Below are 70,806 nucleotides of genomic sequence, written 5' to 3' on the forward strand. Positions count from 1 at the left end.
AAATTAAAAAAATAATAATAATAAAGAAAAAGGACAAAAAAAAAAAACAAATGCTACAGAAAATCGAACTAAAGATAATAGAGCTGTCCTAATAGTTACATATCAGTATCTCACTAGAAATTTAGATAAGAAAAAAAAAAAAGGTATTATGATTAGGTCTGAGGGAGAAGCTATTAAAGCATTAATAACGGTAACCATGTAAAAGAGCCAAAAGTAACTTTAGAAGACAGATATTGAGACACATGAAGTCTTAAAAATAAGTTGGGAGATCTTCTAATTGTGACAAAAGTCAAAAGAGTTTAGCTAATTTATCCCCATTTGTAGTTAAAAGAATTTCCATCATTGATCATTTCCAAAGAGAAATTACACTAGTTCCACAACTTATTTTTATCTGATCTTCAGATCTGTAGTACCCATTCAACTTATTTTTATCTGATCTTCAGATCTATAGTATCCGTTCTTCAGATCTGATCTTTTATATCTGTGTATGTTTGATGAGGGAAGTTTTGCCATTAGTACAGATTTCAATAAAATTATGATTGATGATTTATCAAAAAAAAATTATTAAGTACTTTCCACAATTCATTCAAAACATTTGCGTCCACAGATAGGTACTCCCTCGGCCTAAAATTGAGTACCCACCTTTTGTTAATGGGATGTAAACCAAAAAGTCAATAACAAAGATAGCTTTGAAAATTTGAACGGAAATAGAAGATAACCTATTCCCTCAATTGAGTACTGTTATTTAGCAAGTAAACTATACAGGACTCTGAACATAATCAGAGGAGTAAAAGAATGGCATCAAGACAAACCTTGTCCATGAAATCTTGAGCCAGTTGAGCATCCTTTTCCGTTTCTTTGGCAGCATTTTCAACAAAAGCAACAACTTGCTTGAGTTTACTGCCTTCTGGGAGCTTCTCGGCAAAATCCTCCGCCATCTTCTCCACGTCCTCCGCCACGTTTTCCACGGATTCTGCCATTTTCTCCACCGTCTCAGCCACGGTATCCACTTCCTCTGTGCAATATTAAACCATTAAGAGTCATAATCCATCAAGCCCGCCCCCCCCAATCTTTCACTCTATATCCTTTTTATTTATTTTTTACGTGGTAACACTCTGATCCTTACTGGTCAACGTTAACAATCTTTGGGCAGCCACGGGTACTAATGCCACCAAGCCTAGTAGCCAAGTCCTGCAAATTAAAGATTTCTGATCTTAATTAGTTGTTTGCAAAACTTTAATAATACAAACAAAAGTATACTCTAACAAATTTACCAAGAATTTAGTTTCACATACCAAGAATGTTCTGTAGGGGGCCAAAAGTTTTCTGTAAGGGGCCAAAATGGAAAGATCCCGCCTGCTTCTGGGGGAGTGCAGTAGACGGCAAAGTCCCTGCGTGGCCGAAACAGTTCCAAATGTTAGCAACATGGATCTGGAATCAGAGCTAAAGGAAAGAAAAAGATTCCTATAGATTTGGAAGTTTAAAGGGTAAAGCAAGTAGTTCTACTTGTTTGATCTTCTGTTAATTGGTGCGATCTCCAAGCTGGTCCCGAGGTACTGCAAGCTTCCATTTTTGGGTAGTGATCTTGGAACCTCATGTTTTGATAAAGGGTGCTGGAAGATGGAAGATCGAGATCTCTTGCATGACTTGATGTCAAGAAGACCGGTAAAAAAGTTAGTATAAAGAACAGACGATGATGCCATGGATGAATTAACAAAGGTCTTCGGTCTTCACTAGCAATTAAGGTTTTCTTTCTTGTTTAATTATGAGAGAAAGAGAGAGATAGAGAGAGGCAATATAATATGCAAAGTTTTTCTAACGGGGGAATGGTTTTAAGTTATCTTTTGCAGCTGTGGGAAGGATTTGCTCCACTTCAATGAATTCTTTCTCCACTTTTTGTAATACACATTTCGACTTACGACGTGTGTCCCTGTTTATTGTCTCTGTAAAGGGTCTGAAAAATGTGAGTCTGAGCCTGGTTAAAATTGTCTCTGTAAAGGGTCTCTGGCGGGGTAGTTGGTCTGGTCTGGTGCGGTGTGGACCTGCAACGAGGCGAATTGATTAGATCTCAGGATAGTAAAATTGCAAAATCACACGACGTGCTGGTGGTCAATTGAACAAGTTCACTTGGATTGAATTTATAATTTACAGTGAGGGTCTTAAGTTTTGGAATAATACGTCCAACAACCAGTTCTAGGAAAATAGTACTTAGATTACTTGTAACCGAACTTTCTTAATGTGACCGACCAATTAGTTGTCTGATCCTCAATGTGGTGTTCGTTGAAAATTAGGAGCAAAATCAATCGCATGCAATTTAGACTAGTAATAACGCTACTAGTCATTGTCCATAATGAATCAATGATACGTATTCGGAGTTTATCATGAAAAGGAAAGAAAGAAATTACTATACGTATTTGATGTTTATCAAATATCATGAAAATGGGGAAAAAAAAGAAAGAAAAGTCCACTTGCCTCTTTCCTTTTTTTTTTTTTAAATAAAAAGCAAATTTCATTAATCAATAGCCTTTTAGTACCGATGGTCAATAGCTTTTTGTGCATCTACTTATAAGATTCCTTCTTTATTTTTATTTTCTTTCGGTAATAAAACAATGTCTATATATTAATGATTTTTCAATAAGTACTCGTTAATATTTCTAAATTTCAGTCACCTTACTATGTACTACAAACACTGACAATTGTTGATCTTTTTTACATTTACACACTTTTTCTAATTAATTTTATATTTTAAAAGATTTAACATCTAAAAGTACATCTTTATAAGTGCATTTTTACAACGATTTGTCTCGCTATAAGTAGTGTTGTTAATTGAGCCGAATATTTGACTGCCGAACTCGAATCGAGCTTAACTTGAGCCAAGCTTGAGCTCAACTCATAAACGAGCCGAGCTTGCACTAGCTCGAACTCAAGCTCATGCAAATTAACCACAATAAAAACCTATAATTTTTAATTTTTATTCTTTTGAATTGTGAAATGACATATATGTCCTTCCTTATCGAGTCTAATCGAGCTACTCGGATAATAAACTAGTCGAGCTTACTCGACTCGTTAATTAAACGAGCATATCTCGAGTTCGAACTTGACTCATTTATCACAATGAGCTCCAACTCAAGCTCATGCAAATTAACCACAATAAAAATCTGTAATTTTTAATTTTTATTCTTTTGAATTGTGAAATGATATATATGCCCTTCCTTATCGAGTCTAATCGAGTTACTCGGATAATAAACGAGTCGAGCTTACTTGACTCATTAATTAAACGAGCACATCTCGAGTTCGAACTCGACTCATTTATCACAACTAACGAGCCGAGTTCCACCCTTATCAAGTCGAGCTCAATCGAGCTTTCGAGCTGCTCGTTGCATTTAACAGTTCTAGCTATAAGTACGTCTAAATTGGAGTTGCTGGAATCTAGAAAGTAAAGCCTTGGAATCAAAACATAGAGGAGCAAGATCATGACTCATTTGTTTAGTATTTTCCAGAAGCACAAATTTTCACAATCAAATTCAACAATTAACTGATTAATGTAAAGGGATTGTGCACGTTCAAATTCATCTCTGAGTCCCCAACATTCAGCCATAAGATTAAGATCTGTCGTGCGGCACAAATCTCTTGCAAAGCTTTAAATCCAGCCTCCGCCAGCTCGGTCCGGGTTGCAAAGTGAAGAGTCATTCTTCTTGGATTTTGTTATAGTAACTCTGAACCTACAATTGCTAATTTGTCCCCATGATTAGGAGCAAAATAAATCGCATTGTCATGGATCCAAGGACTTTAGACTAGTAATAAGGCTACTAGTCATTGTCCATAACGATACGTATTCGGAGTTTGTCATGAAAATGGAGGAAAAGGAAAGGAAAGAAAAGAAAAGTCCAGTTGTCTCTTGACAATAATGTCTAAAGAAAAGTAAGAGGAGGAGAAATCTAGGACTAATTCAAAATGGGGTTTCCATTATTATTTCGACATCAAACTAATAAATGCGATGGGAGATTGCTTGAAACATGGTAACGGTCCAAATATGAAATATAAAATGGCAGATTCGTCTTTCTTTCTTCTTGAGTCTTGACTAATTGGATATACATAAGAAAGATACGAATCCAGCTAGCTCGATCGGTATGCCACCGAAACGTGACAAAGTCTATTTGTTTTGCAACGGGTCTTTTTTCTCATTTTCTATATTATTTTTTTATTATATTACTATTTCTCCTTCATAAACATCATGTTTTATTTCTTTTTTATTTCCTTCAAATCCAATAACTATTAACTGAGTAATACACAAAATTTAACAAACTCAAAAAATCAAAATGCATAAAAAATGAGATTTTTTTATGAATTTTCTCCTGTATTTTTTAATTTTCTATTATATATTACTTTTTTGAAACTATTGTATTTATTTATTACTTAGTTAATAGTTATTGAATTTTAAGAAAATAAAAAAGAACTAAAATATGATATTTATGAATGAGAGATAGTAATATAATAAAAAGTGAAATAGAGAGTGGCACAGAAAATGAAACAGAATGCGTTGTGTGTTTGTTTGCCCATGTGGAGAAATGAAAGTCGTCTAATTTTATCGTCAAAGCACAGTTTCTTAATCAATCAATCTCCAAAGCTAAAGATAAGAACGTAGAACAAGAAAATGATACTTTTCAATGTACCTTTTAACTTTTGACCTTTCTACATAATGTTTTCTTTTTTTATTCCAAGCTTGTTTGCTTGAGCCTGAGGCTTTTCAATCTCAACCCAATTAGCACCTTCATTGTTTTGGCCTGAGGGTGTGCGCAGTCAACACGCATTGACTCATCCAGAAGCGAAACTTGATATCATCTAGAAACCCAATTAGCTTCGCAAATGGCAAAATTCTGTAAAATAACAAAGATATGATCATCTAGCAGAATTCCATAGGCTGAATCATCGGTTTTTTTAGATTTTTAAGCATATTGATGATTTTCAAAGTCTCCCTCTAAAACAACCTTAGGAACTTGCAAGTGATAAAGTGATTGCTAATTTTGAAGCATATGCTTCAATTACTTCAGGAGCAAAGATACTTAAAATTTTGTGAGAAATACCAGCAATAAAATAATTATCACATTCATCCCTCACAACAACTTCCACTCCAGAGCAGCCGTCTCCATAGAATATTGCACCAAAATTGGCCATTGGGAGAACGCGTTGAATTGTTTGGGCATCAGAACAACTCCACATGGAAAGTTTGACGGACCAACTAACCAATTTTTTTTTTTTCTGATTAGTTAAAGGTGTCTAGTTCTATTTGAATAAGTTATAATTTTTTTTGATTGTCTTAAAATTATCAAGACTAAAAAGTTACAACAGCAAGTATAGCAAGTGATTTTGATTGAAGAAAATTATTCATGAACAATTGTTCTCCTTTCTAGCAAATCTTGTACAATTACACTAGGGAATATATATATATATATATATATATATATATATATATATATTATACGTACTTAACATTTGAAAATGTGCATAATCAATAGGGTTAACAAGGACGAAAACCCCTGTTGCAAACAATAAACAAATTTTGATAGTAATTCATGAATTATTTCCGTCAACATTTACAGGCTAATTAATTAATTAATTTGGTGCATGTGTCATTTCTTTCTAAGTGTTCAAGTCTCAGCTTTCACTTCTTTGGCAGGCTCCTTTGCTTCATCAGGGATGGCTTCTTTTTCTCCATCAAGGGCTGATTCAACAGCTGATTCCACCTGTTCTTCAACTTCTTGAACCTGCATTCACTTTTCAACATTAGTTTTTAATTTAACCTCAATCGCAAACACGACACAGTAAGTACATTGTCTAATTTTTATAATAGCATCTTTTTGCATTCCTACGTGACTGGGGCATTTTCCTTCCGGGGCAGGTAAACCAAAGATGTTTGCATTTTACGATTAAGACAACAAGAAGTAGGGTCATTTTTGTATCCGCCAGCGTAAGAACAAGTTGCATGGCACTGAATTTAATAGTAGACTAAGATTTCAATTATATTAGTCTGATCAAACTTTGATGATAATTAATGAGATTTGACCAAACCTAATTTTATCATTAACGTACTAAAACAATACTAAAACGTAAATTAATCAAGTATATTAGGCTGACCTTATCAATGGCATCACCAACCACTTCTGCTGTATCATCAATCTGATCAGCTACATTTTCAATGAAGGTAACAGCATTTTTAAGTTTTCCAGCTGGAAGGCCTTCGGCTATATCTTCCGCCACCTTTTCCACTTGCTCCGCCACCTTTTCTACAGCGTCCACTACGTTCTCCACCGTCTGTACTGCAGTCTCAAATTCATCTGTAGATGACAAAATTTCAATGCGATTAATTGCTTAGGAAGCCAAGTACAAGCCGTTACTTGTAACACAAGAAATTCGAAGACAGATAAACCACTTAGAAGAAGAGCCTTACTTTTGATTTTCAACAATGGCCCCCATTTGTTAGTCAAGAAGGGCAAAACGAATGTTAAAACTGCCCCCAGAATCCATCCATTCCTGCCAGTTCATCAGGCAAAAATGATTCTACCATCAGCATTCGGTAAGTCAACCAAGAAAGCGGAAGAAAATTCAAAATGCATCTAGTTCTTTGAACATCGATCCCAGGAAGTTTCCTATTAAATTGTTTTTTCAAACAGGAGGTTTCCTACTAGAGGTTGGATTTTATCATTTTAATGAACTTACCAGGAACCTGAAGAAGGGGGTCCTGAAGGTTGAACACTGTTGAATACTGCGAATTTCCTAATCAAAACAAAAAGAAATGTATATAGTTGTTAGTAAAATTGCATTTTGTGTTCGTGTTGATCAATGATCATGGATTTTTCGAAACGGAAACAATCAATGAGTATATATATATATATACCTGTTGCTCTTGTTCATTATTTGCACTCCATGGCTTGGATGAATCAAGCTCTGGCAACCCGCAAAAAAGAGGGACCTTTTCTGAGCTAAGATAGCCAAGTCCAAAGGGCGATTCAGTGTGAAACCTCCACTCCTACGAAGGCCAGTTGGAGTGGAACTACACAAAAGGATGGATGTACTCATTTCTCAACCTTTGTTCAGCAGGTTCTGCAGTAGTATATTATTTGAACCGTAAAATATGTCGACTTGAAGAAGACCTATGCAAAAATCTTGATGCAAGTTTGGATTCCTTGATTGGTGGTTTGGTTGCTATTACAATAGATGTTGTGTATTTATAAAACAAACAACCTTAAAAAGGAAAACAAAACAAGGATGGCTTCGTTGACTATCCAACGGTCGGCGGAGAACGAAAGTACCTCCCAATAACCTAAAAATAATTTTTTGGTATTTTTCATACGAGTAAAATTTAAAGGAAAAGAACCTAGAAGAGTTTCTTGTTTGAAACGTTTTTCTTCTTGAGAAGTTACATTATTGAAAGCACGGGCCAGTCAATACACGGTGGCCTTCAAAAGAATATGGGAAAATACCGGTTTTCATCCCCAAACTTTGGGCACAAGACACATTTCGTCCCTCATCTTTCGGGCTTGACACATTTGGTGTCTGAATTAACAATTTTTGACCAAATGTCATCCTCAGACGGCAATTTAGCCAACCTTTAACGGACCGTTAAGTAAATGTGGCTATTTGAAGCAAAATCAGGTGAAAAATGACGTTGTCTTCACTTTCCCTTTTTCTTTCACTTCAACAACTTCCTCTGCAAATTTCCAAGACTAAGCTCCTACTGCAAATTTCTCTGAGAGTAAACCCCCTCTTCCAATTATAAATATATAATTATAATTATATAATACATATAAATATTACTTATACTAATATTTTATATAATTATAATGTATATTAGATATTAAATCTAATCATTATATAAATTTATATTCATAATAATAAATATAATTATAATTATCTAATTTATTAATATTATATACACATATATATTATAAGGGATAATTTCAGAAACCTCCCCTAAATTAGCTTATGGAAAAATGGGAAAATGGATAATTTATGGAGAAAAGTCGTAAAGAGCTGGTGTTTTATTGGAGAACTGGTTTATTTTTATTTTATTCGATAAATAAATTTGTTTATGAAAAAATGGGTACTCTGTTCTTATAATAGAGGAAAGCCATAAAGAGCTGAAGTTTTATTCGAAAACGAGTTTATTTTTATTTTATTCGATAAATAAATTTATTTATGAAAAAATGGGTACTCTGTTCTTATAATGGAGGAAAACCCTAAAGAGCTAGTCTTTTATGGAAAAGTGATACTTTATAGAAAGTGACCGCGATTTGGTTTATGAAATTATCCAAAAAAAAATTAGAATGAATTTGTTTATTTAATTAAATAATTATTATATATATATTTATATAATGCATTATATAATTATACTAATATTATTATAAAATATATAATTATAACTATATTATATATATAAATATTAATTATACTAATATATTATATGATTATAAAGTATATTATATATTAATTATAATTTTTAGTATATATTAGAATATTTATAATAATAAATATAAATATAATTATATAATATATTATTACTATACACACATATATATTATAAATATATGCACATACAATATATATTTATAAATATATATATAAAAATATATTATAGTTATTACCCTAAATATATTAGAGTTATTAGGGTATAGTTATTATAGTTATTATAGTTATTACCCTAAATATATTATAGTTATTAGGGTATATACCCTAATAATATATTTATATATATTTATAAATGTATATTATATGTGCATATATTTTAATATATATGTGTATATAGTAATAATATATTATATAATTATATTTATATTTATTATGATAAATATACTAAAAATTATAATTAATATATAATATACTTTATACTCATAAAATATATTAGTATAATTATATAATGCATTATGTAAATATATATAATAATTATTTAATTAAATAAACAAATTCATTCTAAATTGTTTTTTTGGATAATTTCATAAACCAAATCGCGATCACTTTCTGTAAAGTATCGCTTTCCCATAAAAGACTAGCTCTTTAGGGCTTTCCTCCATTATAAGAACAGAGTACCCATTTTTTCATAAATAAATTTATTTATCGAATAAAATAAAAATAAACTCGTTTTCCAATAAAACTTCAGCTCTTTATGGCTTTCCTCTATTATAAGAACAGAGTACCCATTTTTTCATAAACAAATTTATTTATCAGATAAAATAAAAATAAACCAGTTCTCCAATAAAACACCAGCTCTTTATGGCTTTTCTCCATAAATTATCCATTTTCCCATTTTTCCATAAGCTAATTTAGGGGAGGTTTATGAAATTATCCCTTATAATATATATGAGTATATAATATCAATAAATTATATAATTATAATTATATTTATTATTATGAATATAAGGTTATATAATGATTAAATTTAATATCTAATATACATTATAATTATATAAAATATTAGTATAAGTAATATTTATATGTATTATATAATTATAATTATATATTTATAATTGGAAGAGGGGGTTTACTCTCGGAGAAATTTGCAGTAGGAGCTTAGTCTTGGAAATTTGCAGAGGAAATGAACACAACGTCATTTTCCACTTGATTTTGCTTCGGTTAGCCACATTTACTTAACGGTCCGTTAAATGTTGGTTAAATTGCCGTTTGAGGATGACATTTGATCAAAAATTGTTAATTCAGACACCAAATGTGTCATGCCCAAAAGATGAGGGACGAAATGTGTCTTGTGCCCAAAGTTTGGGGATGAAAACCGGTATTTTCCCAAAGAATATTATAAACGCTGACACGTTTCTCACGGTCATGCACTGATTGGTCCCGAAGAGCCATGAATCCCAGAATGAGCATCATCCATTATCAACTGTGACCGTTCTCTCTTTTTTCTCCTTTTCTTTTTTTTTGGAATATTTACCTTTGAATTATTCTCGCGGTACTTTTTTGGATATTGCTTACTCACAACTAGAAGATTGACATTTAGCCATCCAAACTTTGGTAGCAAAAAATTTTTAATTTCATGGCCAAAAGTCTTTAACGACGACAAAATTTTATAGTGACTAAATTGATAAACTGTTACCCGTTGATTAGAATTTAACCCCATTTTGGAAAAGAGTTGTTTTAGGCCACAAGATTAATTCACTATATATATAATAGTAGTGGTTCGATAAGAATCAATCCATTCTACATAATCATCAAAAGAAGTACTTGCTTTTCCTTCACTACCTAATCATCAGATTATTCCTTATAAAATTTTTTCTTTATCTTTTTTTTTTCTCGTAGAGAAGTTTGTTCCTTTTAGAATGAATTCAAGGTTCTCCTTTGGCTCGGTATTCAAATAGAGTATAGGTTTGTTAAAATTGTTTTAGAAATTAAATAGCTTTCTCAAGAATTTTGAGAAAATTTCTTTTCTATGCTTTAATCAATACATAGCGAACAATTATTTCAGATTTGATCTGAAATAATTTGGTTCAATTTTTAGCTCTACCTTTAATGGTTTGAGAGGGGGGGGGGGTGGGGAAGGGCACAACAAAATACAGCATTAAAACTAGTTGTGCTTGTCAACATATAATTTTGCAATGAAAAAAGATAAAATTTTGCTTCCTATAATTGGAAAACGGATTCAAATATATAAAAAAAAAATTGAACCTTTCTCGTATTGGAAACCAAACCACTGCCACTCATCGAATCGTGCTATAATTTTTATTCAAATTCCATTGTTCACTAATTATTGCGCGAAAAATCAGATTACTAAGACGAAACAATTTCGTTGTGCTTGCCCCCAAATTCTTTAACTAAAGTAAATGATTAGAACCTGCAATCCTCTATTAAATCCTAGAAAAATTGACTTGGAGGATCAATTTTTTCTTTTCTCCATTTTTTTCGTTCAATAAAGTATAAGAAATGCTGCTTTCTTGGCAGCTGTGCATTATCGAAATGTCGATCAAACATTCTTGCACTTAACAGTTGTGTTCTAATCTGCCATGCTCTTCTAAAACCTTGGTTTACACAAAACAATTTAACTACCGTAGTTGAATAAGCTTTAAAAACTAATCTCTACAATATACAAATTCTAATATAGTAATAGCTAGCTCCATTCTATCCATCAAAAATTACAAGCAAATTTTATACTTATGTCATTTGTGAACCAACTGAAAAAGTAATTTGTCGGTTAATTAATTAAGTGTTCAAGCCTACAACTTTCACTTCTTTAGCTCTTTGGCAGTCTCCTTTGCTTCATTAGGGACTGCATCTTTTTTTTCAAGTGCTGATTCAACCGCTGATTCTGCCTCTTCTTCCACTTCTTCAACCTGCGGTCACATTTCAACATTACTTCTTAGCCTCGACAGCAAAAACTTGCATTTCTACGACTAAGACGAGCAATGGAGTAATTTTGTCTATAGCCGCCAAACCAAGAACAAGTTTTCCCTACAACTAAAACTAGAATAAGGACTTTGTCAGGCACAGAAAAAGAAACAATGAATAGAATTGACCAGCTACTTGGGAGTTTGGATGCTGTAAACCAATAGGAAAAAGTTAAGCAATCAAGTGTATTAGGTTAACCTTGTCGATGGTTTTTTCAACGACTTCTGCTGTATCATCAACCCGATCTGCTACCTTTTCAACGAAGATTGCAGCATTTTTGAGTTCTCCTTCTGGAAGATGATCGGCTACATTTTCCGCTACTTTTTCTACTTTCTCCGCTACCTTTTCGACACCTTCCACTGCATCCTCCACCTTCTCTACAACTGCAACAACTTTATCTAATAGGTGCCAAAAAATTCAAAAGATTTAGATAGAAATGTAAGTAAAAGTTACAAATCCAAAAAAAAAAAAAAAAAGCAAAAGAAAATTACAAGGCTTAAGAGAAAATTTAATGGAAGCCGACTTTGGATCGAGGTCTTACTTTCAAGTCTCAAAAATGTTTTCCCGCATTTTTGCACCAAGAAAGGTATAACCACGGTTAATACGATTCCGATAATCCAGCCTTTCCTGTTAGGTCATCAGCAGATAAATTTCCATTACCAGAAATGAATAAAATGGAACAAAAGAAGAAGTGCATCAAAAACTATTACGATTATCCTAATGCCCTGGCTTCCTAGAGGTGGGATTTTAATGAACTTACAAAGGATCTGAAGACGGTGGTCCAGAAGGTGGAGGAACTTCTGGCTGAACACTGTTGTACACTGCAAAATTCCTAACATACAAAGAGTGTAGAATTAGAGAGGTTGCTACTGAAACATTTGTGCCGACGGTCGGGTGATCGTGACTCCTTCGAAATCTGAATCCGACTAAGTACTCAAAAATAAAATCCGACCAAGTACCTCTGCCTCTCATTCTTTCTTTGCACTTCATGGCTGAGATGAATCAGGCTTTGGTGACCAAGAAAATACATGGGATTTTTTTGGGGTGCTAAGATACCCAAATTGGAGCCAGGATTTAAAAAGAGGCCTCGACGCCTAGTATATTTATCACAACTGGAGGGCTTGGTAATAAGCCCTCTCGAAGTTAAACTGCCCAAAAAGAAGGATCCACTCATTTCTCAACCAGGGATTCAGTTAGAATTAGAGTAGTAAGTAACTTATTTGTATGCAAGAATTGGATTTCTTGAATCGCAATTTTTGTGTTAACTTGTCAAGGAGATGAGCTCGTTCTTGTTGGAGGAATATTAAAACGAAACAAAGGAAATTTGGTCAAAATAGTTGGGGAAACCGTATGTTCGACGTACTTAAATATTTTCCATTCATTTAGCGTGTCTTATAATCGTTTCTACTATCGACGTTTTTGACTTGTTCTAAGACAAAGACGGAAACGTGTTTCCATAGAAAACGTTTGCACGCATCAGCTTCATGAATAGTAACTTTTAATATTCTTCCCTTGGCTATTTGCAACTTAAATTTGTCTTATGGATTTATCTTCTCCCTGTCAAAGAGATTTTTACTTCATGTTCTTCACTTGCTAATTATCAAAAGTCAGTTGTTAATCTTGGATTAGCATATTTCTTTTTCCAGAAAAGGATGATGGAGGGTGGAAGATTAAAGAATTTCTCGAATTTTCTAGAAGTAGAAATGTAGAAGACATAGACGGGTCAAGAATTAATGCAATCCGTGCTACATTGTCTGATTTGTTTCATGATGAGGGGTACTATTCATTTGCAGACTTCATAGTTCATAATAATTTATTTTCTTTCAACTTTTTACTTTTTCTTCTGATCATAGATAACTCTCTCGTACTTATCCCAACATATGAAATTTATCCATAAAGTTGAAAGGTTTAAAGGTTTATGGGGTAATAATTCTATAGGGTTAAAAGTAATTGTTTCATAATCTCTTAATTCACCATTAAGCACATTGACTAATTGAGAGTTCTAAAAAATCAGATAATTGGAAACTTTAGCAATTTCAATAACTGCAACAATAGCAACATAACGAGGATTGAGATATTATACATGATTGAGACTTCAATATTTCTTTTCTCTTTTTTTGAGAAAAATCAATGTAGTAAATAGTAGTAATACTTTTGTTTTAAATTTCAACCTGTTTCGCACCTGTGGTTGGGTTTTGGTTGGCAGGATAGGGTTGAAAGTGTATTTTTGAATTAGCTATATCATTATTGGCTTGAAAGCAATTAAAAATACACGTGATCCGGAGGAGGAAGATCGATTACACTGACAAAAATTGTAGTACTTGGTTTTCTTTTGTCTAAATGTTTTTGTTTTTTAAAATAAGAAAGGTGGGAGGAAATCAACATATACTAAGAATTGATTTACCCCAATTAAGGATTGAATACTGGAAGAACCCTATGTGTGAAATAACATAGTTGGTAGCTTGATTTTTTTCCCCAAATCTGTAATATTTTTACATTATTCCTACTCTAACTTACATTATCACTCAAAATTTCAGTAACATTTAAAATTAACTTTTTACGCACTGACAGTGCAATGATTTTTTTTTTTTTTTACACTAAAAGCTAGCTATAGATGTACACTACATCTACATGATTTAGATTTTAAAGTCAAATTCATATTATTAATCATGACCTAAATTTGTTAGTATGCAAAAAATTTTACACTTACGGTGTATAAAAAAAACTTACTATAACGTTGAACAAATTTTAGTTTGATGATATGAGAAGGTATATATCAAAATAGATTAGAAACTTGTGCAAGAATCACAAGATGTGCATTTTCTCATTTAATTGGCGCACCCACTAGGTTTCACGTATTTTCAATGGCCCAAAAAGTGCACAAAAGATGCAAGTAATTATGCTGCATTCCTCGCAATTATTGAAATATATGAATATTTTTTCGTCAAACAATGCATGAAGCCACAGAGTGTCGTAGGCTCGGTCCATGAATCACCTCATATATTTTGGCCCAAGAAAGGACAGACTTAGTCCCGTCCAGTGGGTCGTTCAGACTGTCCAGAGCAGGAGAAGGTTGCTTTATTGATTCACGGAGAACTATTGGGCTTGGGCTGACTTTCATATCAAGCGAGCGAGCAGCTCGAGGCCTACTTCATATACTTACGCACACATATATCTAGCGAGTTTATTGTCAAAATAACTCTTCTCCCAGAACATATACCTAAAGTAACCTAAATTTAAAATTCATTACTTTTATGATCATTTTTTTGCCACTTAGGCTGCATATGTGCCATGATGAAGATAAAGACACCCTCTATTTCTTTTTCCCATCTAATATCTTCTTCAACTTTCTCTCTAAACCTTTCTGTATTTTTTTTTCTTTCGTTATCTTTCTTTTGTCAAACGTAATTCTAAAAAACCAATATTTATATTAACAACATCTAAAAAATATGCTTCTCGGGTCAATAATCTCCAGGCAAATGAAGATTATTCTCTTGTCTTTTCAAGGAGTAGGAAGGATATAAACAAATATAATAGACTTAAAGTTTTTGTAATTGCTTACAATTTTTGTTGCAATTTTGTATTTTTAAAATTTATTTTTTGAAAAAATATATGCAATAGGTTTGATACATTTAAAAAACTTAGAGACCAATAATAGCAAGGTCAATAATGGTAGAATTTATTTTAAATAATTATAAGGAAATTATAAAAGTTATGTAATCTTTTTGTGCCTCTACAATAAAAAAATTTAAATTTTTAGTTCATGTTAAAAACTATAAACTATAGTAGAACTTTCATTTTTCGTTATCCTACATAACAATCAGGATAGTTAGACGACAATAATAACATTATTATGGGAATAAAATTTGAAAGTGAATCACATTGAAAATATTTTTTAGCAAGAGTGTTATTTTCGCAAAAAACTCTGTATCTAAAAGGGAGAGTTGGCTGAATGATCAGTAAAAGAGTGTTTCGGTATTGGTTGATATGTTTGGGCTATTACGGTCCATTTGCATCAGTCCCTTGCCAATTGCTCATGTGATTAGCATTAACCTTAGTATTTCTTCATTTTTCGATAACACCATTTGCTGTTAGGCCGCCAGAAGATGCATGCTCTACTTGTGTGGTTCCTTTGTAATTTATTTGTTCTTTGTTTCTCTTCTGTTTGCGTCATTGTTGCCCCTTGTGATCCGCAGAGATGGGCAACCTTAGCTATTCATGAGTATTAGTTTAGCCTTAAGTGTTGTCTTATTTTCCCTTCATTCATTCAACATGTATGTTATATTTGCTTGGTTGCTTTGTAATTTTGTTGTTTTTTGACCCTAACTTTTGTTGACTTATTGTTCTCTTTTGTGAATCACACAGATGGGTCACTTTTTGTTTCTATGCTTCTTTGAAAGCAGCCTCTTTTTCATTGGATAATGCTCATTTTGAGTTTGCCTTTTTTTTGTTTCCCATTGATATACTTAGTATTTGTTTTGTTAGCTCGATTTTCTATCTCATTTTCTGTGCTATTTTTTATTATATGACTATTTTTTTTATTTCTTTAAAATCTAATAACTATTAACTAAATAATATATACAATTTAACAAATTCAAAAAATCAATATGCATAAAAAATTGAGTTTTTTATGAATTTTTTGCTGTGTTTTTTAATTTTCTATTATATATTATTTTTTGAGGCTCTGTGTTTATTTTTTAGTTTGTTAATAGTTATTGGATCTTAAAAAAATAAAAAAATAATATTTATAAAAGAAAGATAGTAATATAATGAAAAGTAAAATAGAGAACGGTACAAAAAATAGTACAGAATGTGCCCCCGTGGAGAAATGAAATTCGTCTAATTTTGTCGTCAAAGCACAGTTTCTTAATCAATCAAATCCCCAAAGCTGTAGATAAGAAAGTAGAACAAGAAAATGAATACTTTTCAATGCACCTTTCAACTTTTGACCTTTCTACATAGCGTTTTCTTTCTAGCAAATCTTGTACAATTGCACTAGGGAAAAGAGTATTTTCTAAGTGTTCAAGCCTCAGCTTTCACTTCTTTGGCAGGCTCCTTTGCTTTATCAAGGATCGCTTCTTTTTCTCCATCAAGGGCTGATTCCACTTGGTCTCCCACTTCTTGAACCTGCATCCACTTTTCAACATTAGTTTTTAATTTAACCTCAATCGCGCAAACACGACACAGTAAGTAAATTGTCTAATTTTTATAATACAGAATTGGCAGTGTTTTTCAAATACAATTCCAATTTTTAAAAAGTATTCTAAAAGGTAATCTAAAAATTAGTTTAAAATTTTAAAAAATATCTCAATATATATTTTAGAAACTCATCTACTCTTAAATATTTCAAAATATTTTCTGAAAATATCCCAAAATATAATTTAAAAGCTCTGCTACAATCAAATTTTTTAAAACACTCCAAAAAATAGATAATCCAAACGGAGCAAGATTCCTACGTGACTGGGGCATTTTCCTTCCAGGGCAGGTAAACCAAAGATGTTTGCATTTTACGATTAAGACAACAAGAAGTAGGGTCATTTTTGTAGCCGCCAGCCTAAGAACAAGTTGCATGGCACTAAATTTAATAGTAGACTAAGATTTCAATTATATTGATGTGATCAAACTTTGATGACAATGAGATTTGACCAAACTTAATTTTATCATTAACGCACTAAAACAATACTAAAACGTAAATTAATCAAGTATATTAGGCTAACCTTATCAATGACATCACCCAGCACTTCTGCTGTATCATCAATCTTATCAGCTACATTTCCAATGAAGGTAACAGCATTTTTAAGTTTTCCAGCTGGAAGGCCTTCGACTATATCTTCCGCCGCCTTTTCCACTTGCTCCGCCACCTTTTCCACAGCGTCCGCTACGTTCTCCACCGTCTGTACTGCAGTGTCAACTTCATCTGTAGATGACAAAATTTCAATGCGATTCATTGCTTAGGAAGCCAAGTACAAGCCGTTACTTATAACACAAGAAATACGAAGACAGATAAACCACTTAGAACTTAGAAGAAGAGCCTTACCTTTGACTTTCAACAATGGCCCCCATTTGTTAGCCAGGAAGGGCAAAACGAATGTTAATACTGCCCCCAGAATCCATCCATTCCTGCCAGTTCATCAGGAAAAAAAATGATTCTACCATCAGCATTCGGTAAGTCAACCAAGAAAGCGGAAGAAAATTCAAAATGCATCCAGTTCTTTGAACATCGATCCCAGGAGGTTTCCTATTAAATTGTTTTTTCAAACAGGAGGTTTCCTATTAGAGGTTGGATTTTATCATTTTAATGAACTTACCAGGAATCTGAAGGAGGGGGCTCTGAAGGTAGAGGAACACCCGGTAGAACACCGTTGAATACTGCGAATTTCCTAATCAAAACAAAAAGAAATGTATATAGTTGTTAATAAAATTGCATTTTGTGTTCATGTTGATCAAAGATCGTGGATTTTTTGAAACGGAAACTGTGACAGCCCCACCTTACTTTAAAACGAACCAAAGGGTTCGGCAGATCACCTGCCCAACTCTCGCCGAAACTACGAATCCGGAACAAACGAAAACCTTACCAGACGCTCAAAAGAACTTCGAGAAGATAATATTCAAAACTCAATTGAGCCGAACTAAAAGATACAATCAATATTTAGTACAACGTTCCCACGAAAAAATCAAAACGAGATGAAGGGCCGCCCCGTCACAATCCAATCAAGTACAAGTATACTTTGTTACCTGTTTTCCTAGTATTGCTAAGGCCTAGAAATTCAAAAATTTTCGGGTTCTCACAGAAACAATCAATGAGTATATATATATATACCTGTTGCTCTTGTTCATTATTTGCACTCCATGGCTTGGATGAATCAAGCTCTGGCAACCCGCAAAAAAGAGGGACCTTTTCTGAGCTAAGATAGCCAAGTCCAAAGCGCGATTCAATGTGACAACTCTACGCCTATGAGGGCCAGTTGGAGTGGAACTACACAAAAGGATGGATGTACTCATTTCTCAACCTTTGTTCAGCAGCTTTTGCAGTAGTATATTATTTGAACCGTAAAATATGTCGACTTGAAGAAGGCCTATGGAAATATCTTGATGCAAGTTTGGATTCCTTGATTGGTGGTTTGGTTGCTATTACAGTAGATGCTGTGTATTTATAAAAAAAAAAAAAAAAAAGGATGGCTTCGTTGACTATCCAACCGTTGGCGGAGGACGAAAGTACCTCCCAATAATCTAAAAATAATTTTTTGGTATTTTTTATACGAGTAAAATTTAAAGGAAAAGAACCTAGAAGAGCTTCTCGTTTGAAACGTTTTTCTTCTTGAGAAGTGACATTGGTAGCACGTTTTTCTTCAATACACGGTGGCTTCAAAAGAATATTGCTTATAAACGTTGACACGTTTCTCACGGTCATGCACTGATTGGTCCCTAAGAGCTATGAACCCCAGAATGAGCATTATCCAGTATCAACTTTGAGTTTGACTGTTCTCTCTTTTTTTCTCCTTTTCTTTTTTTGGAATATTTACCTGTGAATTATTCTCGTTGTACTTTTTTGGATATTGCTTACTCACTACGAGAAGATTGACATTTAGCCATCCAAACTTTGGTAGCAAAAAATTTTTAATTTCGTAACCAAGAGTCTTTAACGAAAAAACAAAATTTTATGGTGATTAGATTGTTAAAATTCTACTCGTTGATCAAATTTTAGCTCCCGTTTTAGGAAATAGTTGTTTTACGGCACAAGATTAATCCGCTATATATAATGGTAGAGGTTTGGGAAGGATCAATCCATGCTACATAATCATCAAAAGAAGTACTTGTTTTTCCTTCACTACCTAATCATCAGATTATTCCTTATAAAATTTTTTCTTCATCTTTTTTTTTTCTCGTAGAGAAGTTTGTTCCTTTTAGAATGAATTCAAAGTTCTCCTTTGGCTCGGTATTCAAATAGAGTATAGGTTTGTTAAAATTGTTTTAGAAATTAAATAACTTTCTCGAGAACTTTGAGAAAACAGCTCAATTTCTTTCTTTCCTATGGTTTAATCAACAGATAGAGAACAATTATTTCAGATTTGGCCCAAACAGGAAAAAAGGTAAATGTTCAAAGTTGGAGGCATAACCAGGTTTATTTTGGGTAATAGTCATAGGCTCTGTAAATAAATCATATCTTTTTATAATGTCTCCATTTATAGTTGGACACAGAGAAATTAGATGAAAACAATTCGTAGCTACTCCAAAGACCTGATTTTTGATAAGTATACTATCCACATTGAAATACACATAATTATATTTCTTGGAATAATCAAGACAAGTTGCCTCGGGCATCATTGCACATTGGTTGAAAGGACAAATTTGAAATAGGGACGTCATTATTTTGGATCTCCTTTTTTTTTTTTTTTTTTTTTTTAAATCAAGCCAGTGTTGGATTGAAATCAATGAGAAACACATGGTCTCCGGAAGGTAAATCAGCACACCTAGAAAAGCAGAAAATCAACCCTATCGAAGATTTTTTTTTTAAAAGGTATAGGATTGAACGCTAGAAGGATCTTAAACGAAAAATGAACTAAAGAATTTTGGTCAAGTAAATTAAGCATACATTCAAATGGATTAAGTATTAAATGTGTATGTGATATGATCTTTTAATATCTTAGTAGTTTCGTATTTTTTTAACTAGAGATATAAATGAATTTACTCAAGTCAAATGCTTTAGAGTTCAAACTTATTTGTTTATTTTAACGAATTTGGAATTATATTCAAACCTGGTTTGTTTATCTATCGAGCTAAAAGCTTGAATATTTTTGGGGAAAATCTCAAATATTGCTCCTTGAGTCAAGTCAAAGGCAAGTATAAATTTTTTTTTGAATGCAACATATTTGTTCATGTTTAATTTGATTAATTGGCGAACCAAATTTGAACAAACTCTACGTGAGTTGAATTCGATTTGGTCTTTTTGGTTCAATTTTTAGTTCTACCTTTAATGGTTTTAAGAGAGGGGGGGGGGGGGGAGGGAGGGGAAGGGCACAACAAAGTACAGCATTAAAATTGGTTGTGCTTGTCTACATATAGTTTTGCAATGGCAAAAGATAAAATTTTGCTTCCTATAATTGGAAAACGTATTCAAATACATAAAAAAAAATTGAACCTTTCTGGTATTGGAAACCAAATCACTGCCGTTCGTCGAATCATGCTATCATTTGTATTCAAATTCCATTGTTCACTAATTATTGTGCGAAAAATCAGATTACTAAGACTAAACAATTTCGTTGTACTTGCCCACAAATTCTTTAACTAAAGTAAATGATTAGAACCTGCAATCCTCTATTCAATCCTAGAAAAATTGACACGGAGGAACAATTTTTTCTTTTCTCCATTTTTTTCGTTCAATAAAGTATAAGAAATGCTGCTTTCTTATAAATTTTATAAGTAGGATAATATAAGGGTAATATTAGAATAAATGTTTTATCTTTCTTGTATTTCCTGCAAAATGGGTTAAAATATTACAAGAAATGTCAATTCAAGAGAGATAAGTGAGATTTTAAAAATCTCAGAAGAGCTAGTGATATTATAAGAAACCTCGGGGGAGGTTTCTAAAAATACCGCTGAAATTAATTCATAAAGTTGAAAGGTTGAAAGGTTTATGGGGTAATAATTCTATAATGTTAAAAATAATTGTTTCATAATCTCTTAATTCACCATTAAGCACATTGACTAATTGATAGTTCTAAAAATTCAGATAATTGAAAACTTTAGCAATTTCGATAACTGCAACAATAGCAACATAACGAGGATTGAGATATTATACATGATTGAGACTTCAATATTTCTTTTCTCTTTTTTTGAGAAAAATCAATGTAGTAAATAGTAGTAATACTTTTGTTTTAAATTTCAACCTGTTTCGCACCTGTGGTTGGGTTTTGGTTGGCAGGATAGGGTTGAAAGTGTATTTTTGAATTAGCTATATCATTATTGGCTTGAAAGCAATTAAAAATACACGTGATCCGGAGGAGGAAGATCGATTACACTGACAAAAATTGTAGTACTTGGTTTTCTTTTGTCTAAATGTTTTTGTTTTTTAAAATAAGAAAGGTGGGAGGAAATCAACATATACTAAGAATTGATTTACCCCAATTAAGGATTGAATACTGGAAGAACCCTATGTGTGAAATAACATAGTTGGTAGCTTGATTTTTTTCCCCAAATCTGTAATATTTTTACATTATTCCTACTCTAACTTACATTATCACTCAAAATTTCAGTAACATTTAAAATTAACTTTTTACGCACTGACAGTGCAATGATTTTTTTTTTTTTTTACACTAAAAGCTAGCTATAGATGTACACTACATCTACATGATTTAGATTTTAAAGTCAAATTCATATTATTAATCATGACCTAAATTTGTTAGTATGCAAAAAATTTTACACTTACGGTGTATAAAAAAAACTTACTATAACGTTGAACAAATTTTAGTTTGATGATATGAGAAGGTATATATCAAAATAGATTAGAAACTTGTGCAAGAATCACAAGATGTGCATTTTCTCATTTAATTGGCGCACCCACTAGGTTTCACATATTTTCAATGGCCCGAAAAGTGCACAACAAGATTTAAGTAACTATGCTGCATTCCTCGCAATTATTGAAATATATGAATATATTTTTCGTCAAACAATGCATGAAGCCACAGAGTGTCGTAGGCTCGGTCCATGAATCACCTCATATATTTTGGCCCAAGAAAGGACAGACTTAGTCCCGTCCAGTGGGTCGTTCAGACTGTCCAGAGCAGGAGAAGGTTGCTTTATTGATTCACGGAGAACTATTGGGCTTGGGCTGACTTTCATATCAAAGCGAGCGAGTAGCTCGAGGCCTACTTCATATACATATTTATATAGGCCTTGTTTGGCACTTGAGTTTTTTACCAAGTTTGTCTGCTACAAGTTTTTGACTTGAGTTTTTACCAAGTTTTTTTTGGTCTTGTTTGTAACCTCACAAAACTTTTCAAAGTTTTTAAACATACATTTCAAAATATTCAAAAATTTACGCACTTCAAAATTTTTTTTAAAAACTTCTACAATAAGTTACAGTAAAGTTTTAAACAAACACCCAAAAAACTCACTTGCCAAACGGGCCTATATATATATATATATATATATATATATATATATATATACACACACACATATGTATATTGCCTTTTTTGGTCAGGAAAAGCATTTTGAAACTTGAGAAAATTTATTTTTGCATCCAAAAAGTTGTTTTTTTTCCCTTTAAATCTTTAATTCTCTGACTATGTGTTTACACTAAAAAGTGACTTCTCCCCATTATATATTGTAAGATAAGATGTTTAACTTGTTATATATAGAAGAGAAAACTAGTCATTTCTCTTGCTAATTATTTGAGTAATGAATTTTTCAGTATCAGACTTAGATGCCAATTTGAGTATCCCCTACCTCTTATCCGGAAAACAAACAAGTGAAAAAAAAAATGAAGTAGCAATACATATTTTTAGATACATACGTCCAAAATAGATAGGTGATAGCAAATTGGATTCCTCGGTAATGTCTCAATCCATATACGAAACGTCCATTGATGGATTAACGTTCTAGGTGAACAAACACCGTCTATAGGATAGATCATGAGAAATTTGGATAAACATTGAAGATATAAAGTCCATTCCGACGACGGCCACCGACTGACCATTTCGTGACATATTTTTTTGTGGGTTGTGTGTGTGGGGGAAGGGAAGGGAAGGGAAGGGATCGTGACATATAATTCACCGCCTGATTTGGCTCACTAACTTTTGATTTTCACCAACCAAACAAATTGTTGCGTAAAATATACATCTGATGTGGACTTATCACCAAACAGGCAAACATCATGAAAGTTGAAAGGGCTGTCTCACTGTTCAATACTCAACACCCACCTTAATCACTCCTCCTGAGTCCTGGCCTCTCCACATCGAACAACAACTACGAAACAAATGACCCCAAAAAAAAAGAAAAGAAAAGAAAAAAAGGACTGTTATTGCATAAATCCCATGAAAGTTCAGAGCAGCATTCATGAGTATAATACTAATAACAGTTGGCTCAAAAGATAAAATTTATACACATTGTGCGCATATTGAAATTAAGTTTTGCTCGTAACAATCCTGTTGTTTGTATGTAGTTAGTAGTCAGTCAGTTTGGAAGAACCACTCATAATTTTTTGGATTAATCTTTTACACACTGATAATGTATATATTTTTACCATTAAGATGCATGACACATAATTCGAATTTGAATGTGAAACTCAAATTTTGCATATGTGTCGTATATCCAACCGTGATAGTGCATACACGGTCAGTGTATATAAAATTTAATTTAATTTAATTTTTTTTCATGTGTACATGTAGCTGTTTTCTTTGTACCCACATCATACATAGACTTGACTTGGCGAGTGGTTATTATTATTATTGTGCGTGGAGAAAGGGGAGACAGGGTGAGTAGGTGATAATTTTCAGAAGTTCGTTAGTATATTGTGCTATGTAGGGCTGCAAACGAATCGAGCCGCTCGCGAGCGGGTCAAGTTCGACTCGAACTCGATCAATATCAAACTTGAGTCGAGTTCGGGTTGGCTCGAGTAGAAATCGAGCTCGAACTCGAGCTCAAAATATTAAGCTCGTCGTGAGCTCGAGTATATATATATATATATATATATATATATATATATTATTTTTTTAATTTTAAGTATATAAATATTTTTAATTTTAAGTATATATATTTTATATTTTTTAAATTTTAATAATAAAATTACATATATATCCTTAATATTTTATTATTTATTAAGAAAAAAAATATTTATTTTATTTATTTTTTAAAAAATAAAATAATTATTTTTTATTTTTTTCGAACTCGAGCTCGGCTCGAATCAAGTCGAACTCAAGCTCAAGCTTGAAATTGTCAGCTCGTCGACCTCGAGTTCGAGTTCAATGAAATTATGTCGAATTTCGACTCGATTAGATCAAAACTCGACTTGATTCGGTTCGTTTGCAGTCCTACTGCTATGATAGAGGCCAGGACTTCTTGTGAGAATATTGGAAAATAATTTAAGGCCAGGACCGTGCTATGTTTTGCAGCATGGCAGGTTGGTAGTTGGTAGCACTGATTTTCTGTGGCTAACAAATTGAGCTGCAGAATTTTCAATTTGACAAAAAGACTTGATTCTAAACAATAAAAAAAAAAAAGAAAGAAAGGAAAATGAAGAGAGACCGTCATCAGTTGATGAATAATACAATTAACTCAAACACAGAAAAGTCTTCCACGAGAACTTGAAAAAAGATTTGCATATTATTTTCTTCACCTATGAACACAACGTGGCAACTAAAGTACGAAATCCGGAGTTTCTTTAGTCTAAAACACTGCCTCGTTTCAACGCTAATGCAACCAAATTTCCTCTTCATTGTTCAAGAAAATCAACTGACCAAAACAATAATATTCCTCGTCTCCCTCAGTCCCTTCCTATCTTCTACCCTCAATTCTTCCCCCACACAGCACTGATGAGGCACAGAAAATTACATCCATTTACGAAAGGTAACGACACCATTTCTTGTCCAGAGATTTGCGGTTCAACATGCCAGGAGGGTTGCTATCCTTATACATACTCAATACCTCCTCCGGCAACGGTGCCACCACCAATAGCTCACAATTCGTCAGCTAAACAAGGCCATCACGTTTCCCCTCTTGTCATAGTCTTAGGAACGTCGTTTGCTAGCTGCTTCCTTCTTGTCTGCTACTATTTTATAGTGGTCAAGTATTTCTTGGCATGTAATCGTTCTAGGCCGCGGCAACAGCAGCGAGGAGCTGCTGATGAAGAGTTCCTGAATGAAAATCGTGGCCCGGGCATTGATCATCCCATTTGGTACATAAACACGATTGGTCTACAGCCATCAGTTATTGAAGCTATCACGATTTTCAGGTACAAGAAAGGTGATAACTTCATCGAAGGGACTGAGTGCTCGGTTTGTTTGAATGAGTTTCGAGATGATGAAACTCTTAGGTTGTTACCAAAATGTAGCCATGCCTTTCACGTTCCTTGCATCGATGCCTGGTTGAGGTCTCACACAAATTGTCCCGTTTGTCGTGCTGGTATTGTTTCCAGTGCCGCAGCTACTCCTGTGGTGGCTTCAGTTGGGATTAATTCTCATAACATGCGCCCGGGTGAAGCTTCCCAGGTGGAGAATCCGGAAGATGATGAAGAATTGAGTACTAATCATACAAGGGAAAATGAATTTCGTGAAAACGGGGGAGGTCCTACAGGGGAAATCACTGAATTTCCAGAGGTTCATCAGGATGGACGGGTTGTGGAAGCTGCAAAATTTTGGGTAACTGATGATTCACACGATAAATCGATGATGGAGGGAGGGAAATTTGAGATGCAACCAATGAGAAGGTCTGTTTCAGTGGATTCTTTGTTGGCTGCAAATATCAATGGTGCTGTTGCTAACATGCGGTTGGCTGAATTTGAGGATACCCCAGTGGATCAAGATGTTGAGGCAGACCATGTTTCTGGAGAGAGCGTCGTCGGTGAAAATTCTAGGACGCCTAGGATTAGCAATGGGAGTTCTTCAATTACACAATTTCTGCATATGGGACCTGTTAGGATGAAGAGATCGTTTTCATATGCTGGGAGGTCATTTTTATCCAGGCAAAGTTCAAGAACCAACTCATCACTTCCCTTGTGAAGATGGCATATTCCTGAAGAATTTTGGCTCAGTGCAAAACAGAGTGATACCCATTGGCTTGTAACACTAGCAAGAAAAGTACCGTACAAGAGCTGTTTACAAATTCGCCAATTTCAAGCTGCGGAAAAAGTTAGTCCAAATTATACCAAGAGGTAAATGCAGAAGTGTAATATGCATCACGAAAGGGACGGGGACAGTCTAGGTCTGAAATTCATTTGATTCTGTCAAGATATCCAGTCAACTCGCAATTGGATTTACCAATTGATACGGTTCTAAAATTGATTGTAAATTGTTGAAGATTTTTTGAATTAGCCATCTTCTTCTATTTTGTTGCAATCATTTCAAATTTCTATGTGCATAAAGGGTGGATAACATCATATGTTCTTCGAACTTGGCTTTCAGGTGCTAATAGCCCATCACCTTCTTGCGTGGAGGAAATCCAATTTGCAATTCATTTCTTTCCTGCGATGTATTGGCAAGAACGCTGATGAACGATTAGGCTCAACTCTACCTGCAAGATAATCAACAATGGTCTTGCCACCGTCACCATTTAATCATACTTGATTGATGCATTCTGATACCGCGAATATCCCACCTCTTACTAGTCTCAATCATTGGTGTGTGATTGCGAGTAAAAAAAATTATGCACCTTCTCTATTTAATTTTCACAGTGCACTAACACGAATTCTTTTATTTTTTTTTTCTTTACGTCATGATTATTAGGTGCAATCAGTGGTTGTGGTGTGATAAGATTTTTGTGTAGCAAATTGGTAAGAAAATTATTGAGATCTGAATTAGGAAGTTTGACTAGATTTAACTAAAGTTAAGACCATCATTAGCTATAATCGATTTCAACCCTTGGTATTATATAAATACATGTGTCAACTGTCAAGCATCTAAATGTGGGGAGTATCTATAATCACTTTTGGATATCATACTCTCAAGTTAAATTCACCATTGCATGATGAAATTAATTTTTTAGACTCTTAAATTGTTTGAACTTTATTTTTTTTTAATTTAAAGTATTACTATTATTAAGAGATAGAAATTAAGGGAATGATTCCTTAAAGGAACTATAGACTTTTCTCTAAATGTGCATTAAGGGAAATTGGGGAGAAACCCTACCGAAGAAGAGCTCACCCATGTAAAAGTGATGCATCCCACACAAGACAATTTTACTATAGCATTGTATTTCAAATACTTACCATCATGTGGATTAGGTGTTTTTGGAAATTTTTGCAAAATTTTACTATAACATTGTATTTAAAAAACTTACCACTACAGATAGTTCGTATAAATTTAGTGTTTTTCGAGATATACTTTAAGGCGTTTTTGAAATTTAAAATTTTATTGAGATATTTTCAAAAATTTGTTAACTCTCCACCACCACTACCGCTGCCTCTTCTCTCCTTCTTCCTCTCTCCTCCATAGTCGCCATTGCCTCTCCCTCTTTTTCCTTTCTCCTCCAGTTGTAAGGGGAGTTGCCAAGGAAGAGGAAGAGAGGTAAAGGGAGGAGGGAAGAGAAGAAAGAAGGGGAATGGAAAAAAAGGAAGAGAGAGAAGGAGAAAAAAAGGAGGAGGAGGAGGAGGAGGAGAAGGAAGGGAAAAGGGACGGTGGTAGTGGTACGCAAAGGAGTAAGGAGGATAGGAGGGGCAATGACAGTGAGTGGTGGTGTGTGGTAGGTGGAAGGAGAAAGTAAGTGGTAGGAATTGCTATATTTATTTTTTTTTTTTATTTCTGTGATTTTGTATATTTGAATTATTTTTGGAGTATTTTAGAGTGCCTCGCTGTATCAATGATGGACCAAATATTTTTCCATTGAAGATTGGGCTCAAGCGTAGAGAGGCATTTAATGATTGCTTGAAGTTTGGGCCTATCTAAAGTGAGAGAATTCAGAGGGTCAGCATTGTGGAAGCACAGGACAGAGTTGTTGATAGAAAATCTTCGGCTTGGGCTGGCTGACACCCTGGGTCCAAAAATAAGTGAAATGTCTAAAGGTCCAAATTAAATAAAGGCTTGCCATATGCATTCTTTATCTTTAGTGCAGAATACTAGTACCATTTTAAAGGTTGGAGCTGACAACGTTATTTTGCACAAGCGAAATACGGGATTTATTTTTTCTAAACTGACAATATATCCATTACTGGGTAAGGGTGTTCTTTAGCCTATAATCAATAATTTGAACATAAAAAGTTTAGTTTTTCTCTACAAGACTAACATCCAATCACTATTCAAATTTTTTTATTTGGTAATGTGGATATTAATAATTGAATTTCAGAAGAATAGGTGATATCCAAAATTTTAAAATACAATTTTCTAATAGAGATTAGTTAGAATATTTAATGTGTAATTAGCATTGTAGAAGTTATTAATTACTTAACTAATACACATTTAAGCTTTGTGTAAAAGCACGAAATCTAACTTATAACATTACTCACATATAGATCAATATGTAATATGATATATTGGTAGGTATGCAATATATGAAACATGTGTTTTACTAAAATGTGAAATTCGGTAATTCGGTCGGTAATTGAGAAATTGGAAATTAAAAATTCAATTTTTTGGAAATCTGTTGTACCGATATTCAATCTAAATTGAGTCGGTCGATTATTTAGTTTTTTGTTCTTTTTTCCTGAAGGACGACAATTAATTTCAATCTAAATTTAAAATACTAGTTCTTAAATGCAAAGACATATTTTTTAAAGTTAAATGAGACATCTTCACCTTATTTCTGATGGATTCCAACACATGAACATTAATACCCTAGTTTATTCGATTCATGTCATTAGACTTGCCCCCATCTCTATAAATCATTTAAAAAGCCCCATAGCTTTAAAAGACCATTTGGCGAAGATTTGATATTTGGAGACAGACAGAGCCGATTGCCAACATTCTCCAAATCAAAGTGAAGAAAACCAAGAGAAAGCGTTATCGATGATCAAAAAGTTTAAAAGATGGAATGAAGAGAGAAGGGGATAAAAATAAAATACTAGCGGGGCTGCCACTCTATGGGGAAGAGTTCAGAGATTTATCAGAAAGCATGATACCTTTTTAAGCCTTTTACGTACAACTTTAAGTCCTATCACTGGTCATCTTCATTAATCACATGAGCTCTATCTCCTAAAGCAGGATTGCTTTATTTGGAGTAATATAATATGATACAATGAATGCATGAGTAACTTACTTGGAAGATTTGTGGACTTTACTTCCATACTCTGTTCGCATATGAAGCATTTATACGTGACAAGAACATACGAATAGTTGAAAAGTTGTTTGCTTTTGCCGGAGAAAGACTCACTTGTTGGTAGCATCAAAATGAACTTTTTCTTAAAAGAAATTATTAGCGTTTGATTCTATAAGGTCAATGCAACTACCAAGATGTACGAGAGCATCATCTTATACAACCTTGGATTAATCTTTCCTGCAGCATAATATATGATGCTGCAGGTTTGAATATATGATGCATAATCTTCATCCAAATTTTAAATTATAACTTTTGCACATATTACATGCATCGTGTAAAAAAAATTCTTAGATTGACCGTGCTGTAAAGATTAATCTAATTATATTTATAAATTTAAGATGGGTTTGGTTTTGTTCGAAAAAATTCTTCTACTATATTACTTCTTATTTTTCTTTAAAAAAAAATTGGGAACTATATATAATCGTCTGTTGAGAAATAAAACTGAGCTATGTTTAGGAAGAATGAACTTTCATGGCTGGTGGCCGAGTAGATTCTTGTGATCGATGCCGTGGAGAAGCACGAGAAAGAACTCATGAGACCGGTGATGTTGCTCCTCGTTTGGTTTGACATCAACCTGTTCACAGGGTCAATCCCCTTATGATTGTTTGTGTGGTAAACAAATATGATGATAGTGTTCTCCCGTGTGCGTTCTCTGTTCCCAACATTCATCGCTCCTGAGTTATCATTTGTACCTGATTTTACCTCTGATTCTCTAATGTGGTAAAACAGAAAGAAAAGGAATGAGAGATTGAACCATCAATGTCAACATGTCCCAAAGAATATTTGATTTTGTACCAAAATTTGCTTAGCTATTTGAGAAGAAGGTAAGTATTTTGAAACTTAGGAGCACATCCCATTAAAATTCTAGACTTTCATATTAAAAATTACTATAACAGCGAAATTCAGTCCAGTTGATAAGATGTTTGCCGAGAGGTCATCAAGGAGATAGTAGCTAGGGAGATCACTATTGTTTTTAATTTTTTTTTAAGGAAATAAAAAAGAAAATAGCCATAATATCTTCTGTTTGGATTGAGGTATTTAAGTCTTGATAAATGTACTGATCAAGTACTAGCCGGTCGTCCTAAGATTTGGAGAAATTGACTCAAAACAGATCTAATCTATCATGAGAGTGCTAAATTTGCAACACTTGGGAGTCATTTGAATATGCTTTAAGCAGTGGAGTTTAGATTCTTTATCGCCTTTTCCAGTCTGCCAGAATGAGTGCATCCCTTTACATCTTCAGAAAGAAAAAATGTCAGCAAGAAGAATTCTAATAGCAGTCATCATCCAAATAAAGAAAAACCATGCATCACGGCCAGTCTGAACCCAAATCAAATGCTTTACGTTTCTTTCCCTTTTCAATTTTCCAAAGGAAACTCAAATCATTTGGCCAAAGAGGAAAAAGAATGTAAAACGTCAACATGATATGATGAGCAATAATAATGACAGTTCTAGTCAGTGTTAATTGCTGGGAGCGAGACGGCTGAAGGTAGCTAGAATTTTCCCCACATCTCCTAGCTGCTGATCAGGCCGTCAGCATCTGCATAGCATCATTGTTTATTCTGTGTACAATGTGAACGGATGCACGCTCGTCAACGTGGGGCTTTAACCCATTGCAAAGGAGACAAAGAGATGGCGAATCTAACACCTCATGAATCAAAGACAGAATCATGCCTACGGATACTAACAAAACTTTCTAAAACACCCTTCATAGAGAACTAATTTCATGACAATTATATCTCCAAACTAATGGGTCCTTAGGTAGGTTTTTTTTTTTTTGTTAGGTTTAAACTTTAAAATAGTCACAATATCAGCTTAGAGAATGATCTCGACTAAAAAAAAAATAGAGCACCCAACTTGTCGCTCGATCTCCATTAACCACTTCATAGAATAACAATTTCCAATCGGAGGATATATTATTCAATGAAATACAATTAGGTACGCAGAACATTTGATATCTCAATAAAATGTCATGTTGAGTCTCACAATTATGGTTTTGTTCTCGGTTGTTTAGATTTTATAATATCTAATTATAAAAATTGATTATGGAGAATAATTAGAATCAGCGAAAAACTTTTCTTTCTTTTTGGATGGTTATAGATTTTAGCTTTTTTGACCATTAAAAAAAAATCTATAACTAGAGTATAAAAAGCAATCGAGAACATCACAAAAATTGATTATCTAAAATCAGAATATATAATCAGTTAAGATAATCAACCAAGAATAAGTATTATATCTTTAATTAACTTTATAATAAGATTTCTGCTTTGATCTACCTTGGAATGGTTTCACTTGTTCGACTGAATTTTTCCCTTATATATCTTTGTCTTCTTCTTTCTTCTTTTTTTTTTTTTTAAGGAAAGTACGTAGTACTACTTTAGTTTTACTCTGAAATACGTTCAGTTTCTTAATTCATTAGTTTTTGAATTCGCGATGCTTGTCTTGTTTGATGGGAACAATAGCAGAAAGAGAACTAGTTTGTGGCCCTGAATATTTCTATTAAGCCAATTTCTTTTCAGGGAAGTTGGGAGAGTACTTGTACATTGTCATCTAATAGCCAAACAGATGCGTTCGGCTTCTTTTAATTGCCTCACGGTTCATATACATGTCTCAGCCCATTTATATTGTCTAATAATTTGTTACCAAATAGAAACTGTGTTGCTAATAATGAACCTCAAGAATAGCAAAAGGGAAAAAAATAAACAAAGGGAGACGAGCATTCGGTTTCTACCGTTAATTTTTTTTTTTTCAAAATCAAGAAATGGTTTTTGTGCGTGCCATAGACAAACCGCAGGAGAATTTACTATATTTTATGCTTAATTTTTGTTTCAAAATCAAGAAAGAAAGGAATAAAAAGAGAACATCAACAGTGCATGACATGACATTCATTGTTCACCTATTTGAGAAAGATAATTAAGAACGGTAAAAACTGGAAATTTGTATTTGAAAGAAGTCTTGTGGCTTTACTAGAATTTGGAAGAATTCAGGCGCTTTGTTGCAAGTGATTTTCTTTTTTAAAATTTCAACGACAAGAATTTTGAACTCCTCCAGATTCATGTACGAGAATGTTCAACTTCCACTGTTCCAGTCATGGGACACCATTCTTGCAGGTCAAAAGAAAAAGGAAAAGAAAAGACAAAAAAAAAATTGGGACTTCAATCCACATCTAAAATTTTATTCATTTCAATCTTAAACTACAATTTTTTCTTCCCAGAAAGCCGCATGGAACAGAACAGGCACCACGGGATGAATGATCGGACGCCTGGAGGGCTAACAGAGAGTACTGCATGCACATGACAGAATATTTCGTCCCATTATAACCAACTAGCTAAGAGACACATCAATATTACAAAGACGTCCCCCCACCACCACCACAACCAGGAGAATTAGAAAATTATATATATATATATAGATATAGATATTAAAAAGAGAAGTAAGTGATTAAGGTGGGGGAATGAAGCAAGAAACTAGAGGCCAGAATATCTCTTGGACAAAAATTCAACCCAACACATTAAAAAATTTCAGGGTTTCAGCTTCAAACAGCTCCTTCTTCAATTCTGCCCAGTAAGTGATTCACAGCATCAGCTATTTCATCTATTGTTGTTAGCTGGCACCCTTCCTCAAGCTGTTTATTTCAAGAGATTATAATAATTAGCCACAAATTGATTAGTACATTTTTTCCTCAAAAAAAATGTTTAAATGGAAAGTTATCGTAGATAAGAAGCCAAAAAAAAAAAAATAAAGACGTGAAAATAGCCAGTGGGTTTGAATGTATCTTTGTCAAGTATATATAAATAAATCATGAGTAAGAAAATGAACCAACCTTAACACTGATAGAGTAGAGAACCTTTTGGTCAAGTGTTGTTGTGACATTAAGGTGGAGAATAGTGAGCCAAAGCAACTGAAGCCCAGCGACTAGCTTCAAGAGCTGTCTTGGACGTCTCTTTGAAAGAATCTTGAGGTTGGCATGGCTTTCGGCCATTGTGACCTCGATGTCTGCTAGCGCTGACGGGCTCTGATCAGTTGCTGCCCTACTAGGCTGTGGCTGATGATCACTTGTGGTGGTGGTCACTGGTGAATTGATGGTGTTAGAGTGAAGAGTAGTTGAAGATGACCGCGTTGAATATTGTGGGAAGGTAAAGAAATCAGCAAAAAGTGGTGGTGACATTCCATTTTCTTGTTCTTGTTGGCTATTTCTCCTCCTCTGTGCCTCTAGGGTTTGAAGATGCTGTTCAAGCTCCTTTACGAAATTAATTGCTCCTCCAATTATTGAGGCTTGGTCTCCCTGAAATAGGAATTTAAGAGGAAAAAGAAAAATTAAAGAAAGTTATGCTGCACTACTTACTGTAGTCCACATACTATAGCTTTGTGACTATTGAATCAGCTGTTTTATTTGAAAACAGATTGACAAGCCATATAGCACTAGTTTTTATGCATTCCGAAATGATAAGACAAACTGTTTAATTGCTTTTGATCATGTCTCTTTCATGAAAACGATAATAAACATTGAACATGAAATTTTTTTTTTTTTTTTGGGGTTATGTGACGCTTTTCACGGAAACAAAAAGAGTCCAATTATTTACCTGATGGGCTGCACATGTTTCTTTTAAAGACAATAACAGGGTAAGGAATAGCAACATTCGTCCATAATTTAAGATTCTTCAAAAAGAAATTATTTTAAGTATCATATTATTGTGCTGATTAGATTTTGAAGAATGAATTATTGTTACCCTTTGAACATAGGAAGGTGGCATCATGGATCGAATAACTGCAAGATAATCATTCATTTGTTTCCGTCGATTCCGCTCAACAGCAATGTGTGTCATCCTCTGATTCTCCAATTCTTCTTTGTTCTTGCAAGTTCTAGTGCGCCTTCTTTTTCTCTTGCCTGCAGCCGGGGTAGGTGCAGACTCTGGTGGCTCTTCCATCGTAGGGGAGCCGCCTTCTAAAAGGAGTTGGTCATCTGTGCAAGCCTCCGGTGAGGAATTCGGATCCCATTCCTTCACATTTTGCATCACAACTGATGAAGATGAAGACTCCCAATTCCCGTGTAAATTATGGTCCATGCCACTATCCAACATCTCTACAAAACCCTTTTCTTCTTGCAAGCCAAAGCCATAGCCATAGCCCCATCCACCATTTGCTCCTCCACCTCCTCCTCCTCCTCCCGACGTGTAAAATTCCTTGAAGAAGTAGCCAAATGAATCTTGCATATGAATTGCAGCATCAAGGGCCATTCTCTTTAATTTCCTTGGTTGCTGCTATTTTAGTTCCCTTGTGGCTTTCCTCTCAACTACTCTATTCTTTTCTCTCTCTCTCTTGCCACAAATAGACGAGCATGTTTGTGGAGAGGGTAGGAGTATGAGCATCAAGCAGCAAAAGTAGAATAAAAGGGCCCAAGGAGAAAAATAGGAGGAGAAGAAGATTAAAGCTATAGTAATATGCTTACTAGCTTGACGAAAATTGACATCTTATATAGGAAGGTTCATGCATAAGACCAAGAAGGAGAAAGCCAAAAGACCAAACAAATTAGGCTTTTATTCATTCCCATTCCCTTTGTGAGGAAAATGAATTGCTTTTGCATAAGCTCTTATAGACACAGAGAGAGAGAGAGACACTGACTCACTGAGAGGAGAGAGACCCTTAATCAAACAAGTAAAGTTACAGTGATTTACACGTGACGTCGTAAGTTGGACTAGTCATAACTCATCACTCATCATCAGGATTTTTATTTGTAAAGCCGAATATGGAGAATTCTCTTAGTACTACTATACCACATAGCTTCATACAGTTTCTCCTTTCTCGCCAATGCATAGATAGCACAGTAATAATGCTCATGACCCTTTATAGATTCACAAACAAGGTAAACCAAGCTGTGGGACCTTGTTCAATACGTAACCTTTGAGTAAACAATTGGTGCAAGTCTTTTTTGCATAGTATTCTCTTAATATATACATGAAGCAACTGATTTGGGCACTATACTTTAATTTTCTTTTGAACAGCCCTTACTCATCTGTCCTTATAAGACGGGACCGATTCGAATTCACAATATTCCTTAGTTTAATATGTACAATTCGGACTGATATCGTGTTTTATGCATAGGTATGTAGACATAAAAATGGTAATAATTTTTTTTCCCAAGTTTTTGTTTGTTATCGTTTCTTGTAAATCAAGAATGAATTTCAATAATATGTTAGCATTATGAATTCTTAGCATTATGAATTGACTTATTTGTCTTCTATACAAGTAACAAGATAATAGCATAAATCAGGAAAAGCGTCATGTAATCCATGCATAAACAAGAGTTATTAACCATTCTAATTTGTTTGGGTTAGTCTATGGACACTTACCTTAAGGGCTTTGTCCTCCAACTGATAATCATGCGTCTCGACAGTATTTCTATTCGAAAATAAGTCGATTCCTATTATGAGCAAATTAATCATTGGAATCACCTCTTTGAGATAAACCGAGTACCTTGGCGCTGAACGGCATCCAAAAGCTGGAACCTCCCTTATTAAATACACGACTGTGATTGGATGGAAAATTACTTGAAAATTTTTTTTGGATTAATTACAATTTGCCCCTCTAACTTCAAACTTATAAACTTTGCCCCCTATGTTGACTAGTCAAGCATTAATGATGACCTTTCCATCCAAAATTTTGATGAAATGACTTGAACACTCGTTCAGAATGCCTGTTGCCACACTTTAGATCAAAATATGAAACGCCTTATTGAAAAGAAAAGCACCGAATCACGTGATATAAAAAATTAAAAGAAAATTCCCAAAGCTTCTAACTGGTTTTTTTGTCACTTTTCTTTTTGCTTTAAATTATAAACGAATTAGTTTTAATAATTTTCACTTACCTTGCAGCTCTCACGAGATTCTAATCATGAGTCAATAAGATGCTAATTAGTACTTGTATGACACATTCGTAACTTGCTTTAATATTCTATTTGGAATCTAATTTATTTCGTAAACAAATTGAGATTCTCTAAACACATTTTCTAAAACACTTATAGTTTCTTTATAACCTTTTTATTTCACATAAATCACATTAAAAAAGTGATACAATAAAAAAATTCTTACAAATAATCTTCTCTCCGAATGTACTTACTAATTTTATATAATTTAAAATAAGCACCATTATCGACATTGAGATAAGCACTTCGAGTTGCTTACACATTTTTCTTGTAGAATTTTATTTTTTTTACTACTAAAAGGTCAAGTACATCGTGTAGTTGTGTTGAAAATGATTTAGCAATTGCTGAAAAAATATTCATTTATTAGGTTACAATTGTTCTATAAATGTGTGCGCTCAAAAATTAACCAAGAGTATTTTGGTCTTGCAAAAGGTACCTTTGTCTTAACCCTATTAACTATTAACTGTAAGTGGTAAAGTATATATGTCTATAGTTTTGGAAGACAAAATATAGTTCATCACAACATTTTATAATAATACTATAACACTACTGTTTTGTAATATTATTTATGTGAGATAATATTGTGATTGAGGAAATAAAACGGTAATTGATAAATATGTTTATAATACAAGTGAATTTTTGCGGGGGAAAAAAACTAATAAAGTAAGGGTGATTTAGTCACTTGAGTGGTGGCAGCAAGTAGGTGGTGCATTGCATTATTCGGGGGAGACGGACGTCCCCCGAGGACTGTGAAAAGCCCTAGTTTCATTTGGTAATAATATGGTCGGACACTGGCACGGAAGAAGAGAGACGCTGACGAAAAGTTGACGCTGGCTCAGAGATTCTGTTGCAAGATCTGGAAAAAAGGAGTGTAGGTGTCGAAGTGTGTGTGAGAGAGATGACGGGTGAGGACTAAGGTTTGGACATCTGCTGCCAGAGGAATCCATGTGACCTTACGAACTCTGCCGCCCATTCTGCTATCATCTACGATCAAGACTACTAACTACGGCCCTCTCTTTCTCTCCTCCTCTCTCACGCTTGCCTTCCCAAGACTACTGTCGTGTCGCTCTGCAGTCATTAGCATTAAGTTTAACCAACATTGCCAAAGTTATACTACATCTTCTCAATAGGACATTCTTTCTTGTTTCATTTCTTACCATGCATCTCCATTTTCTAGTTTCAACGAAATGTTGGAATCTTACTTGTTTCAATAATTTTAGTTACGAAGACAAATTCCCACACAGGCAAAGAAAAATTGATGGGATGAGTACGCACGCGTTACTTGAATTTCACAAACTAAGAGGATAGTTTAAGTGGATTTGCATTCCTGCAGCATTTTTACGTATTAACGTACCATTGGATAAGACATTTTGGCAGCATCGTTTTGTGCAGCCTATGTAAGTCTCCGGCGGAATACTTTATAGTTATCATTCATTCTTTACTTGACTTTTTTAACAAGATAAAAAGGAAAATGTTGGAGGAATATTTTTTAGAACTACGGTATTTTGTCCTCTGATTTAATTAATATAGGGGAAAGGGAGCATCCCATCTGGCATTATTTTGTATGTATCAATAACATTCTTGTCTTGTTTAGACACTCGATGTCTGATGAAGTCAATTAGGGAATGCAACTTGACTGGCAGTAATACCAATTTATTAATCAAATCTTGAGATTTTCCAAGGAAAGATACACGTAAACGAGTTCGAGATTATAAAATGTCTGCATTAGCAATAGGAACACTGTTGTAATCAGCACCCTGTAGCACTTTTGATTCCAGTCTACAATGTTTGCCAGGGAAAAAAGGGAAAAAAAAAAAAAAAGCACTCTATTTAGTTGGATTTATTCTCCCTCTCCCGAGTCCTACCCTTTTAGCTGGTTGAAACCATTAACAGAAGGTTAATTGGAGGGCCCTTTTCCTTGAAGAAGATCTTGTATATTTCATCTAATTCAGAGTTTTAGTTCTAATTTGGTCAAAGCAAGTAAAGAAGTGAGTAGATATACAGCAGAAAAGACTGATTTCTTGTCAATGAAGGTGGGATTATTGGTCAAGTCTAAGCCCTCAACTTTAATTGCTGTCTTAGCTAGGCTATGTCATTGTTACAAAGTAACAAAACCTGGTGGCTCCTACCCATGTCCTTATAATTACAACTCATCGTCCTATATAAAACCAAACTTAATCCTGGTTTTAGGTGATTAATCTAATGTTTTTAAATTCTAATGGCATGTGTTCTCAGCGTGAACTGCGGTTAAGTTCCGTACTCTAACCTAGACATGTGGGGAACCTTTCGTTCCATCTTTGTTTTTCTTTTCTTTTTTTTTTTTCTTTTAATTGTTATGTCAGTTTTAGTCTTGTCGGGATGGACACTGATCAATCAGTAGATGTATGATAGTAAAACAAGAGGGCAACGCTTAACAGCAAGACATGATTAATAAAAACTTTTCCTAATCAAGGGGAAAATGGAGACCAGGTATATACTTGAATATTAGCCAAATTGATGAACTTTTTGAAACCAAGTAGAATACTGTGTTGTAGTATTCTTGTAGATTTACCCTGCGCAACATCACAGGTGATGGAACATCTGTGTTATAGTTCTTTTGTCATGAAAAATCATGGTTCATCAGTTCCATGCCACCTGCCCCAACCCCCCCCCCCCCTCCTCCTTCTTTGTCATTTTCTTTCGAGGTCAAGACGAACATGCCCTGTTGAGTTATTTAAGAAACTGCAAAAGTTGGGACCTCAAATTCTGCGAACCTGCTACTGAATTTTTTATGAAAGCATGAAGGCGAAGATTCTCTTATGATTTAGATCCGGCGCCGTTCAAGTACTTTCGCAAGTAGCAAGTAGCGACATTCCGTTTTTTCTTGAATTTTGGCACGTTGAGATTCCAGATTAAATTCTACCCTAAAACAGTTCACAATTTTTCTTCTCATTTTAATATTCATCAATCATTAATCCTTAGTAGTTTCATGGTTTTTTCTGGGGACTTGATTGGTGGTATGGACTAATCAGAAGAGAAATTGATCCTCCTTTAATACTTAAATCAGGATTAATTTGGTGCAAAAAACAAACAATTCCCCACGTATCGAGTCCTAGATTGCCACCCATCCATGTTTATAACATACTTCCATTGAGTTGAACAGGTCATTAATTGATTATTTGGTGTCTGAAACTTTTCTTTAAGAGCTCATTTACAGTGATTTCCCCTAAGATTTGTCGCCAATATATATGTCTTGTGCTGCCAATCCAGTTTGCAAACTACACGATCTTGCTTGATACGGTTGGAGTTACTGTAATATTTTTTGTGATATAATATATGCAACGTGAAACACTAATTGATAAGGAATAAAATAATGAATAAACATATATTCAACCAGAGTTCATAGAGGAGGTAAGTGTGTAATTACAAGATGGAAAAGAGGTTTCTTTTCTTTCAAGTTTAGAAAGCCAGCATAGTTTTAAGTGTCAAAAATGATGCTTGTTTGTGACAAACAGTACCTCTGTCTCGTTGGTAGTTGTTACTCCATTAATAGTTGGTTTTGTACGTTCGTGGTTCTCGACATCATATCTGAACATGTCATGTTCATTATTGCAATCTAGTATATTTCTTGTGTCAAATAATATTGTCCCATTAACTCAATCAATCTCTCATTGGAACTTTTGTTTCAAAATAAGAAATGTACCTTCACATCCATATACAATGGCCTAGCCAGATCCATAAAGTATCCAAAAATAATTACGAAATTTTTATTTCCGGGAGCGAATTGAATACCCAATATTATTGAGATCTTGAGATGTAACAGACACGAATTTGGTTGAAGCACGAAGTTGCAATTGCAGTACTACCATCCGACAAAAATACTAATGGAGATAGACAACGAAAAGAACTGTGTGTCAATTGTCGCAGCATTTTGCTGATGGTATGAAACAGATTAATTTTCGAAACTATGTCAACTCTCGAGTAAAGAACTTAAAGAGTGCTAGCTAGGAATTCTCCATCTGCAGAAGAATATATAGTTTGCAATTGGACTGTCAAGATGACAAAAAAGAAAACAATTACTAATAAGAGGGTAATGTATATTGTATTCTTGGAACCATTCTTTTTCTTTTGAAAATTTGTATCGTGGAAACTTAGTAATCTACTTCTATAGTTAAACCAATACTTCATTAGATGGTAAAGTCTGGGGGTGAGCTTTGAGTGTAATACTAAATCTTTGGTTGAGAAATGTAAGCCAATATGTAAAAGCTTCATAAACCAAGTATTTATGCTCAAAGATCAAATAGTACGCCACACTCAGCCTGTTGCTCCTTTAGATTACGTATTGCAATTGCTATTACAATTCAAAAAAAAAAAAGAAAAAAAGAGATAACTGCTGTTTGTTCTAAACACCAATGACTAAATGAAATGACTAAAATGCACACAGCAAAATGAAAGGTGGGAACAATTTTTTTTTAAGTATAAGTGGGAGGGATCGAATTTATAAATTCTCACTTTATACTCCGTTCTCCAAACCATCCAATCCATTCCTCCCCTGAGGTAGGGACTAAATTAGTTGCAATATACTATTATACAATCCACACAATTTTTAAACTGAAATCCTATAATATGCATACACACACATAAAAAAAAAATATATAGATATATTAAGAATATCAAATAATCTTGACTTGAGGAAAATTTATGCATGACTTTACAATGCACATAGTACACATAGTTTTTTTTTGTTTTCACACACTCTCTCTCTCTCTCAGTGCAAACTTAGAATTTTAAAACAAAAAGAAGAAGAGATGCAAAGAAGAAAAGAAAAATAGAAAAATAATGAGTTTGTTTGGTTGCCAACTACTTTTTTTTTTATTTTTTTTCAATACATTTTTATTTCACGTATATTATTTTATACAAAAATACTACAATATCATTTTAAATATGGTCAGTCTAACGAGCGCTCCATTCATTAAAATGTAATTCTGACGTGAGATTTTAAAAAAAATAAAATTAATTAGAGTGTAAATATAACGAAAGATAATAATTATTAATATGTGTATACACATAATAAAATATATGAAATATAGAAGCGTTAATAGCTATTCATTAGACACTCACTAAAAGAAATCCATCTAGATAAAATATATTTTCAAATAATCTCCAATCAAACCACACCCATACTTGTAATCTTGTGCACATGCAACGTAAATGCACCAAAAACTTCATCACGTCGGCACGGCCGCAGTGACCGCATAAAATGGTGTACGGTAAGCCCATCGTGTGAAAGATGAAGTGACGGGTGGATTCGTCGGGTTCTTTTGGACGAGCATCAACTTGTCTACAACCGGCCGTACACGTGTGTGCAGCCTCTACATCTGGCGGGACCCGCCTTTCTGCCGTCTTCGCGCGGGCAAACCGTCTAAACCGCGGCGCAGGGTACAATACCACTCTGCATATCAGAAGCGCCTGAAAAACCATGGATTCCACGGGCCACGGTAACATGTAGTTTAATTACGTTTTATGCAGACATATAAAAGTTATTTTTTAATTTTTTTTACTTTACATATATTAAATTTTTATAACTTTTTTTTTTTATCAAAATTACAGAAAATATCAATTCAAACGAGAGATTCTTAACAATTATGGAGTTTAGTGTACTAGTCTCTTAAATCGGTCAAGACCTTAGGCCTCGTTTGAACAGTCTTTTTTATCGAAAAATTACGTCGTTTTCTGTAATTACATTCACATACATCAAATCACTACAGTAATTTTTCTATAAAAAATTCAAGAAAATGTAATCCAAACAAAGCTTAGTTTTCATAACTACAATTTTTGTTTACAGTCGAATGTGTTTGGATAGTAGATTATTTAGAATAATTTTTCTAGAAAATAGCTGATGACAACCAGCAGTTAGCCAACGTAGTTTTTTAGGCTCTGCTTTCTTCATTAATTATTTTTTGTTGTCTATACATGAGTCAACCTCCTAAAAAGACGAATTTCCTAGCAACAAATAAGGACACCATATTGGACGCTGGGGCGTGCTCTTTTATGATGATTTATGACAAGAGCTGTTGACAAATTCCTCGGCCAACCAAATTTCCTCTTGTTTTTTTCATTGACTTTCTGAGTTTTTGTTGAAATTTTCTTCTCATAGAAATTGGAACTTTATACAATTCTAAAATCAACCATTCGTATGACTTTAAAATTGCTCCGTTTTTTACATACACTTCACAACTTGCAAAACTTTAAACCCTACTTCACTACAATTCAGTATTTATAAAAGAAGTTACTTAACATATTCTATTTTTCAAACTTTCATTTGATCACGAATTCTTTTCTTCTTTTTTTTTTTGAAAATAATTTGTCAACTTTTGAAATTCGAGAGCTAGTGGAGAGAAAAAAATTAGAAAAATGTATATATATATATATATATATTTATAAAAGAGAGAAAAAGGTACTTAAACCCTTTCATCTTTCTTAATCTGCCATCACAATTGGATCAACTATCTGATCAATTTAGGGGTACATGTAAAATGGCCTTAAACATGGATCCTATCAGCCTAAGCAGGTTGAAGATGGATGACAATGGAAATTGACACCCTGACCCCTGACCAATGACAATGGTGTCCAAGAAATAAATGTGCTCATCCTATTAATCTTGTATACGGGCTTCTAGTTTTCCCACAAGGCCTGTATAAACTCTTGTGGATGGGCCTAACTGACCCAAATACACTCGCATTAGACAAAACATTGAATCAATATGTGTTTTGTTTGAATATTATTTTGGAAAAATGTTTTTATTTGTTAACAATTATTTTGATACGTGAAATATGTGAGATAAAATATGTTTGCAAAATAAAGAGTGTCTTTGGTTCAACTCTCAATTTCTACTTTCGCTCTTGTTTCTTGTAAGGCTTGAAACCTTTTCTTAAATAAAAAATAAATAAATAAAAAAGTGTTGACAAAATAAATATTTCTTTGTCCAAATAGTGCATATTCCAAATACACTAAGTTCTATACACATTTCAAAACAATTAGAAGATTTGAACATGATGTATACAATATCCAAATCAAAGTTCTTGCAACCAACAAACATGAAAATCCTAATGATTACAACTTCAAAAATAATAATAGTGATTTTGATTTGTAATTTAAAAGTGAAAATTCAAATTTTGTACTTATGTCAAATTTTGTAAGTAATGATAAAGTTATAAAATAGAAAATATTTTTGAAGAACAAAATGATCAGAATATTTATGTATCGATAGGATTATGGTCTTTATCTTCGTCTACTCTATACGTATTACAAATAAGGAAATCCCATTAAGAAGTTTATTGGGATTGTAAAACAGACAACTATAACTATGAAATGAATCGTAATAGGGTGTAAATGAACCAAGCCCTTAACTAATAATTTGGATTCAATTCAAGTTCGACTTATTGAGATTTTGACTGAAATTACATATCTATTATTTTATTATATACATTATTGATAAAATTAAAAATTAAATAAAATTTTGAGCTCTTGAATCAAACTCGAACTTATCGAATATTAAATCAAATCAAACTGAAGTTTAAATTTTAAGCTCAAATAAAATCGAGATTAGCTCAAAATTTGAATCAACTTGACGACTCAGAAGTTCAATCCAATTTCATTTGTTTACAACCTTGGATCATGCCAAAATATCAATAACAACAAATATATGAGTTGCAAAATCTTAACAAAATGTAAAAGAAAAAACACATGTCAAATCTATTAAAACTCCTAATCTGATTACATTTGGTTTATATGACAAAATTTTCTCTCTCTCAAAAAAAAAAAAAGACAAAAATTCCTCTTGGTGAGATAAAGTGATAAGCAAACCTTTTTAAGGCGGACGTGCAAGCATTGTTCATGGAGGTAATGAACCATGATTATCCATTGCTTTGCTTGTTGCTTATGATGCAGTAGTCACCCAATCTACATAGCGTACGTGCCAAGAACAGTTGTTGGGAGCTTCTTAGTTTGACTGGCAAGTTACAACAACTACCATTCTATGATGGCCGCTTCCATATTCTCCATCTCCGTTCTGTGGAGGAGTGGACCATTCGATGATCACACACGCAACTACGTTTAAAACTTTTGTTGGACAAAATGGATCGGACCCTTGTTTTTTCTTGACACACTGGAATCGTTCATTAGTTCCGATAAATTTAAAAGTCTTTTTGGATAAAGAATTACATCCAGACAAGACAATGTTGACAACCATCAAGCTTGTAAAAGTAGTTTGGGCGAGGGTTAGATTGCACAGTAAAATGGAAGGTTTGTAAAAAAAAAAAAAGATTTTGAATTTAAATCATTTCGCTTAAAAATAATTCTAACGGTACATATGTAGTTTTTAGTACTGGCACCTTTACACTTGCTACAATTTACCCAACGTGGTTTTTTTTTTGGGGCCTCCTTTTGTTCTGGAATCTTTACTTCTTTAGTTCTTAGTATTAATTAGTAACCAACTCATGATGTCTTAAAGAATGGATTGTTGTCTAAACTAGAAGAGTTAGGAAAAGGTTTAAGTATAGCAGGTGCACTCGATTCTTGTAGTAGATGACTCCAACCTTTCTGTTACTCAGTACTGCACTATAATGTAATCAGACGTGAAATTATAGTGTGGTTTTAATGTTACAAAGTGTACTTCATTAAAAAATAAAGACACGTGAAAAACTATAGTGTGGTTTTACATCTTACATAATCATATTCTCAATATAGATATTCATTAACCCCTCAAAAACCAGCCATTTAATTTTGAGCAAATGACTTTCTCTTGAGAGTAAAAGCAAGCAGGTCTCGCCCTATAAGCACCCTTGCAGTTCCCCGGACGGGTCCCCTAGTCTTAGTTACTGAAAGGAAAGGCACAAGAAACAATTCTATTGAGACAGTACGAGTTTGGACTAATTCCATCCAAAATTGAAGTATTGAACAGATGGATAAATATTTTCCTCAATTCAAATGCACATTTTCTAAGAAAAACCAGTAACTTATCGATGATGGACTCTAATCCTCATTGTATTTCACTTGGCATCCCTTGCTATATATCTTGTCCTAGTTGGTATATTGTCGATATGCCAATTGCCAATTCAAGTCCCACACTTCACTCTCCACCCACCTTTTTTTTTTTAAATTGTTTTTGTCCCTATGAACTGCCGGGTCAAATCACCCAAAACAGGAGAAATGATACTATCTCATTTTATCTTAAAGCTCAAGGCACTTCGCCGGACCCCTCCACCAAATTCCCCTCCTTATTTAACGCTTTTTTTCTGCCCCCTCTTCGGCTCAAACATTCCCACAAAATTTTCATCTCAGCGCACAAAAAATGTACTGCATAGATGTGTGAAACTAGAGCCTCCAACTGATTCGCCGAGGAAATGAAAACGCACCCAAAACATAGGATTTCTTTCCTATGTTTTCTTTGCCAACTCAGCCATGCAGTAATCAAACTCAAATTGGTTCTCATGGTTCTCGCTCTCCCACTTCTCTTACAAAATGCAGCCGCCCAAAACGAAACTCTACCATCATCATCTTTTCCTCTGCCGCTGCCGCCGCCACCGCCGTCAAAGTCAGAAAGCTTTTCATTTGACACAAAACTTAGAGTAAACCCCTCGATGGCAATCATTTTTGTCTGCCTTATAAGTGCTTTCTTCATAATGGGGTGCGTCTCCGTGTCCATCCGCCATTGTTCCGAGCATAGCCTCGACGCCATAACCGAAGATTACAACCTTGGCTCACGCCGTCGCTTACGTCGGGCAGCGGCTCGTGGGCTCGACTCTTCAGTTATAGACACCTTCCCCATGTTCTTATATTCCGATGTTAAAGGGCTCAAGCTGGGCAACGGTGCGCTAGAATGCGCTGTTTGTTTAAACGAGTTTGAGGACGATGAAACGCTCCGTTTGCTTCCCAAATGCTCTCACGTCTTCCATCCAGACTGTATCGGAGCTTGGCTGGCATCCCACTTCACCTGCCCCGTTTGCCGGGCCAACCTTGTTGTGGATCCGGTCGAACTGGATGATGATGACCGTGGTTCAGACACTCATGAACCGGTCAATCTGTCATCCAACTCCATATCGACCCAAGGTTTCAATAACTTGACTTCTCAAACCGGTAATGTGGCTATTGATATCCATATTGGTTCACCCGAGGTGATAAACTTGTCTGAACCAACCATTTATACTCACACGAAAAAATTGCGAGTTAACGAAAAATTTCCTCGATCACACTCAACTGGTCACTCAGTGATTCAACCAGGTGAAGATTGTGAGAGATTTACACTAAGATTACCGGAGGACATAAAAAACCGTTTAATTAACTCAGAGTTAAGCAGGGCGAAGAGTTGTGTGGCTTTTACTCGAATTAGAAGCTCGACAAAGGGGTATAGAAGGAGTGAAAGTGGTGGTGGTGGTGGAACACGGAATAATTCAATAGATTATGAACGGTTGGATCAAGTTGGCCGATTTGATAGGTGGGGTTTTACAATTAACCCGCCTTTCTTCTCTCGTACTGGTTCGACCAACGATGTAGTTAACCATAGTGGGGAAGAGTCAGCAGGAAACCCCAAGAGCTTGTTTAGGTCCGGTAAGAATTTTAAAACATCATTTGAACGTTTGTTTAGCAGTGCTCAGAAAGAGGTTGATGGGGAAAGATCGTTCAATAGGTTAAGACCAGATAATAGTCCGGTTTAAAGTTGTGAACTAATCAAATTTCTGTACTATAGATTAAGTATTGGACTCAATTTATCTTCTTTTTTACAACCAATTTTGTTTTTAATTACTTGTAAATAGTCATCCTTAAATATTTTTTTTTGGGTTGGTATCATCCTTAAATAGTTACCTTCAAAAAGTTAATATAGCAGTTCAGCAACAATCATGTTTGTCAAAACCCATATTGGATGAAATGGAAAATTTGTGCGACCGTCCACCTCTTCTTGGTTGGGTCGTGAGTAATGAGAAGCCTTGTATGTTCTGTAACTAAATGATGATGTTAGACAAGACTAAAATTCGAAGGAAAGCGAAATTAAAGCATTTCTTCCCTTGTTTTGTTTGCTTCAATTTGAAGTCAATCTCAAGGATATTTAACCGTGTGCTCCAATAAACTGCATTAGTGGAGTCTCCTTTAATACACTTTTTGTTCATAGTAGGGGACTATATATAGTACCTTTTCAATTACAGTTTTCAAAATAAAAATTTCGAATGAAGCATTTATGTCGTTATGAATATCCATAACTGCCTATAAACCTTCTCAAAAGATCTGCCTTGAACAAAGTTATAACGAACAACATATGAATCTTCAAGTATAACTTCATTGCTCCTTGTTATGTCAACAAATGAGTAATTGAGACCCAATTGACGGCTATTATTTATTTAGTTAATTTCATATGGTTTGTACTGAGTAGTACCACCACCACAGCACAAGGATCACAAATAGGATTCAAAGGTTCTATTTCATCTCCTGTAATCTTTTGTCTAGTTTTATTCAAGCAAATATCTTAAAAGCAGAATTTGGAAAATCTAAGAACAAAGGCTGGATTTCCGACAACGCATGCGGGATATTTCTTTTCATCACCACAACGACAAGTTCACTGTCGGTCTTTGTAGCTGTGTGCATTAATTTGTATATCCTAATTCACGAATGATATTGACATTTTTCTTTTGATTTAGGAGATGTTAGAAAAGACTTTTGTCCAAATAACCACATTTGGTTGTTGAAGGTTGCATGTCAATTTTTTTTGTCAAAACGATTACATTATATATATGTGTGTGTATACACACACACTATTACAAGTATTAGTTACAAAAGAGGCCACTATCCTCATATCATTCTGGTCTTTGTTTTTTTGGATAAATAATAGGATTCGAACATAGATCTGTTATTTATGATCCCTTCCATCTTACCATCTAATCTAATCCTCGCTCCATAAATCTAACAGCGACATTGGGAAATTAGAGTTCCATCTAATTTCATTAACTAGCTCCATAGCAAAATTTGCTAATTTTGCTAGCCTCTGCCAAGCCATACTCCCTTCCCAATGGAAACAACAAATAAATCTTGGTTAGTGCTATCGGAATCAACAAATCCAGCCGAGCTTGCTATCATATGAAGACGAATTAATGTTGGGCTTCTTGTATTGGTAAAGCCTAGTTCCAAATGTTACCCTAATCTTTCAACATTAGCCCAATTTAGTTGTCCAACCCAACAATATTAGTTAATCTAATTTAATTAATGTTAGTTAGGACCCTTTTTAAAAAAAAAAAATAAAATTACAAAGAATCCATAAATGACGAGAGTAATATAATCAACAATATAACCCACAAATAATGAAAATTGCAACTCAATATTCAATAAATGAAGTACCAAATAGTGGATACAAAAACTTGTATATGGTGACATCTCAACCTTAAAATTTCTCTCAACCTTAAAATTTCTAACTCCTAGGACTTCAACCTAAATAATACATTCAAGTCCAAAACCACGAGATGCAACGCAATAACAAAACCAAAGTTACTGTTAAGGATACGAGCAAGATAACCATAGTATCTCCATTTGAAGTCTAAATATATCTCCTTCGTTCTTTTCTCATATAAAGCTTGCCATCTCCCCTGAATTTGAAAAAAAAAAAAAAAGGTAAAAGACAATAATAAGCCTTAATTAGAGGACATAGATTGAATATACGTTTTCTTATTGCGACAGAACTGAAGGAGAATGTAGAAGAAACGCTTAGCACAGATTTCTTCAGAAATATCAGAAGGCCCCATCAGAGTTTCCAATTTTTAGTGTTGATTTGATATCGTACGTACGTAAGAATTGTTCGAAGAGCCTGGGTTTAAGCCCTATTACAAATTAAAGGTATACCAGATAATGCTAATAATGGGGTGATGATGAACACGACGACTGATCCAATCAGAATTTGCACATCAGAGCTTAACCATCGCTTTGCTTTCGATATGGGATACTTCTCAAAGAAACAAAACTTTTAGTGTTTTACGCGGTTTGCATGAACAAGTGTCCATGATTTGAAAGCTTGACCTAATTTGCCGTCCAACAAGTGTTGAGGGAAGAAGCAGTGTTTATCATAAACAGACTACTTAGCCAAGTCAAAATATGTTACGCCATTAATTTTTTGTGAATGAAACGGCGTCGGTAGCATTTGGACAGGGAACTTTGGATAGACGTTTTAGACACAGGATCTCAAGCCTGTTTTCTGTCCGCTTAAGGTTTCACCAATAATTATGTCGTGACAGTGACAGAAAATTTTAAATGATGACCTGACCTAGTATATATCTAGTAATTCCTTAAGGATGCTTCTTCCCAATAGTTTCTTTTCCGCGGAGTATACATACAAGTCTTTGCATTATTCACCAATATAAAATTTTTATTATCAACTTGTGGGGTTTTTCCAGGAAATTAAGAGACTACGACTTTGCTTTTTGATAAGCTAAAATTGTTATTTCGTTGTATCTGTTGGCTAAAAATTTTTCCCTATATTTAAATTTACGGAAAATTTCACAAACCCCCCAGAGATTTTTAACAATTACAGAGAGCTCCCTTCAAATTTTAAAAATTACATATATCTCCTCTACTTTTACTGTTTAGCAACAACATAGGTCCAATGAAATAGATTTTTTTTTTAACAAAAAAATCCTAAATTACCTTTTTATACAAAACTAAGAAAGAAAAATATTGTATACTCAATAATTTTCTTCCGCACTTTGTATAAATCAACAAATCTAATCCTTATAAACCATTCAAGCATAAGTTCTAAAATCAAATAGCCATCCAAAAAATTTCAAATTGTATATATAGTATCAATACTCTCCAAGCAAAAAACAAAAAAATAAAAGACACACACACACACAAACCTTATTGACAACCAATTGTACCCCAAAATTAAATATCAATGCTAAAATACCTTTTCAATACAAACTAATTTGATCTAGAACCGCCATTATAACCCTTCTACAACCTTAAAAATATTGATATCTCAAAAATAGAGAATAAATTTTACCTCCATAATAAAATCATAATAAAAAATTCTAATCCAATAAAAGAAACCCTTATGTAATTATTGACATTTTTAAAAAATTTTCTTGCAACAAAAAAAAAAAGACAAATTCCACACCTTTAGTTCTTCTTTTTATTTCAATTATCAATTTCATTATTTATTTCTCTATCACTGTGAGTCTCTTTATTTCCTTCTAATTTAAGATATAATCTACTCTCTCTATTGATTTTATAATTTCAATTTGCTAATATCCACAAAAATTGGAGATAATAAAAGAGATTATATTAATTAGAAAAGAGAGCAAAAATAGACAAGAGATAGAAAATAGATTTTTTATGGGTTTTGTAAATTTATTGCCTTAAATTTAAAATTGTTTGCCAAGTGGAGGGCATTATAGATATTTTAATATGTCAAGGGAGGTAAGTGTAATTTTTTAAATTTGAGGGGAGCCGAGTGAAATTGTTAGAAATCTCAAGGGAGGTTTGTGTAATTATCCCTTAAATTTATGGTACAAATAATGCTTGACCAAGTTATTGATTAGAAAGGAAATAGTCGAATACTCGAATATATATATATATATATATATATATATATATATATTTTCTATTCTTTTGTTTTAGTCACTGCCCATCAGGAAACATCGTGGAAATGCAACCGAAGGAAATAGGAATCTCGAGCCATTCCCCCATATAAATTTAAGACAAGTTGAAAAAAATGAAATCCATCTTATCATTCTTTGTAAGCAGAAAAGTTCCATACAGAGACTTCATCAAAGGTCACTCGCTAAAATTATTAGCAAATCTCTGTCCCTCTCGCCAAAAATGGCTCGGCCAAGAAAGCTGCGAGAATTCATAGGCCGCCTCAAAGACAACGCTTCACTAATCAAAGCAAACTTAACCACAAAACGCACCGTTTCTTCGATAAAAATCGCCATCCTCCGCGCCACCAGCCACAGCTCCACCGCCGCCCCACCGGAGCACCAACTAGACGCCATCCTCAGCCTCGGCCACGATGTTAATCTTCCCCTTGCATGCGCATGCGTTGAAGCTGTCCTAGACCGTCTTCACAACACTCGGAGCCCTTACGTGGCACTGAAATCCCTCTTCATCCTGCACAACATCATTACCCACGGTTCCTTCATCCTCAAGGAACAGCTCTCTCTCTACCCTTTGACCGGCGGTCAAAATTCTCTCAAGCTTACGAGGTTTAGTAACAAAAGCAACCTTGAAAATTGGGAATTGTCCCAATGGGTCCGGTGGTACGCTAGTGTTTTGGAACGTAACTTGATCACTGCCAGGATTTTAGGTTGCTACCTCTGTTGCACCTCCTCATCTTCAAAGTTTCAAGAAAATGGAAATAACAAGATTGCTATTCGACCACCAGACTGCGATTTACTGAAAGAAATTGATTCTCTTGTGTGCATGGTTGAAGGGATTTGTGCTGCACCTGAGTCGTTACATTACCAAAGATTGGATTTGGTGCACGAATTCATGTTATTGGTGAGCGAGGACTATCGTTTTACTCAGCATCAAATTATGACGAGACTCAATGAGTTAGGTGACCGGACGGCGAGGATGAGCTACGATGACTCGGCCGAGTTGATATGCTGTTTGAAGAGGCTGGAGGACTGCAGGATGAGGTTAGTGGAAATGTTTGCAAACAGGAAAAGAAACGATGAATTTTGGGATTTGGTCAGACAAACCAGAGTGGGACTGGAGGAGCTGAATGAGAAGCGAGATAGAGGAAGAATGGTGGTGTGGAAGGGATGGAAAGATGAAACAACTGAGCTAACTCGGTTTGTTGATCAGCGAGTTATGGGAACGAGTGAGGTAATCAAGCTCTCGCCCTGTAGAAGTCAATGGTTAACTGTTTCGGCCGCCGTAGCGTGAACGAATATAATAAGTAATAACGGGGCAACAATTCTTGAAGTTGATTGGCTTGGGCTTTTAATTTTATTGTGGCTGCGGAAGATTTTACGTAATCGTATGAGAACTTTCATAAGTTCTTGCATCTGCCATTTGTCTGAATTTTCGCCTTAATGCAATCCATAAACCTATCACGTAGATGAATTGGTTTGTTTTATGGCCATTTTGCAAACTCTTTGCCACAAGTCATTTTTCGTCTACACTAAATCACTAAATTTCCAATACTTTGGAAACAATTTTCCAGGGGAATTCAATTTTTTTTTTAATTTTTAGTTGTGGATTTTAAAAACTCCAACTAGTAAATTATGAGCTTTAATTGAAATGTACCAGAAGATTTCAATTCAATTAAACAGGTAGGTGATTCCAAAACATGGACCGGTATTGCTAAATTTAGTTCCGATTCCTTTAGATCGGAGGGCATTGCAAACTTGAAAGTCATGAGAAGTATTTATGATGACGGTCAAGAAATACCACCAGTTTAATCATTTCGTTTTAATAGAAACGAGAGGAAAAAATGATTAAAAAAAAGAAAAAGGAAAAAAAAAAGTCAACTGTTTAACCATTCATTGTTTAGTCCCGGCGAAATTTACAAGTCATTTTATAGTACTACTAAAATCTAAAATGGCAGCCTGCAGAATTTTACGAAAAGTTAGAGACAGCAGACACTTCATTCCTTGTTATTGTTTTTGAGGCAGCAGCCAAGTGGAGAAAAGATGCACTGCGTGTTTCTTTGAATTAGTCTGTTGGACTTCCTTGTATTGTCCCAATTGGTACCTAATCCATTACCGACTTATCGTTTTCCTCAGAAGTCTTCTTGAAATCACATGGCATTTTTGGATGCTTGTTGGGGGTGTTACAAGACTGGATTGGAGCTACTGCTTGGCTCATCTACAATTATAAAAGACCCCAAGTGGTGCAAATGCTTCATATTGTGAAAGACCTCAATTATTGTTAAGTTAATGAGGTGCTTTAGTCCCTAACGTATGAGAGCGCCTTAGTCTCTGAAATCTGTCAAAAAAAATTATTTTAATCCTCATTGTAGTCTCTAAAGTATAAAATTTAATTATCCTATATAAGTATAAAATCTGTCTTACTTCTGTCAATGATTTACTTAAGTGAGACATATTTTATGTTTTAGGAATTTAAGTGTCTCATTTAAAATTTTTGAAACCAAAGTGAAAATTTATGTACAGTTGAAAGGTGCAAAGTAGAATTAATCCGTATTTATTTAACAATCACTAGTGTTAAAAGTTAACGTCTGTTTCAATATATTTGTATGCAATACTGGCTGTATGAAATTGTTTTCTTTCTTCTTAAGAGAGACTCTAAATTAAAAAGAAAAAGAGAAACAGAGAGTTTGAAAGTCGAACTGGAGATATCGTGGTTACTTGACATATAAGCAAATATTTACCATTTAATCAAGTATAAAGGCCATTATTTGGGAGGGAAAGTTGGATTGGGTGATAAGATGGGGTGGATTGTAAATAGGAGATTCTGAATTCATAATCTCCCACTTATCAAAAAAAAAAAGAAAAGGAAAGAAAAGCAAAAAAAGCCATTATTTGCTTTTCTCAACTGTCAGAAAAAATATCATTTTCCTAACACAAGAAGTTCTAATTATTTGCTTTTAACCAAAAAATAAACGATAAAATATTCACTTATCACTTAATGCAAAATATGCTCAAAAGTAAGATTTCAATACTAAACAATTTAGTAATCTAACATATTCAAATTTTAGAATTGAAATTTCATATTTCAATTTTATCAAATACACCTTTAGTGTTTTAGCCCTAGCCCATGTCCTGTTTAAACCCGAATGAGTCTCGATATACATGAATAAAAGCTACTTTGCAGTATCCTTAATTTTCTTGGTCTTTATATGCCATGCAATAACTAAGAAAAAGGAAATGCAACGCAATTCCTTTTGACTTACGTCAGGCCTTAACATCATGGTCGAACTGAAAACTAGGGAATAGGGATATCAAGGTTGCCTAATTAACATCTCTGTAGGCTTCTGTTAGAGTAAAAACCTTGATTTCCTTCAACCAAAAAAAAAAAAAACCTAGATTTGTTTTATGCATTAAAAGCCAACTCTTCTGCTGAAGTGCTGATTGCAAAGTATACGAATAACATAGTCAGAGAAAGTCAACATGTATACATACCTGAACACCCATCCAAAAACCTAGCCCAAGGGAACACTAAGGGGAAGCCCAACAAGATAGCAGCAGCACAGATTAATGTATGCAACACTTGTTTGCCATCCGGATCCAACAACTACCCCTGTAGATGTATTAACACTCAATTAGCGAACTTACTGTCCACTAAAACTTTAATTTACCTTAGTTTTGAAAAAAAAAAAGGAGAACAAAATTGAGCGAGTCAATTTAATTACATGCATGTCACTTCTAGACAAAAAAGATTTAGGCCTTGTTCCTGATTGCTTTAGACTTTATAAAATCTAATTATATAAACTGATTATAGAGAATAATTAAAATCAGCGAAAACTACAGTTTGGGTGATTATAGATTATCGATTTTTTTGTCATTCAAAAAAAATCAAATATAAAAGCAACCAAGAACATTACCAAAATTGATTATCCAAAATTAGAATCTATAATTAGATAAAATAATTAACTGAAAACAAGCCTTTAATAATCTTATTACCAAGCTTGTGTTGAATTTCTTGAGTTATTAATGTTCAAATAAGTCAATATGTATATTTATTCTTCTCACAATCTATTTAATTCTCTAAATTAAACCACAGCTAAGAAATCAAATACAAGCCCCAAGAATGAGAGATCCTTTGTTCAAGAATTGGCCCTAGGCTTTCAATTGGTGTCTACTTAACTTTTTAAACGGTCTGTTTAACGGTGACTATTAAAATGTATTTCAAGTGTTAGATTTTTAGAAATATAAGATTAATTAGGGAAAACATATAAATGCAAAGAGATTAATCAAAAAAAGTGTATAAATGCAAGAGAAAGTAGTATTTATTAGTGTGTGTATATATATATGGTAGGTTGGGGTGAAATGTAAGTGTATCAACAAATAACCATAGGGCACCAGTTAAAAAAACCCTTTCTTAAATTGTTTTTGAGATATTATCCATCGTTAAATCTGTCCCAGCTATCAAATAATCTTGGGATAATTTCATAAACCTCCCCCGAGGTATCTGACAATTTCACTAAGATCCCTTGACCTTTTAAAAATTACACTTCTCTCCCATGATTTGACTCTTTTTGTAACCAAACTTTGGACTTAGTAAAAAATTTAATTGAATACCCCAAAATACCCTCACCTTATAAAATTCAATTACTTTCTAAAGCAATAATAATATATTTAGTCTATGTATGAGAATGGATTGTCAAGTTTTCAATACCAAATTTATTGTTTCATAAGCAATAATGACAATAATTCTATACTATGATAAAATATTTTTCAATATCAAATTTATTCTTTCTAAATTAGAGAAGAGAGTGTCATCATAATGCTTTTAGAGTTGGTTGCTTTTTAGATCCGTGAAACTATCATAATGCTTTTCAATAGCAGTTTTGGACCTTTATTTTTGAGTTAGTATTGCTTCTAATACACAAAAAAAAAAAAGAAAAAAAGGATTGACAAATAAAAGTTGGATCATATTAAATTTCTAAAAAAAAAGGTCACTAGTTTGACATTTAATGTTGGTGTTTATAGTTCCATAGTTTTACTAGTAAAAAATATAAAAAATGAGGAACAAGAAGAGAAAATGAAAAGAAACAATAATTATAAATCCCATTCCATTTATATACATACCAAACAAAGGAGTTTTATTTAAATGTTAAGGCTAGTATTGTCATTTTAGATGGATAAGGGAGGTAAGTGTAATTTTTAAAATTTTAGGGGAGCTCAACGAAATTATCAAAAAATTCAGGGGGGTTTCTGAAATTATCCCATGAATAATATATGAGGTGAATTAGCTTGATATGCGGGTAATATTTGCATGGGTTAATAAAACTTTGCCCTCCTGAATTATAGGATTAATCTCACTTTGCCCACCTGAACTAAAAGAATAAACATTTTGCCCCCACATGGCAAGTTAAACATTATGTTTGAGTACAGTGTCCAAAAAAAAGGTTGATGTAACGAGTAGACTACCCTTTTCTAGCAACGAATGGGCCAAAGAACCCTTGAGTTCTTTAATGAAAACTTTTAGAGTTAATCACAATTAGGACATGAAGAGAACAGGGGGGGGAGGAAATCTTCATCTGCACTAGTGTTGTAAATGCATTAATCGGATAGTATTTACTTTGCTTAATTTTGTGTCTGATAAATGGATAATTATTCCAATTGGAAACTTGTCTCAGTTGCTCCTAACCAGCTCTTGTTACTTGGAGACAGATGTTGATAATCACTAATAAATGTGTGCTGGTGATTGTTAAAAAGAACCGGAGATAGGTTCTTATGTTAAACTTCTCTAATTCCTTGCATTTATAGATCACCAGCTTTAATGTAATAAGCTTACTTAAATCTAACGGATGTCATTTCAAATCATGACAAATGTATAAAGGGACCGATTAAACGAGACATTAATAATGATCAGGAAAAAAAAAATGCACTGCTAAACATATTTTTGACATTATTGACAAAATTTATTCGCAGTCCACTAGATAAATTTTTGACGAATTCTCTAATGGTATGAGATATTCTTGACAACTGAAAAGCTTCAATCAAAAAAACCAGGCAACTCCACCGTGCCACAAATTCAGTCTACAAGTCATGATAACAAATCAGGAATTGGACATGACAATTTTTGGATATTCCTGGAAGCATTTTCAGCCTGCAAAAACCCAGAAAAATCTTTAGAGTAAGATTAATCCACAACAATAGAGAGCTTTTAGTTGAGATTAATGGGTATTTAAGTCTAACTATTACTTACCTCTTTTTCCCAGTCGCGATGGATGGTTATTATGGCTAGTATCCCTGTCTGCACAGCAGTTCCACCAACGATCATTCCGCCCCAGATACCCTGGATGAGTGGATGGATTTCAAAGGCTTAAACTTTAAAGTAACATTATTCACAATCTTTAGCCTTCTTTTATTTTGTAATTTCTAGTGGTTAGGACGATATTAAAGGCAAAAATTGCCAACATTTATATGCCTAAGACTCAAAATTTTGGACCATGTATCAATTGGTGCCACGATCTGATGATAGTAAACGTACATGGGATAGTAGCTTTGTCCTAGTAATAGGAATTTTAGGATGCTCTATGTACAGATGAGGGATTAATTCCTCCACTGCAACCTAATAAAAGTGATGTTCCTATGAACATTACAGGGAGAATTGTAGTTTTAGTCCCTAATGTATTACCCATGCACGGAACTGGTTCTCAATCTATTTCAAAAAGTACATTTGGTTCCTAATCTATCCAATTTTACGTAAAATTGGACAATTGACAGATTCCTTCCAATTGAGTAACGGAATGTGGACTATAATAGTCCAAGCATAATCCAGTTCGCTGGTTTTGCTTCAAACCGGACTGCTTTGGCACTGTCAATTGGAAGGAATCTGTCAATTGTCCAATTTTACACAAAATTGGATAGATTAGGGACCAAATTTATTTTTTGAAATAGATTGAGGATCAGTTCTGTGCATGGGTAATACATTGGGGACTAAAACTACAATTCTCCCAAGATTATAATAGTCCAAAATCTAACTTAGGGTGGATCAAGGATTTTGCCTTTAATTAAAGATTTAATTTTCTTTGTTCATAATTTCACCACTTTTAGGGCGGAGTGTCCACGAGTAAGGGACATTTCATAAAGTCGGCCCGACATGAACAATTCCATGACAATGGTCCTTTCTTACCTTGGAATCATTTTCAAACAAAGAGACCTAATAAATTTAGAAGCACTTGGTAATTAATGAATTATTATGGAATCGTTTGGTTCGTGGACTGGATGATAAAAGTACGAATTGTTCAGAAATTATTTTGTTTGCTTTAAATAGTTCTTAGGCACCGATAAATTGAAGCAAAAAACGTATAATTTTGTGGGAAAAGAAAAAATCTAAATTTGAAGAGGTTTCTTTCGTCATAAATGCGTGTATTATATAAATAATAAATGAAAGAGAGCGTGTCTCTAGTTCCTGACACTGGTTCAATAATGTTTATTTAAAATAATAATTTAAAATTGTGTTAGTACTTGAAGCTTTGTTCCTGGAATAAATTCTTTAAATGAAATAACTCGTACATTACAAAAAATTATGTGAACATAGAATGGCGTGAGATCCCTAAAACAAAGCCCTCATAGTTTGGTTTTTGTAAAAGAGGAAGAAAAGAAAAGGCAGGCAATCAAGAAAAAGAAACAAAGAAACAATAATAATGTCTCTAATTGTGGGGATGCTTTTGTCTCAATCTCAAATGCTCTATGAATAGTGGCGGAGCCACATTGTGATGAGGGTGTGTAGTTGCACCCCCTTAACTTTGCAAAATTTCAAGAATAGTCTTGACACTTTTATAAATTTTTATGTTTCTATTATAATTGCGCCCCCTCAATTTTAAAAAATACCCTTTTTTTTCCTTTATATTGCCCTCTTATATTATAAGAAATTCTCATTCCTCTTGCATTACCTCTCTAAACAATCAATTTCTTTTAGATATCTCTTCTACAGCACAAATGTTTTGAAACTATTAAAACACAAATTTGGTTACAATTTGATACTTTCAAAACACAAAAACTCAATAATAAAAATCTTATTTTTATTTGATATTTTCTTGCATAATAAGAACATTATTTTAGGTGTATAATGCTACCTCTACTGGCTATAGTTCTTGGCTCCGCTACTATTTATGAGAAGGGGTAGATGAGGTGAAGAGATAGAAAAGTTCCACATTGAAGCATTGGATTTTGTACAAGCGTATGCCTTGTTCTTCCCTGCATTTTAATCCACATCCTAGTTCTTGGCATGACTTGCTACTACAACATCCAAGTATTTTTTACCCTTCGTGTATCTGTAATCAGATCAAATTCATACGTATAGTGCTATTGACAACTTACTATGCATTACTTGAATTTTCGAGAGTGGCAATGCCAATATCACTTTCGAGTTTGGACGTGAAATGAGAAATCACTTGTTAGTATTTTGAAGAGTGACATGAGCACATAAAACATTGGTGTAGAAGTGGTAAAGTTACCCACAAGAGGGGTTTCAATTGAAGTTTACTTCAAATAATGCGGTAATTTTATTCTGTGTCCCTCAATTATATATTAATTTTTACTTTGGTCTCTAAACTAAAAATTTGAATGCTTTTAATTCCTAAACTATAAAAACCGTCTAACTTAAGGACAATTATTAACAGAATTCCCAAAACTAATGGAGTATTATCAAGTGAATGGCAAAAAGTAAATAAATAAATAAATAAAAACCCAAAAATTTCCAAAATTAGGAGGGAAGAAAGGAGTTTTAGGGATCAAATTGAGAATCACAGACAATTGTTGATAGAATCTCCGAAAATAGCAGAATATAAGTCAAGTAAGCAGCAAATAGCTTGAACAGTAACCTAAAACATTCCAAAATTAGAAAGGGTGTTTAGGGACTAAATTGAGAATTGCGGTATAATTTAGATGTTAAAGTGTCATAATTTAATGTTTAGGGACCAAAATAGAAATCAAAATATAGTTGAAGGGTGTAAAATAGAATTAATCCAAAGAATTTTAAGTAGTAATTTGTTTCCCAATTCAAGTATAACGCTATAGCAAAGAATTAGAAGCAGATTGGCTTACCTCAACACCCAAGTCTAAGAACCAACCGAGTACGATTCCCGCGGGAATCCCGACTACATAATAACAAGTCAAATTCACGTATGCAACCCAAGCTTGCCAACCAGATCCTACAGCTACACCTGCAAATTTTGATAATTAAAAAAGAAAAACATATGAAATTTTGTTGACCCAAAATAAAGACTTTAATAAATCTTTAATGAAATTGAATAACAGGCAAACAACTGGAGGAATCTCTAACCGGAGAGCACTGGTTGAACACTGTTGAGAAGAATGGTGAGAGCTAAGAGGTACGAGAACTTGTTCACTGCTGCAATAACTTGAGAACTTGATGAGAAAATGTAAGCAATTTGGCTATGGAGCAACAGAATAAGGCCGCAGAAGATGATGCCTATCACTGTTGATTGGATAACTGCCACTTTTGCTGCAAATTTCGCTGCCTTTCCGTTCCCCGCACCGAGTTCATTGGCTACCCTTACTCTGTCATCAAAATTTTGATAATTAGAAGACAGAAAGCAATTTTCCCTGGATCAGCATTTCAGATGCAAACAAAAATGAAAATCCAAAAATATACGCTAGGGGAAATACATTTGCTAATATTACACATTTTTTGTTAGTATAAGTGGGAGATTTCGAACTCGAGATGTCTTACTTACACGCCCTCTTGCCATATATACTGTCCAACCCATTGCTAATATTACTTGTGTTTGGGCAAAATGAAAATATTAACTTGAAATAAACAGTTAAATTAGCCTAAATTTTTCTATGACAAAAACTTTGTGAAGTGCGACCTTGCTTGTTATTGGACTAAATAACCTTTTCTAATTATTATTATTGCTGCAGTTGTTGTTTTGTTAAAATCATTTTTCAAGGGGAAACTTTCAACGTTACAATGTCCCAAGTACTAAGAATATATTGTCATATACTGGTTTACATCCAAATTAATGAGGTGTTGTGGATAGAAAAGCTTGAAGCTATTTTAAATAGTTTTTTTTTAATTTATTGCTTTATATCCAATTTAATTAATTTTTGTGGCCAGAAAATCTAAAGCATTTTAACTAGGTTTTCTTTAACAACTATTATCTAACTTATATCAAAATTATCATAGAGATGGACATACTTAAATTAATTGTCCATCCTTGCATTTAAACACTGGTCCTATTTAATTTCTTCCTGAGAACCTCTCTTAGTTATGCTCCTCAACAACAACAAAGCTTTTAACCATTCAAGAACAGTTGAAATTAAACATCGATCCATCCAATGTTATTGCTCATATGTTTGGCCAACAAAAGGAATTCGAGATAGTACCCGGTTGCCGCAAAGAATGCTAGAGGAATCATCATTTCCCAGCCATTGATTCCCATGCTGCCAAAATTGCAAAGAAACATATTTAACACATTTGTTTTTGGCTATGTTAGGTTGTGGTAGGAAGAGAGTGAAGTCCGAATCCTAATTACAGGCTCAAGCCTTGACTTTATTAATTTTTTTAATTTTTACCTAGTCCATCAATTTTGCTAGCTAGAGCAGATTTATCTAACCAATTACTGCAGATCTTTAGATAAAAAATACGCACCAGACGGAGAGAGCATCCACGGCAATAGTTGCATTCTTTAGGTTGCCGGTCATCAATATCAATATTCTATAATACCAATTCTCCAAACTGCACAATGAATCAGTTGAGAAGAAAAGAACAACACAAAAAGAATTCTAATCAATCAGAGTAAGGAAAGAGTAAAGGCACAGTACCAAAGCATTACACCAGCAGCAGCAGAAAGTCTTGTAAACTCCCAAAGACCAGAAAAGGCCTGCATAGAGAAACCAGTCCATGTTTGAGGACACCCACCCCAAACAGTATATCCCAACATACCCAAAACCAAAACCCACCAAGATATATCCAAGGCAACAGCAGCTCCAATTACACCCATGTCAAATTGATACACAAAAACCCAACTAATAATCACGTGAATCACAAGAGCTGCCAGAGATGCCCACACCAGGACCCCAGTCTTCAGCTGGCTCTGCAAGAATCTCTGTAACGGGCACTGAAGTGCAAAGCTGAAATGCATCGGAACAAACCACAAGGCAAGCTGCCCCGATAGCTCGGCGACTTCGTCCGGCTGGCCTAGCAACTTCAAAACGGGCGTGGCGTACAAGTAGAATGGCAACAACATGAAGCAACAGATGGATAGAACTATCCATGATCTTTGCATGTATGTGCCTAACAAGTGGTACCTTTTAGCCCCAAAGGCCTGTCCACATAAGGTTTCCAATGCGCTCGCCATTCCCAGCTGAAATGGAGTAATCGACAATCATAAACAATAACCAACAAGCATAGATTAATTTTCTTAATTATACTTGCAAATCAAAATCTTATGTCCAAACCATGAATTCTTGCAAATCAAAATCTTATGGCTGCATAAATATTTATGTTCATGTTGGATTTAGTCTAAAATCTGTTAGGGTGGTTATCTAAATTTAACCACTGGTGAAAACCATCACCTATTGAACCCAAGATCTATATGGCGATTATTAAGAAATAAATAAACGATAAAATAGCGGAAGCGTACCTGAATCCATATTGATAAACTTGATACTTGAATCCCTAGAGATTTGGGGTGGCCTTCCAGGTCAACAGGTATTCACCGATCCTTTGAGAGAGGCCTTTAGTTTCTCTCTGGTATCTTTCCTGACGATGGGATATCAGGGAAGAGGTATTTTGTGGTATTAGGGAATACGACAACTAAAACGATACCCGTGACCTGGGGACCATAACCCTATTTATAGGTAACATTCCTGTTACCTTTGGAGCCCTATTTCAGCCCATCATTGAAATAGGAGCCCATAAGTTTCTACACATAAAAGGGCCCACATCCTATTAGATACATTAAACCCAACCTATATTTGATCACTTTAATTGGGTTTAACCTTAATTGACAGTTTGCAATACATAATTATTCACATATAAGTCCAATGTTGGATTAAGGATCCAACAATCTCCCACTTGGACTATATGTGTAACCTTATAATTATATTTTGCAATTAACCGTATGAGCTCAACTTTACTGTCATTATCACAATGTATCTGCAACCAATTCGGTCCATCAATTACACCAATATAGGATCAAAGCGGCCTTTGTTACAATTTCGTAACTCGACCCATCAATGATCACATATATCAATGCAATTGAATGACATGAATTATGATGTGGATGTGTAGCATGAAAATTTCATGTAATGTGACCAAAACATGCATATTTCCAACTGGTCCACCTTAAATTTTATGAGATCAAACCATACCAAAATTAGAGTGCAAATAAATCCAAACTTTATTTATGCATAAAATATCCTTAAATCCTTAATAACTGAAAAATATCATAAGAGCATTTAAAATAACAAACTCCCACAAAAACTATACATCATTTAACACGACACCCATATGAGCAGTATGCTCATGAAACATTTTGGGTGGCAATCCCTTAGTAAGCGGATCCGCAACCATGGAGTTTGTCCCAATGTGCTCTATTGATAACTGTCCATTCTGCACTCTTTCTTTAACAGTCAGGAACTTGATATCTATATGTTTAGATTTGGTCGAGCTCCTATTGTTATTGGAATATAAGACTGCTGACTTATTGTCACAGAATAATTTGAGTGGTCTTTCAATGCCATCCACTACACGTAATCCTGTGACGAAATTTCGCAGCCAAATTCCCTGATTGGATGCCTCATAACAAGCTATAAACTCTGCAGCCATAGTGGAAGATGCTATGAGGGACTGTTTAGCACTCTTCCAGGATATGGCACCTCCAGCCAACAAGTAGACATAGCCTGACGTTGACTTCATAGTATCTTTGCATCCAGCATAATCGGAATCAGTATACCCAATGATCTCCAACTCATCTGACTTCCGATACGTGAGCATGTAGTCTTTTGTTTTCTGTAGATACCGTAAGACCCGTTTGGTTGCTTTCCAATGATCTAATCCAGGATTACTCAAATATCTACCCAACATTCCAGTAATGTATGCAATATCCGGACGCGTACATACTTGAGCATACTTTAGACTCCCTACTGCTGAGGCATAAGGAATCTTTTGCATCTCTCTTTCCTCAAAAGCATTCTTGGGACACTGCTCAAGACTAAATTTGTCTCCTTTAGCCACAGGGGTGTCACCTGGTTTACAATTTTGCATGCCATATCTTTTAAGGACCTTTTCGATATAGCCCTTTTGTGATAGTCCTAAAATACCCCGAGAGCGATCACGGTGTATCTGTATGCCTAACACAAAAGATGCATCACCAAGATCTTTCATCTCAAAATTCTTAGTTAGAAATTTCTTGGTTTCATGCAATAGACCAATATCGTTGCTGGCAAGCAAAATGTCATCAACATACAATACCAGAAAAATATATTTGCTCCCACAGAACTTATGGTATATACAATCATCCACTAAATTCATCTCAAAACCAAATGAGATGATCACCTGATGAAATTTGAAATACCATTGTCGAGACGCTTGTTTGAGCCCATAGATGGATTTTTTAAGTTTGCAAACCATATTCTTTGGATCTCCTGATACAAAGTTTTCTGGTTGCACCATATAAATCGTCTCATCAATGTTACCATTGAGAAACGCTGTCTTTACATCCATCTGATGTAACTCAAGATCAAAATGTGCCACTAATGCCATAATAACTCTAAAGGAGTCCTTTGAAGAGACTGGAGAGAAGGTTTCTTTATAGTCGATACCTTCTTTTTGTGTAAATCCCTTAGCGACAAGACGAGCTTTGAATCTTTCCACATTGCCTTTCGAATCCCTTTTGATTTTAAATATCCATTTACAACCAATGGGTTTCGCACCTTCTGGCAATGGGACAAGATCCCAAACATCATTGTCCTTCATGGATTTAATCTCCTCATTCATGGCATCGATCCACTTTTGAGAATTTGAACTTTCCATGGCTTGACGGAAGTTGATTGGATCATCTTCCATCAATCCAGAGTCATCCTCATGTTCTTGGAGAAAAACAATGTAATCATCTGGCACTGCACTTCTCCTTTCTCTAGTGGATCTTCTTAATGGCACTGGTTCTTGAAGAGGAAGAGTTTGTTCTTCTATAACAGTTTGCTCTTCGACATTGTCTTGATTTGTTGTATCATGATCAAATTCAGGAATAGGGTCCTGAGCAAGAGTAATGACACCTGTGGGAATATTAATATATTCCTCTTTAAAGACAATGTCCCTTACTGTATGTTCTCCCCCAAACTCGACATCCTCAAAGAACCGGGCATTTCCTGTCTCAAAAATTGATTTGGCTGTGGGATCATAAAACTTGTAACCTCTGGATCTTTCAGAATATCCAATAAAATAACAACTAATCGTTCTTGAATCCAGTTTCTTTTCATTTGGCCTGTAAGGCCTTGCCTCAGCTGGACACCCCCAAACATGCAGATGCTTTAAACTGGGCTTTTTCCCTGTCCAAAGCTCATAAGGGGTTTTGATAGTTGCTTTAGTTGGAACTCTGTTAAGAATATATGCTGCAGTCTTAAGTGCTTCTCCCCAGAGTGACTCTGGTAAGGTGGAATGACATATCATACTCCTTACCATGTCTTTAAGCGTTCTATTTCGTCTTTCAGCTACACCATTCATAGTGGGTGAACCCGGCATAGTGTACTGTGGAACGATACCGCATTCCTCTAGGTATTTAGCAAATGGTCCTGGACGTTGTTCACCTGAACCGTCATATCTACCATAGTACTCACCACCACGGTCAGATCTGACGCTTTTAATTCTTTTGTTGAGTTGATTCTCAACTTCGGCCTTAAAATTTTTTGAACACGTCCAGTGACTGTGACTTTTCAGAAATGAGATATATGTAGCCATATCTTGAAAAATCGTCTATGAACGTTATAAAATATTGTTGACCATTCCAAGCAGATGTAGGAAATGGTCCACAAATATCTGTATGTATAAGTTCTAAGACGTCTAAGGACCTATTGGCTTCAAATCTCCTTTTATTGGTTTGTTTCCCCTTTATACAGTTAATACAATCATTAAAATCTGTAAAATTCAAGGGGTCGAGAATTTCATTTGACACAAGTCTTTCCATTCTCCGTTTGGAGATATGTCCTAATCTCTTGTGCCATAATGCAGCTGAATTCTCATTGGCTAATTTTCTTTTAACTCCTCTAGTACTCAAATGCAGAGATTCATTAAATGAGACAATTGTGTCAATTAAATATAGATTATCGTAGTGCATTAAAGAACCAGAGCCAACCAATTTTGAATCATGAAACAATTCAAATTTTCCATTTCCAAATGAACAGAAATAACCAAATTTGTCCAAAGCAGAAATAGAAATTAAATTCCGTCTAAATGACGGTACAACAAATGTCTCATTGAGATCCAAATAAAATCCGGTCTTTAACAATAATCTAAAAACTCCAATTGCCTCAACTTGAACTGTTTTGCCATCGCCCACGCAGATATATCTTTCACTATCATTGGGCTTTCGGCAATTCAGGCAACCCTGCATAGACACACTGATGTGAGTTGTTGCACCGGAATCTAACCACCATGTGTGTCTAGGTACCGAAGTTAAATTAACCTCAGAACAAACCAAATTAAGAAGCATACCTTTCTTAGCACGCCAAGCGTGATAGTTGGTGCAATGCTTCTTTTGATGCCCTTCAGCCCCACAGAAGAAACAACTATTCTTTCCCTGATCATTTGATTTCTTTTGTTGTTTCTTTTGTGGCGCTGTACCTGCAGCTCCTTTTTCCTTCTTTCTTTTAAGTCCCTTACTTTTATTATTAGTGGTTGACACCAGATGAGCACTTTCTGTCTGCTCTTGCTTCAACCTTTCCTCTTCCTCTACACAGTGTGAGATGAGTTCATTTAGAGACCAAGTCTCCTTTTGACAATTGTAACTCACCTTAAATTGGCTAAATTGTGTAGGAAGAGATATTAAAATCAAATGCACTAGTAACTCTTCGGAGAGTTTCAACTTAAGTGCATTTAATTTCGAAGCAAGATGAGACATCTCCATGATATACTTTCTGATATTGCCTTTACCACTATATTTCATTGAAACCAGGCGTGTCAAGAGCGTACTAACTTCAGCCTTTTCGTTCTTGACAAACCTTTTTTCAATGTTCTGAAGGAACTCTTTAGCGGTTACAGTCGTTTCTGACATTGTTCCCCTGAATGCTTCTGGAACGGCCTTTTTAATGATCATCAGACACAAGCGATTTGATCTCTCCCACCTCTCATTATTTCTCTTTTCATCAGAGGTACTCTGATCTGTAAGAGGTGGGGGAGAATCATCCCTTAACGCAAGGTCGAGATCCATTACTCCAAGTACTATCAAGAGATTTTCTTTCCAGGACTTGAAGTTTGTGCCATTCAGCATAGGAATATTATTGATGTTGGAAGTAATATTTGTAAGATCATTCGCAACTGAACAGAAAACATAACATAATTAAAACAAGCTCACATAAATCAAAACAATAATAAATTTAAATAATGGTAGTCCCATCTCAAGATACCGATATTCCATTAATATTTCGTCTTTGGACAAACATATTAACTAGTGAGTGATATCTTGGTGCAGTAATAAATGCTGATAATAATAACATGTCGAAAATAAATTTTCCTTTGGGCCAATTTATAAATCACATGTAAAATCCAAATAATTATCACGCATTTATTACCACAAGTACACATGTAATTTCATTAAATATTGACCTTCCTTTGGGCCGATCAATATTCATAAAATTACTAGTGCCCAACTAATTATATTTTAAAATAAATTAATTTCCATAATAGAGGTCACTTTGGTGGCATATTATTTCAATTAATTTATTCCAAAATATATATAATCATACCAATATTCAAATTTAAAATTATCCAAATAAAACAAAAATTTTGATCAAAGTCAACTTTGGTCAACTTTGGTCAAAACGTGGTCAAACATGGTCAAATCAATTAAATTAAATCATGACTTATTGGACCAAAGGTCCATATCCATAATTTGACCCAAAATTAACATTTAAACCCAAAAATTTTCTTGAAATGTACTTTATAAAAAAAAACATATTTAATGGGCCACACATATGAATTTTATAGGGCTTAAATGTCCTATTTAACTTTATTAGGGTTTACTTAAATTAAAGAAACCCTAATATCTTTAACATAAATATAAGCATATTTGTTCTTAAAAAAAAAAAACAAATCAAAGAAAATTCAAGGATTAACCAAATCAACCTATAAAGATTCAAATTAAAGTCCGGATCTTTATACAAGGTTTTATATCCAATTTGGTTATAAAAAAAAATTGACTATTAGTACAATCAATTATAGGAATCTAAATTTAACCCACTATAAAACATCATTCTCTACAACTTTCATGTTTTAACCCAAGGCTAATTCGGCCTCTAACTAGGAGAAACAGTACCGGACAGAATGGGGTTAATTGAAACCCTAATTTCGAAATTTCCTTTCAAAGCGGAAATTTTTCGCAAATAGCCACAATTTACGCACTATAGCTTCATTCTAAACCATTCCCAACCATCATCCATGACCAACCAATACTAAACATATAAAAACAGAAAAAATCATGGATAAATATAAAATTCACCAATTTCTACCAAAAGTCAAGAAATAACACCTCAAACCATCTCTTTAATTCACATAAGCCACTAGTTACACATTATTGAGAAGAAAAGAGAGGTTCCTTAGCTACTCACCTTACCAACTCAAGAAAGGAAGCACTTAGCACCTTGGTCTCCCAAACCACTTCACAACCAACCTTAATACCACTAAACTAAGAGGTTTTATGGAGGAAATCCAAGTTTAATCGGTTGAACTTGAGGATTGAGCAAGATTAGAAGCAAGAAAGTTGGGAGTTTTCTCTTCTTTTTCCCTTGAAGATAGCCGGCCAAGAAGCTTGCAAATGAAGATGATTTTTGGGTAATTTTTGATTTAATTGGTAAAGTAGTGTATAGTGGTCAAAGTCAAGAATTAACCACCAAGTGACACTTGTCACTACCATTAATGCGTAGCTATCCTTTTGTCTCTTCAACTCTCATCCATTGGGTATCCTCTAATCATCTCTTAACACCTGCTAAAATAAACCCGGTATCCAACATTTAACCTAACTGGCCGAATTTTACCGAACTTTTCGCACTAACGGATCCCACGTCCGGTATACGCTCTTAATTTCTCAAAAACTAACCAATACTAGAAGAATTATTTAAAAACTATATTTACTCATAAAAATTATTTTAAAAATTTCCGAATAAAGAAAATATGGAAAAACGTGCAATTAAAAGAAAATAAAACCTAGAAATTAAGAAAATTACAAAATTAAGAAAATAAAACCTGAAGGAATTCCTCTTTTCAAGTTCTTTTACGGCACGGGTAAAAAGAATTCTAGGAAGACGCACGTAAAGGTCGGGCTTGGGTTTCATGGCGGCTCTCCTGCATGGGGAGGCGCCGCCGTTCGTTCGGCCGTCGAAGACGTTCGCCTCCCTGCTCTCTCAAGCTCCTTCTTCTTCGTCCTCTGGTATTGGCCATCTCAGTACATACAAGGGGGAGCCATCGTTGGTCATCTCCCGTCAAGATATGATGCAGATTGCGGCGCCTTACTCTAACGCGCTAGTCGGCAGGTTTGCCATAGGTCGTCCGTCCATTGAGCTTATTCGCAAATTTATTGTTTCGTTGGGGCTGAGGGGTGAGTGCCCGATTGGTTTATTAGATTCCAAGCACATTCTGTTACGTCCATCCGAGGAGGAAGATTACACCAGACTTTGGTGTCGCAGGTCTTGGTACGTTGGCAAGTTTCATATGTCCCTGTCGAAATGGACAATTGATTTTAAACCAGGAGTAGAGTCATCAATTGCACCAGTTTGGGTCAATTTTCCGGGTCTTCCATTGCCGTTTTTTGAAAAGCAATTTTTGCTTAAGCTAGGTACCTTGCTTGGTCGTCCCTTGAAAGTGGATGAAGCTACGGCTTCACTGAAGCGTCCATCTGTTGCCCGTATATTGTTGGAGATCGATGTATTGCAGTCTCCTAAATCCAGGATTTGGATTGGAGATGATCAGTGGGGTTTTTGGCAGAAAATTGAGTACAAAGGTTATCCCGCTTATTGTGGTTTTTGCTCGTTGATTGGTCATACAGAATCTGTCTGTCATCGCAAACATCCGGAATTGCGGCCGGTGCGTCGTTCTGGACCATCAGCTACGCCACACGTCAGACAAGTTTTTCAACCTAAGGGGGTACCTGCTGTTGAGGAATCTCCTCCTGTTGTGGATCCTGGGCTTGTGGTAGCCATGGGGGTAAAAGAGCCTGAAACTGGTATTTGTGCGACGGATGTTGTCATCCCTGAGATTCCACCACCATCTGATAACCCTGTTAGGGGAAATTCTTCTCCAGCTAGTGTTCCTATTCTTGTTCTCTCTAATGCATCTCGGGGGGCTGAGGCGGATGCGCAGAATTTTCTCACTCTTGTTCCCCAGGAATCTTCTTCTCCGGCTAAGGCTTTATCGGACAATATCCTCTCTTCTAATGGGGATGACCGTCTGTTGGCGTTGAGTTCGAGGGTTGGTAGAGAGAGGAAGAGAGAGATTTCCTCTTCTCTCTCTCCTACACGGCATCACGGTCATGTTCGACTGGTGCGGGCTAATTCTGAAGGCCGGTCGGGGGTGACAGGTCTTTCCTTAGTTGAGCTTAAAAGTTTTCAGGATCGGCTGCCCGGCAGAATCCAAGCATCTAAGCTTTGTTGCGATCCGGTCGCTACGGGAGTTTCACTGGATGATGCCGACTCTCATTGGCTGCA

General features: G+C 34.5%; 9 protein-coding genes across 9 annotated transcripts in view; 3 read left to right on the forward strand and 6 right to left on the reverse strand.

Annotated features, from left to right (window-relative positions):
• The window catches only part of LOC113749101, a 2,313-nt gene extending 402 nt beyond the window's left edge, over positions 1-1,911 (reverse strand). The window contains exons 1-4 of the mRNA XM_027292756.1: positions 1,507-1,911; positions 1,296-1,391; positions 1,127-1,191; positions 813-1,015 (exon numbers count right to left, since the gene is read on the reverse strand). Of these exons, the coding sequence (XP_027148557.1) occupies positions 813-1,015; positions 1,127-1,191; positions 1,296-1,391; positions 1,507-1,703 (561 nt within the window). The 5' untranslated portion in view covers positions 1,704-1,911. The remainder of the gene's footprint in view (positions 1-812; positions 1,016-1,126; positions 1,192-1,295; positions 1,392-1,506) is intronic.
• A 3,585-nt stretch (positions 1,912-5,496) lies between these two features.
• LOC113749850 lies at positions 5,497-7,191 on the reverse strand. Its single transcript, XM_027293718.1, has 5 exons — positions 6,896-7,191; positions 6,718-6,774; positions 6,449-6,531; positions 6,136-6,335; positions 5,497-5,765 (listed from the first exon to the last, which is right to left on the reverse strand). Exons 1-5 carry the CDS (start codon positions 7,075-7,077, stop codon positions 5,649-5,651), a joined length of 639 nt encoding a protein of 212 aa, XP_027149519.1. The 5' UTR covers positions 7,078-7,191; the 3' UTR covers positions 5,497-5,648.
• Positions 7,192-10,969: 3,778 nt separating this feature from the next.
• Positions 10,970-12,665, reverse strand: LOC113750133. The gene is made up of 5 exons (XM_027294076.1): positions 12,348-12,665; positions 12,149-12,220; positions 11,930-12,015; positions 11,587-11,786; positions 10,970-11,333 (listed from the first exon to the last, which is right to left on the reverse strand). The coding sequence occupies exons 1-5, from the start codon at positions 12,560-12,562 to the stop codon at positions 11,226-11,228; spliced, it is 681 nt and encodes a 226-aa protein (XP_027149877.1). The 5' UTR covers positions 12,563-12,665; the 3' UTR covers positions 10,970-11,225.
• A 3,626-nt stretch (positions 12,666-16,291) lies between these two features.
• Positions 16,292-18,517, reverse strand: LOC113749639. Its single transcript, XM_027293453.1, has 5 exons — positions 18,209-18,517; positions 17,697-17,768; positions 17,426-17,508; positions 17,106-17,305; positions 16,292-16,515 (listed from the first exon to the last, which is right to left on the reverse strand). The coding sequence occupies exons 1-5, from the start codon at positions 18,388-18,390 to the stop codon at positions 16,411-16,413; spliced, it is 642 nt and encodes a 213-aa protein (XP_027149254.1). The 5' UTR covers positions 18,391-18,517; the 3' UTR covers positions 16,292-16,410.
• Positions 18,518-24,739: 6,222 nt separating this feature from the next.
• On the forward strand, positions 24,740-26,719 carry LOC113749523 (RING-H2 finger protein ATL54-like). Its single transcript, XM_027293288.1, has 2 exons — positions 24,740-26,257; positions 26,508-26,719. The coding sequence occupies exon 1, from the start codon at positions 24,921-24,923 to the stop codon at positions 26,103-26,105; it is 1,185 nt and encodes a 394-aa protein (XP_027149089.1). The 5' UTR covers positions 24,740-24,920; the 3' UTR covers positions 26,106-26,257; positions 26,508-26,719.
• Positions 26,720-32,837: 6,118 nt separating this feature from the next.
• LOC113750216 (transcription factor bHLH94-like) lies at positions 32,838-34,589 on the reverse strand. Its single transcript, XM_027294194.1, has 3 exons — positions 34,083-34,589; positions 33,176-33,637; positions 32,838-32,977 (listed from the first exon to the last, which is right to left on the reverse strand). Exons 1-3 carry the CDS (start codon positions 34,587-34,589, stop codon positions 32,888-32,890), a joined length of 1,059 nt encoding a protein of 352 aa, XP_027149995.1. The 3' UTR covers positions 32,838-32,887.
• A 10,995-nt stretch (positions 34,590-45,584) lies between these two features.
• Positions 45,585-47,283, forward strand: LOC113749749 (E3 ubiquitin-protein ligase ATL15-like). Its single transcript, XM_027293580.1, has one exon. The coding sequence runs from the start codon at positions 45,658-45,660 to the stop codon at positions 46,966-46,968; it is 1,311 nt and encodes a 436-aa protein (XP_027149381.1). The 5' UTR covers positions 45,585-45,657; the 3' UTR covers positions 46,969-47,283.
• Positions 47,284-51,106: 3,823 nt separating this feature from the next.
• Positions 51,107-52,174, forward strand: LOC113750287 (putative clathrin assembly protein At4g40080). The gene has a single exon (XM_027294284.1). It carries the CDS (start codon positions 51,107-51,109, stop codon positions 52,172-52,174), a length of 1,068 nt encoding a protein of 355 aa, XP_027150085.1.
• Positions 52,175-56,811: 4,637 nt separating this feature from the next.
• Positions 56,812-64,770, reverse strand: LOC113750288 (protein DETOXIFICATION 27-like). The gene is made up of 8 exons (XM_027294285.1): positions 64,717-64,770; positions 61,714-62,255; positions 61,541-61,627; positions 61,276-61,332; positions 60,209-60,447; positions 59,971-60,089; positions 57,125-57,214; positions 56,812-57,025 (listed from the first exon to the last, which is right to left on the reverse strand). The coding sequence occupies exons 1-8, from the start codon at positions 64,768-64,770 to the stop codon at positions 56,963-56,965; spliced, it is 1,251 nt and encodes a 416-aa protein (XP_027150086.1). The 3' UTR covers positions 56,812-56,962.
• Between the last annotated feature and the right edge of the window lie 6,036 nt (positions 64,771-70,806).

Source organism: Coffea eugenioides, chromosome 10 (assembly GCF_003713205.1).
Source record: "Coffea eugenioides isolate CCC68of chromosome 10, Ceug_1.0, whole genome shotgun sequence".
NCBI lineage: Eukaryota > Viridiplantae > Streptophyta > Magnoliopsida > Gentianales > Rubiaceae > Coffea > Coffea eugenioides.

Coding starts and splice junctions, on each gene's coding strand:
- LOC113749850 (XM_027293718.1), bottom strand. CDS start 7,077: ATGAGTACATCCATCCTTTTGTGTAGTTCCACTCCAACTGGCCTTCGT. Junction 6,336..6,448: donor GCCATTGTTGAAAATCAAAA/GTAAGGCTCTTC, acceptor TGTCATCTACAG/ATGAATTTGAGACTGCAGTA. Junction 5,766..6,135: donor TTGGTGATGCCATTGATAAG/GTCAGCCTAATA, acceptor AAGTGAATGCAG/GTTCAAGAAGTTGAAGAACA.
- LOC113750133 (XM_027294076.1), bottom strand. CDS start 12,562: ATGAGTGGATCCTTCTTTTTGGGCAGTTTAACTTCGAGAGGGCTTATT. Junction 11,787..11,929: donor AACATTTTTGAGACTTGAAA/GTAAGACCTCGA, acceptor GGCACCTATTAG/ATAAAGTTGTTGCAGTTGTA. Junction 11,334..11,586: donor TTGAAAAAACCATCGACAAG/GTTAACCTAATA, acceptor ATGTGACCGCAG/GTTGAAGAAGTGGAAGAAGA.
- LOC113749639 (XM_027293453.1), bottom strand. CDS start 18,390: ATGAGTACATCCATCCTTTTGTGTAGTTCCACTCCAACTGGCCCTCAT. Junction 17,769..18,208: donor ATAATGAACAAGAGCAACAG/GTATATATATAT, acceptor TGTTTTGATTAG/GAAATTCGCAGTATTCAACG. Junction 17,306..17,425: donor GCCATTGTTGAAAGTCAAAG/GTAAGGCTCTTC, acceptor TGTCATCTACAG/ATGAAGTTGACACTGCAGTA.
- LOC113749523 (XM_027293288.1), top strand. CDS start 24,921: ATGAGGCACAGAAAATTACATCCATTTACGAAAGGTAACGACACCATT.
- LOC113750216 (XM_027294194.1), bottom strand. CDS start 34,589: ATGGCCCTTGATGCTGCAATTCATATGCAAGATTCATTTGGCTACTTC. Junction 33,638..34,082: donor CACCTTCCTATGTTCAAAGG/GTAACAATAATT, acceptor TTCCTATTTCAG/GGAGACCAAGCCTCAATAAT. Junction 32,978..33,175: donor TCTACTCTATCAGTGTTAAG/GTTGGTTCATTT, acceptor TGAAATAAACAG/CTTGAGGAAGGGTGCCAGCT.
- LOC113749749 (XM_027293580.1), top strand. CDS start 45,658: ATGAAAACGCACCCAAAACATAGGATTTCTTTCCTATGTTTTCTTTGC.
- LOC113750287 (XM_027294284.1), top strand. CDS start 51,107: ATGGCTCGGCCAAGAAAGCTGCGAGAATTCATAGGCCGCCTCAAAGAC.
- LOC113750288 (XM_027294285.1), bottom strand. CDS start 64,770: ATGTGGAAAGATTCAAAGCTCGTCTTGTCGCTAAGGGATTTACACAAA. Junction 61,333..61,540: donor GTGGATGCTCTCTCCGTCTG/GTGCGTATTTTT, acceptor CAATTTTGGCAG/CATGGGAATCAATGGCTGGG. Junction 60,448..61,275: donor GCATTCTTTGCGGCAACCGG/GTACTATCTCGA, acceptor TTTTGATGACAG/AGTAAGGGTAGCCAATGAAC.